The sequence below is a fragment of the Macaca nemestrina genome, chromosome 20 (genome assembly GCF_043159975.1).
Source record: "Macaca nemestrina isolate mMacNem1 chromosome 20, mMacNem.hap1, whole genome shotgun sequence".
NCBI lineage: Eukaryota > Metazoa > Chordata > Mammalia > Primates > Cercopithecidae > Macaca > Macaca nemestrina.
Genome location: NC_092144.1, coordinates 53,940,751 through 53,998,831, shown reverse-complemented (window position 1 = coordinate 53,998,831; position 58,081 = coordinate 53,940,751). Strand labels below are relative to the sequence as shown.

Genomic DNA, 58,081 nt, shown 5'->3' with positions numbered 1-58,081 from the left:
CCACGCCCAGCCCAGTTATTTATTACGGTCCATAAAGGAAGCTGTATCATCATCATCAACGCCAGACTGGCAGTCCAAAGGCAGGCTTTAAGCTTTTATGTTGTGTGGAAGAGCTGCTAACATATACAAGCCAGGAGAGTGCTTTGTATAATTTGGAGGGGGTGTCAAATGATAAAACTTTCCTGTCTTTTTCCAGGATGAGCTGGCCCTTCTTCAAGTCAAGTCCAACCCCCTCTCCACTTGTACCCTGTCCACACCTCCTCAAAAAACTCAGCTCCAAAGTCTCCTTGTCTCTTTTCCCTCTATCATTCCCATCTGCACATAAACATGCTATAATTCCTCCCACCTTATAAACATCCCACTGGAACTTTCAGAAGCATTTTAGATTCTCCATTTTCCTTAAAGTTCACTATTCACCAAACCGCAAAATATCTGTCACTCTGTCACCCAGGCTGGAGTGCAGTGGCGTGATCTCGGCTCACTGCAACCTCTGCCTCTCAGCTTCCAGCAATTCTCATGCCCCGGCTTCCTGAGTGTAGCTGGGATAACAGGTGTGCACCTTCACCACGCCCAGCTAACTTTTTGTATTTTTAGTAGAGATGGGGTTTCATTATGTTGGCCAGGATGGTCTCGAACTCCTAGCTTCACGTGCTCTGCCTGCCTCTGCCTCCCAAAGTGCTGGGATTACAGATGTGAGCCACCAAGCCCGGCCATAAAGTTGCTTCTTATACAACAAACTCCTGCTACATAGAATGACATAAAAGACTTTCCCAGACATAAAGAGCTAAAGATGCCAGACACACAGAAGACATGCTGTAAGATTTCATTCGCATGAAGTTCAAAAACAGACACAAAGAATCTCTGTGCCTGTTTTTGAAAGGCATTAGATGGGTGGTTGCTTCTGGAGCGGGGGAATTGACAGGGAAAGAGCACAAGCAAGATGTCTGGGTGCTGGAAATGTTCTCTGATTAGCAGTTACATGGATGCATAAATTTGTAAAAATTCATTGCCCAGTACACTTAAGATCTGTGCCCTTTATATACGTTACCACACTTAAGTTATAGTTCACACACACAAAAAAAAGATAAAGAAAAATGAGTACTTATATGTTTTTCCTTATAGATACTGAGAAGGTTCCGTAACACAGTTAGATGGGGGATCAAAAGCCATGTCTTTTCCATGGTGGACCCCACATCCGCTTCCAGCTGCTGCCCCGTGTCTCTGCTCCTTAGTCCATTATCTTTTCTTTGGAACCCTTTGCTCCCATGGCGCCAGGTCATCCCTTCTCCTGACACTCCTGGCTCCATCTCGGCCCCTCTCCAGGATCCTGGCTCCTACATGAGGGAGGCTCAGGCCTAGTCCCTGCTGTCTTCAACCTCTCAGCCTAGATGATCTCAGCAAATCACAGCTTTAAATATCATCTATACATAGGCAGCTCGAAAATTCAGCATACTTGTATAGTTATTAACAAAATGACAGGTTATCTGTGATTTTCTTAAAACAAAACTCCAGGGGGGTGGCGGGAAGTGTGCTTATATGTGGGAGGGAAAAATAGAAGCCATAAGACAAGAAAAATGCAGATGACTGTCAATATTGGGCGATGGGTACGTGGGAGACTCTTTGTGTGTTTTTAAAATTCTGTAGTGACTGTAATCCCAGCTTTTGGGAGGCTGAGGGGGGTGGATTGCTTGAGCCCAGGAGTTCGAGACCAGCCTAGGCAGCATAGTGAACCCTCGTCTCTAAAAAATTAGCCAGGTATGCTAGAGCATGTGTGGTCCCAGCTGCTTGGGAGGCTGAGGCAGAAGGATTGCTTGAGCTTGGGAGGTGGAGGTTGCAGGGAGCCAAGACTGTGCCACTGCATTCCAGCCTGGGTGACAGAGCAAGACTTTGTCTCAAAATAAATAAATTAATTAAACTAAATTCTGTAATGAAAAGTCAGAAAAAATCTTTATCTCCAAATCCCGTCTTTTTCCTCTAACTCTGACCACTTATTTGATGACCATCGTGCATCTCAAAGTTAAGAATTTCAAAACTTGCTGATTTCCCATCAAAAGTACTCTTCCTCATCCCAGTAAAAAGCCTCAGTCTTAGGCCAGGCGTGGTGGCTCACATCTGTAATCCCAGCACTTTGGGAGGCCAACGTGAGTGGATCACGAGGTCAGGAGATAGAGACCATCCTGGATAACATGGTGAAACCCCAACTCTACTAAAAATACAAAAAAATTAGCCAGGCATGGTGATGGGCGCCTGTAGTCCCAGCTACTCGGGAGGCTGAGGCTGGAGAATGGCGTGAACCTGGGAGGCGGAGCTTGCAGTGAGCCGAGATCACACCACTGCACTCAAGCCTGGGTGACAGAGCCACCTCTCCAAAAAAAAAAAAAAAAATAGCCTCAGTCTTCAGGCAGTTGACCAGGCCCAAAACCTCTAGAACTTTTTTTAATGCTGCAAATAATATGATGTTTTAATATATGTACACATTGTGGAATGGCTAAATCGAGGTAATTTACACATGCATTATTTCACGTACTTTTTTTTTGTGGTGTGAGAACACTTAAAATACATTCTTTTAGTAAGTTTCAAGTATATAACACATTGTTATGAATTAGAGTCACCCTGTTGTACAACATATCTCTGGGATGACTTTTAAGTCATCCCTGATTCATGCTTCCTCTCACACCCCACTTTGAATTCCTTGGCACTACCTTCAAAACATATCCCAGTTCCTGACCCTTCTCAACTCATCTATCAGCACCATCCTCTTCCTGAACCACTATCCTCTCTCACCCAGGCAAGGACACCAGCTCTCTCATCTCCTGCTTCCGCCCCTGCAGGCCATTCTCCTCACAGCAACCAGCACTGTTTGCATTGAACATTTTTGCGCATAGCTAGTAATTATGTGGTTAAAAGAAACAACAATGCTTTTTAAGTCCCCATAGCCCTGACCCACATCTGTCTATAACCCTTATCCCTACAGGCAATCACCTTTAATTTTTGTTGTTCACTGGAGAAGTCTCTGTAAACATTCATTGGAACAAGCCAGTGCTTGTTTGCAGCCGTTCAATGGCTTTGTTACATTTGGAAGTAAATTCCAAATGCTTACCATGGCCTATAAGACTTTATGTAAACTGGTCCTGCCTAGAGCTCCGTCTCTAAACAATCCTGCCCTTCTTTCCCTCCCTTGCTCTGTTTCAGTCACTCTGGCCACCTTGACCATCCTTGGACAGCCAGGCCCACTCCCACCTTGGGGTCTTTATTGGCCATTCTTCAGCATCTTTAGATGGCTCATTTCCTGACCTTCCTTAACTGTACTCAGGCCTCTGATCAAATGTCACCCCCTCAAAGCGGCCTTCCCTGGCCACCTGTTAGTCTCTAAGACTTCTATCACTCTCAATTCCTGTAAGCTGACTTTTTTTTTTGAGACGGAGTCTCGCTCTGTTGCCCAGGCTGGAGTGCAGTGGCGCAATCTTGGCTCACTGCAAGCTCTGCCTCCCAGGTTCATGCCATTCTCCTACCTCAGCTTCCCGAGTAGCTGGGACTACAGGTGCCCGCCACCACGCCCGGCTAATTTTTTGTATTTTTAGTGGAGATGAGTTTTCACCATGTTAGCCAGGATGGTCTCGATCTCCTGAGCTCGTGATCTGCCCACCTTGGCCTCCCAAAGTGCTGGGATTACAGGCGTGAGCCACTATGCCTGGCACCTGACTTTATTTTTAATTGAAAAATAAAAATTGTATACATTTACGGTGTACAACATGTTTTGTATATGTATGCATTGTACAATAGCTAAATCAAGCTAATTAACATATGCATTATTTCACATATTTATCATTTTTGTGGTGAGGACATTGAAAATTTATTCTCTTAGCAATTTTCAAGTATACATTGTTACCAACTATACTTACCATGTTGTGGACTGGACCTCTTGAATTTATTCCTCCTGTCTAACTGAAATTTAATATCCTTTGCAATGTCTTCACAATCCTCACCCCCAATTTCCTTTTCTTCCAAGCATCCTTTATGTGATGTCATCTGCCCCACTAGAATATCTGCTCCCAAAGGGTAAGTGCTCTTCCTATTCACTACAGGATCTCCAGCCTACAGCTGTGCCTGGAAGATGACTAGAGTTCCATAATTCATTCAACATATAACTGAAAGAAATGAACAGAAGTGAGAAAGAGATGAACAGGGCCAGGCGTAGTGGTTCACACCTGTAGTCCCAGCACTTTGGGAAGCTGAGGTAGAAGGATTGCTTGAGCCCAGCCTAGGCAACGTGGTGAAACTCTGTCTCTACGAGAAATACAAAAATTAGCCAGGCATGGTGGCGTACGCCTGTAGTCCCAGCTACTCGGGAGGCTGAGATGGGAGAATTGCTTGAGCCTGGGAAGCTGAGGCTGCAGTGAGCTGTGATCATGCCACTGTACTCCAGCCTGGGTGACAGAGGGAGACCCTGTCTCAAAAACAAAAAATAAAGAGATGAACAGATCATTTGGCAATGGCTCTCAAAATTCCCAATGCACATACCCTTTGACCCAGCAATTCTAGCTGCACTTCAAATGAGATAGTCTACTGACAATACTAACATATACATGCAGTCACGTGTATAAGGATATTAACTGTAGCATAATCTCAGCACTTTGGGAGGCTGAGGCAGGAGGATTGCTTGAGCCAGGAATTTGAGACAGCCCAGGCAACATAGTGAACACCCATCTCTACAAAAAATAAAAAAGTAGCTGGGTGTGGTAGCACATGCCTGTGGTCCCAGCTACTCCGCAGGCTGAGGTGGGAGGATTGCTTAAGTCCAGGAGGTTGAGGCTGCAGTGAGCCACAACTGTATCACAGGACTCCAGCCTGGGCGAGACAGTAAGACCATGTCTGAAAAAGAAAAAATTAGAAAATAAAAACATACACACAAACCCCTGCAGTAAATGTTTGTAAGAGCAGAAGTTTAGCAACAGTCTAAATGCTCATCAATAGAGAAAGTGTTAAAGTATGATATATCTCCAGAACAGCACACCATGCCACTAATACAAAAGGCAGCTCACTGGGTGCCTGACTGTACTGCTGACTCATCACCGGGCTGGCTCCCTGGTGCCAGGGAAAAAGTGTAGGCTTGCTCTAGAGTGAGACAGGCTTGGGTTTGAATCCAGGCCTGCTGCTTCCTGGCTATGGGGACTTTGGTAAGGCCCTTCTCTTTTCCAGGCTCATTTGTCTACATCTGTTTTCTTTTTTTTTTTGAGATGGAGTCTCACTCTGTCACCCAGGCTAGAGTGTGGTGGTGCGATCTCAGCTCACTGCAACCTCCACCTCCCGGGTTCAAGTGATTCTCGTGCCTTAGCCTCCCAAGCAGCTGGCATTACAGGTGCATGCCACCACGCCTGGCTAATTTTTGTATTTTTAGTAGAGATGGAGTTTCGCTATGTTGGCCAGGCTGGTCTTGAACTGCTGACCTCAGGTGATCTGCCTGCATTGGCCTCCCAAAGTGCTGGGATTACAAGCATGAGTCACTGCACAGGTCAATATCTGTTAAACAAATTAGGGGAGAAGATTATAGTGATGTATATAAAGCAGAGAACACACAACCTGGCACACAGTGGGTCCAAGGTCAATGCCAGGCCTCTTCTTTCTCTCTTTTAAGAAAATTCTGGCCGGGCGCGGTGGCTCAAGCCTGTAATCCCAGCACTTTGGGAGGCCGAGATGGGTGGATCACGAGGTCAGGAGATCGAGACCATCCTGGCTAACACGGTGAAACCCCGTCTCCACTAAAAAATACAAAAAACTAGCTGGGCGAGGTGGCGGGCGCCTGTAGTCCCAGCTACGCAGGAGGCTGAGGCAGGAGAATGGCGTGAACCTGGGAGGCGGAGCTTGCAGTGAGCTGAGATCTGGCCATGGCTCTCCAGCCTGGGGGACAGAGCGAGACTCCGCCTCAAAAAAAAAAAAAAAAAAAAGAAAATTCTACCTCTGAGGGTTGTACTGATGTGAAACTGGCAATTGTGGGTGATCTGGGGTTGAGAAATTCAGATATGGCTTGAGCCAAAGAAGTAAAATTGGACACTGATAGACATAATACAGAGATGGCCTGTCATGTGTATCTTTGTCAAACACCCAGAATCTCTCCCCAGAATCCATCAACAGTGGACTCAAGTCAGTCTGGGTGACTGGTATTTCTACCTGTGGCAGCCTGGAGAGGTGGCTCCACCTGGTACTGGTACTGGGACAATGACAGTAGGGATGAGGCCTGGAGGGGAGATGGCTGCTCAGAATCTACAACTATCATCATGGTAGATCACAAAATAAAACACAGTGACAACACACAGTGCTATTAGGCAACAGGCACTGTTCTACGCACTCTCACCCATTTAATGCTGGCGGCAATGCTGTAAGGTTATACCACACCCAATTCACAAACAGGGACGTAGAAGTAGAGAGCATTAAGTCATTTGGTCAAGGTCAGCCGCTATTTATATGAACTCAACACATGCTCTTAACTCCAATGCTTTAATATAACAGCAGCTCCAGAAAGAAACCGGGAACCAGTGCTTTAGAAAAGGAAAATGGGAACCAGAGGCGGAGACTTGCTTTTACTGTATACAGCCAGAGAGGCTTGAATTGTGTATGTACATGTAATACCTGTTCAAATACAATTTTATAAAACATTTTTTAGGCCAGTCACGTTGGCTCACGCCTGTCACCCTAGCACTCTGGGAGGCTGAGGCGGGCAGTCTGGAGTTCGAGACCAGCCTGGCCAACATGGCAAAACCCCGTCTCTACTAAAAATACAAAAAAAGTAGCCAGGCATGGTGGCAGGCGCCTGTAATCCCAGCTACTCGGGAGGCTGAGGCAGGAGAATCGCTTGAATTTCGGGAGGTGGAGGTTGCAGTGATCCGAGATCGTGCCACTGCACTCCAGCCTGGGCGACAGGGCGAGACTCCGTCTCTAAATACACAAATAAAATAAAAATAAAGAAATTCAGCCGGGCGCGGTGGCTCAAGCCTGTAATCCCAGCACTTTGGGAGGCCGAGACGGGCGGATCACGAGGTCAGGAGATCGAGACCATCCTGGCTAACACGGTGAAACCCCGTCTCTACTAAAAAAAATACAAAAAACTAGCCGGGCGAGGTGACGGGCGCCTGTAGTCCCAGCTACTTGGGAGGCTGAGGCAGGAGAATGGCGTAAACCCGGGAGGCGGAGCTTGCAGTGAGCTGAGATCCGGCCACTGTACTCCAGCCCCGGCGACAGAGCAAGACTCCGTCTCAAAAAAAAAAAAAAAAAAAAAAAAAAGAAATTCAAATAAGAAGCTAGAACCTTCCCATTCACCCACTCTGCCCACTGGGGAACGGCTGGCCCTTCCGACTGCGCATGCGCTCCCAGGCCGCGCCCCTCGCCCAATGCTCCTCTTCCGCGCGAGCAAGACTCCGCCCACGGGTGTTTAAATTTTCGAACCTGGAGCGGATTCCCTCCTCCAACGCAGCCTTCGAAGGTTTTAAACATGGTTCTCTCTCGGACTATTCTGCATCTCCCAGGCCTTAAGGATAAAACTGACACAGGAGACCCTTCAGGGTCTGATCTGCCCACTCTGCTGCCTCACCTCCCACCCTGGGGTACCCTGAATCCAAGCGAGTCTGGACCTCTCCCCCGGGGTCTTCACCGCCTTTGCTTAGCTGTCCCCTGGAGTGCCCTCGCCTGTCTGTCCTTCAAGGTCCAACCGGACCCGCGCCCTTTCCTAAGTGATTTGAGGCCCTGGCAGTCTCTCCACAGGCTGGGGTGTCTTCCAGGACGCACGCCAAGTCTGATTCATTCATGTGTTCTTGGCACTGAGCCTAGAACAGTGAAATTCCTCCCTGTCGCCCCACCCCACCACATCCCGCCAACATCACTGAAGAGGCACAACTCGAACCCCAGGTTCCCCTCCCGCTCCTCGGCGTATCCATTTCCCTACTCATCTCCCCACCCTCAAGCTCCAACCGCGCGCACGCGCATTGAGTCAGAGCCGCGGCGTCCTCCCGCCTGCCCCTCCGGAACCCGCATGCGTGCTGAAGTCGACCGCCTCCATCCACGCATGCTCCGCCCGGCGCGCGGGTTCGGTTCTCCAGCGTCCAGCCCTCAGCGCATGCGCAGGACCAGCAGCCTGAGGGACCTGATCTCAGCTTGGCCCCGCATTACCTCCTCCTCCTCCTCTTCCTTCTTCGGGCCAGCTTTCCTTAGGGGCCGCAACCCGGACGCCGAGGCCAGTTTCGGAGTGGGGGTTGCCCACTTTTTCTCTTTCCCACGTTCCTGGCCCCCAGACGCCATTTACAGGCGGGTGGTTGGGGTCAGCCTCCCCGCCCCCACCCGACTCCCGTCACGGGAGAGCCCACACCGCGCCCCGGGAACCAATCAGCAGCCGCCTTAGGTAAGGGAGCCGCGAGTCCGCGCGAGGCTCGTGCACCGGCAGGGGGCGGGGCGCGCCGGCAGGCCCCGCCCTCGCCTTGGCTATTAAAAGGTCGCTGGGATGTCCGCCGGGGGTGCGGCACTGAGTAGGGGTCCGGGGCCGGTCATTTCGTTACTGGGTTGGCAGGAATGGGGGCGGGGGACGGAAATAACGTGTAAATAAGAAACTAATGCTCTGCGAAATCCAAGTAGAGCCTGCAAACTGCCCGTCAAGTACTGGGGAGGCCGCCCCAATAACGCGTGAAGAGAAACTTGAGTTGGGTTCCCTGAGGGAAGCTTTGTAAATCAATGCCTAAATCCGGGGAGGCCCCCCTCTAGAACCCCATAGAGAGTTTAAATCCTAGGGAGTCCTTAGGAAAATGTGCAAATCGACTACAGTTCTGGGGTGGGCAGTGTCCCACGAAGTGGGCTTACATACTCAGGAATCGGGAGAGTCTCCCCAGATATTTGCGAATAGTCACTGAGGTTCTGGGAGATGCCCGAAGGGAGTGTGTGAAGCGATGCCTAAGCACTGAGGAGACACTCACCAAAAATATGTAAATTCGATTGTTAGTTTTCGGGAAGTCACCCTAGAAGTCTATCAGTAGACACTTAAATAGACCGGCTTTCCTAAGTTTGGGGGAAATCCCCCCAAAGGAGCCCGGAAACAGCATTGGAAGTCCCCAGCTTGCATGTGTGGTGGGCCTTTTTTTTTTTTTTTTTTTTTTGAGAGAGTCTCGCTCTGTCGCCCAGGCTGGAGTGCGATGGCACGATCTCGGCTCACTGTAACCTCCACACCTGGCTTAGGTGGGCTCTTAAGTTCCAAGGAACTCCCCACATTCAGATACTGTGGAAGCTCCTGGAATAAAGGGCACAGGGAGGCCAGGCGCTGTGGCTCATGGGGAATCTCATGAGCGGGAGGCGGAGGCTGGCGAATCACTTAAGGCCAGGAGTTCGAGACCAGCCTGGCCAACAGTAGAAACTCCGTCTCTACTGAAAATGCAAAACTTAGCCGGGCCTGGTGGTACGTGCCTGTAATCCCAGCTACTTGGGAGGCTAAGGCAGGAGAATTGCCTGAACCCGGGAGGCAGAGGCTGCAGTGAGCTGAGATCGCGCTGCTGCACTCCAGCCTGGGCAAAAGAGCAAGACTCTGTCTCAAAAAAAAAAAAAGAAAAGAAAAGCACACACATGGTGCGCTTACTTTGCACAGGAAAGGGTATCCTCATAGGCGGGTAAACAGAAACTTCAGGGCTGGGCGGAATCCCAATTGAGACATGAAGACAGGTACTTAAGCACTGGGTAGATTTCGGAATAATGTATAAAGACACTTAATTGCAAGGGAGGGAGGAGTTTCAGATGCTGGGGAGAATCTCCATCCGAGACTGTAAGCAGTTATTTCGGTATTGAATGAGTCATTTTCCCTAAGCATCTGTAAACAGGCCCTTGTCCTCCTCTGTCTAGGAAAGCAGTCTTCAACCTGGCTTGTGGCTGGGGGAGAGGTCATGTAGCACAGTAAGAGAGGAGCTAGACAAGCCACTTGTCTGGCTAGCAAAATTATGACTCTGTCTTGTAAACAGACCCTTCAGTTCTGGAGAGTCTCCGAGGGACCTGTTTATGTTATTATGAGGTTGGGCTGGGGAGGATTCATGGAGGGATTTAACAGATACTTCCAAGCTAAGCAAGGGTCAGCAAACTTTTTTTTTTGAGACAGGGGTCTGCTTTTTCTTTTTCTTTTTTTTTTTTGAGACAGGGTCTTGCTTTGTTTCCCAGGCTAGAGTGCAGTGGTGCAGCACGATCATGGCAGCCTTGACCTCCCAGGCTCTAGCAATCCCACCACCTCAGCTTCCCAGGTAGCTGGGACTACAGGTGCATGCCACCATGCCCAGCTATTTTTTTCTTTTTAAAATGTTTTATAGAGACAGGATTTTGCTATGTTGCCCAAGCTGATCTGGAACTCCTGGGCTCAAGCAGGCCTCCTGTGTCGGCCTCCCAAAGGTGTGAACCACCATACTCGGCCATTCAGTAAAACTTTGTTAAGGCCAGAGAGTAATTATTTTAGGCCCTGCAGACTGTATTGTCTGTCTCAACTACTCAGCTTTGCCATTGCATGAAGAAGGCAGCCATAGACAATTTGTAAATTGACGGATGTGGCCATGTTCCAATAAAACTTTCTACTTACAAAAACAGAAGGCAGACCAGATTTGGCCTCTAGGCCACACTTTGTCAGCCTGACCTCTGAGCTTGAGCAGATAGCCCCATTGAGTTCTACAAACAGTTAAGTAGCAAAGGCCACCCTAGAATGATGTGTGAACAGCTGGAAAACTCTCTAAGGACCTGTAAACAGATACTAAAATGGTGGAGAGTGGGTTGCATAGATAGCCAGACATTAAATAACATGTCAAATAGAATAAACACGGGGGATACCTTGAAATGAAATTCAGTGGGAGGGAAGGCAGACCGTCAGGAACGGAAGACAGACAGACACTGAAATGTAGTGGGGTACCAGGTGAAAACAGGCCCTTGAGTGCTGGAGCCCCACTATGACATGCACTAGTAATGGATCATCAAGAGTAGCTGTTGGACTGAGGATCACATTGCTGGTTTGTAAGCAAATGCCTTGCTGCATTTTGTTAAGGAGAATATCCTATTTTTACGTGAACTTGCCCCTGTGAGTGTATTGATGCTGGAGCATTTTAATAGTCGGGAATAGTTTTGGCTGCAAGTAAGAGATAGGTGTGTATTTGTTTTTCGCTGCCTCTTGAAGTAGGCAATTCAGGGTTAATGTGGAACCCCCAACTTTGTGTCTTGTTTTATTGTACCTTCCATTAAGTTGCCTTATAGCCCAGGATAGCTGCTTGAGCTCCAACCTCCACACCCACATTCCTGTCACTGGGAGGAAGGGGCAAAAGGCATGTGCCGGAGTCTGTGAAGGGAAGTTTCTGGAAGCTGCCAAGCCACGCTTCTAGTGTCATACCATAGCCAGAAAGTACTTACTCACATGGCCACACCTAACTGCAAACAAGGATGAGAAGTTTGTTCTGGATAGCCATCCATGTACCTAGCTCAGAACTGAGGGTTTTACTTTTTTGGAAGAAGTCAGGAGTGCATGTTAGGAGCCAGCTTGCAGTTGCTACCACAGGCCCGAGCTCTGTTGAAAGGATGGGCCTTGGCCGGGCGCGGTGGTTCACACCTGTAATTCCATCGCTTTGGGAGGCTGAGATGTGTGGATTGCCTGAGGTCAGGAGTTCGAGACCAGCCTGGCCAACATGGTGAAACCCCATCTCTACTAAAAATACAAAAAAAATTAGTCGGGTGCGGTGGCAGGCACCTGTAATCCCAGCTACTCAGAAGACTGAGGCAGGAGAATTGCTTGAATCTGTGAGGCGGAGGCTCAGTGAGCTGAGACTACACCATTGCACACCAGCCTGGGCAACAAGAGTGAAACTCCGTCTCAAAAAAAAAAGAAGAAAGGAAGAGCCTTGGTTGAGCACAGTGGCTCACGTCTGTAATCCCAGCACTTTGGGAGGCCAAGGTAGGTGCATCACCTGAGGTCAGGAGTTCGAGACCAGCCTGGCCAACATGGTGAAACCCCATCTCTACTAAAAATACAAAAATTAGCCAGGCATGGTGGTGGGTGCCTGTAATTCCAGCTACTTGGGGAGGCTGAGACAGAAGAATCACTTGAACCCGGGAGGCAGAGGTTGCAGTGAGCCAAGATCAGGCCACTATACTCCGACTTGAGCGACAGAGAGACTCCATCTCCAAAAAAAAGGAAGGAAGGGACTTCGTATAGTCTAGGGTATGCCAAGTAGAGTAGGAAGAGACTCTTTCATCCTGAAATCCCCTCATTCCCTCCGTAGGTGACCATGTCTGAGTCTGGACACAGTCAGCCTGGACTCTATGGGATAGAGCGGCGGCGACGGTGGAAGGAGCCTGGCTCTGGTGGCCCCCAGAATCTCTCTGGGCCTGGTGGTCGGGAGAGGGACTACATTGCACCATGGGAAAGAGAGAGACGGGTGAGTGTCTGGACCCAGGAGCAGCATTCATGTATCTATTTGGTTCCACAAGTGATTATTGAGCACCTGCCATGTGCCAGGCACTAATCCAGATGCCAGGGATATATCTGTAAAGAAAACCTACCGCCCTCATGGATAAAGAGGGTGGAGAGTGATAAAGGAGACTGTTTTAGATAACATGGTCAGAAAAGGTCTCTCTGAAGAGGTGACTTTTTAGCAGAGGCTTTAAGGACATGAGGGAATAAGCCATGCCAACATCTGAGATGAAGAGCATTCTAGACAGAACAGCAAGCGCAAAGGCCCTGAGGTGGCCCATATCTGGCATGTTCAAGGAGTAGCCAGAGGAGGTCAGGATGGCTGCAATGGGTGAGGAAGGAGGGAGAGAGGAGATGAAGTCAGTTAATTGGGGCCAGATCAGGTAGGACCTAGTAGGCCTTGGAAAGAACTTTATATTTCACTGAGTGAAATTGGCATTGGAGAGTTTGAGCTGAGAGGTTTCATAGCTCGTTTTAAAGAGTCATGTCATAATAACAACAACTGTTTCTGTTTCTTTTTACTGAGCAGCCTATACTGTGCTTGCACTGTGCAAAGTCCTTTACATCCTTTGGGTCTTCCTGAACCCTTACAGCTACCCCATGAAGTAGATTCTATAATAGATCTGATTTTCACTAATGAGGAAAATGAGCCCCAGAGGTGAAGGGACTTTTCCATAATGAGAGTCAATAAACTTTGGGTCCAGGACTCAGATCCAGGTCCAGCTTAGTCTCACATATGGCATCACTCTGCGTGCTGTAGAGAGCGCCCTGGGCTGGGAATCAGGAGGGATCGGCTTGTGCCCAGACCCTGCCTCACTCCCCTCCTGTACTTAGGTGACTCACTGCCCGAACCTGCCCCCTGAGCTTTTTTCTCTAGGGCCCTGTCCACCTCAGACATGTCTGGTAGGGTGGAAGTAGGTAACAATTGAGGCCAGCTTCTGAACTATAAAACTGTACAAACATGAAGAATAGTTTATTCACAGTGAGCTGGGCTCTTACTTGCTCCTTCTCTTGGGCCACAGCGTAAATGAGAACGCGTCGTCTCTCTTCCTTCCACATAATGCCCTCCTGGGGAATGTTATCCCGCCACACCTTCAGGTTTAACCCCTGAACAAGCAACTCCTAAATTTCATCTTTGTCTCTAAATATGCTACTGAGCCCTGGCAGCCTCCTGTCACACCCATGGGCTTCTCATCCTCTGTGTCCCCTGCTGACCTCAGCATCTTTCTGCCATTTTTCCTCTTCCCATTTTTTTCTCCCATATCAGTGACAGCCCATTGGGCCTCATCCTGAATGCCTCCCTCGCCTCTCCCCTGCTTCGTCTGTGCTAGTCAGGCACCAGTGCTTTACACTCCGCCACCTGGGTATATCTGTGTGTCTTCTCTCCACCCTCACAGTGCTCATTCCAGGTACAGAGTGAATATCTGAAGTGCTCCAAAATTCAAAACGTTTTGAGCACCAACATGACATTTAAGGGAAATGTTTATTGGAGCCTTGCAGCAGATGGATTTGGGGTGCTCAACCAGTAAATATGCAAATATTCCAAAATTCAAAAAATCCCAAATCCAGAGCACTTCTGGTCCCAGGCATCTCAGATAAAGGATACTCAGCCTATATAATCTCCCCCTTCCTAGCCTCCTGGAAGTCCACAGCCTCTCCTCCTGTAGTTTTTCCCTTGAAACGTCTTTTCGAAGCACTTTCACATCGTCTTTTTGTTTGTTCTTCACCGTAAGCCAGTGAAGTGAGCAGGATTTAAGTAAGTGTCCTCAGTCTGTTGGTGAAGAAACAGAAGCAGTGAGGGGTCAAGACTGTCCTGAGGTTCCTCAAGGAACCAGAGAAAGAACGGGACTGAGACTCAGATTTCTCCCCTCTTCAGCAGACTGAGGGCGAGTCGGGGAGGCACAAAGAGGTCAAGGCGTGGGATCAGCCTGCCAGCTTTGCTAGAGCAGGAGCGGGGCTGAGGGCAGAGGTGATCAGGATAGCAAGTGCCACCAGCAGCTCTCACATATGAGCACCTGCCATGTGTCAGGTGCCACGCTAGGCGCTTGAGGAGTTCTGTCTCCTTTCATCCTCATCATAATCCTGTGAGGAAGGAATTCCCGTACCCACTCACAGATGGGAAAATGAGGCATAAGTGAAGGTGGTGAGGCTGGCTCCTTATTCAAGTTCACACAGCCAACACGAGGCGGGACCAGGTTTGCACCCAGACCTGTCTAGCTCCTAGTTCTTTCCCACCCGGGCTTGTTGCCTTGCAGAGGCAGCTGAGCAGAATGCTTGAGGATTTGGTTCTGCAGCCAGGCTGCCTGGGCTTTGTGACTTTGGGCAATCTGCTTAACCTTTCTGGGCTTCATTTTCTTCATCTGTAAAGTGGGGGTAATAATAGTATCTATCTCACAGGGCTGTTGGTAGGATCAAGGTAGTTAATGTATTTCAGCATTTAGAATAGTTCATGGCACATAAAGATCTGAAATGTCCAGGAGAGCCAGTGAGCCATTCCTGAGTAACTGCCCTCCCTCCCCACAGGATGCCAGCGAAGAGACCAGCACTTCCGTCATGCAGAAAACCCCCATCATCCTCTCAAAACCTCCAGCAGAGCGGGTGAGCAGAGAAGGAGGGAGGAGGGGAGCCATTAAGGAATGGATTGCCCCCATTGACGGAAACTTCTTTACCTCTGTAGTCAAAGCAGCCACCACCTCCAACAGCCCCTGCTGCCCCGCCTGCTCCAGCCCCTCTGGAGAAGCCCATCGTCCTCATGAAGCCACGGGAGGAGGGGAAGGGGCCTGTGGCCGTGACAGGTGCCTCTACCCCTGAGGGCACCGCCCCACCACCCCCCGCAGCCCCTGCGCCACCCAAGGGGGAAAAGGAGGGGCAGAGACCCACACAGCCTGTGTACCAGATCCAGAACCGGGGCATGGGGACTGCCGCCCCAGCAGCCATGGACCGTGAGTTGGGGCCGGGCAGGACTGGGTTGGGAACTGGCATCTCCTCACAGACCCTCACTGCATTCTCTATCTCCTGCTTTCTCCAATCTCCAGCTGTCGTGGGCCAGGCCAAACTGCTGCCCCCAGAGCGCATGAAGCACAGCATCAAGTTGGTGGATGACCAGATGAATTGGTGTGATAGTGCCATTGAGGTACCGACGGGCCCCTCCTTGCCTGAGCTTCCACACGTCCTGCATCCTCTGATCCTCCACCCCTTCCTCCACCTCTTGGTAGGCAACACCAGACTGGAGAGCTTTCAGGCAACTTACAGCAGTGCGACGGGGTGGAATCAGAACATTCTCACCTCACCAGAGCTGAATTTCAGCTAGCTCAGCTGTGCTTGCTAGTTGGTAAAATACCGAACTGCTTTGGTACTGATTGGTAAAGAGGTACTGACCCTACCACCCCAGGACCCCTGGGATCTCCTGTGCCATCCACAGCAGGGGAGTCTCTTCGACCCTGCCCCAGTACCCTTCTTAATAGGTTGAAACCCTTGCTGTGGCTCATGCCTGTAATCCCAGCACTTTGGGAGGCCAAGGTGGGAGAATCGCCTGAGCCTAGGAGATCAAGACCAGCCCGGGCAACATAGGAATACTCCATTTCTACCAAAAATATAAAAATTAGCCAGGCATGGTGGCAGGCATCCAGGCCACTCAGGAGGCTGAGGTAAGAGGATCACTTGAGTCTAGGAGGTCAAGGCTGCAATGAGCTGTGATCATGAAATTGCACTTCAACCTTGACAACAAGGGTGAGACCCTGTGTCAAAAAAAAAAAAAAGAACAAGAAACCCACGCTGTCTCAGTGTTAACCGTTTTGAATGTCACTCCCCCGAAGTGCCCCCCCATCCATCCCAGCACCCCCTGCTCAAGTTCAGATCTCACATTCCTAGATCATCATACATACCTCCAGTCTCCCAGACTTTGTATCCCCTCTTCTGCTTTTTCTCCCCTAGACCTGTCACACACCTGCTCAGATTCTCCCAGAGGTGTCACTTCTCCTACCCAGCAGCCTGGACTTATTAGCTCAAGTCCATTTATTGCCTTGCCCCTGCCACTTCTATGTCCACTCTCACATTGGAATTAACTGGGGAGCTTTCAAAAAACAAAACAAAGAGCCAAGCCCTACCCTTCAGCGCTATTAAGGAAAACTTTCTGCAGTGATGAAGATCATATATATTTGAACTATCCGTCTGGTATGGTAGCCACTATCCCCAGATGTGGCTTTAGAGCACTTGAAATGTGGCTAGTACAACCAAATAATTTTTAATGTTGTTTAATCTTATTTAAACAGCCATGTATGATCAGTGCCTACTGATTGAACAGGGCATCCCTAGATATTCAGCTTTAATGTGTTAAAGCACATTAAATTCTGATTGGGCCCAGGGTTTGCTTTATTTATTTAGGAGACAGTCTCGCTCTGTTGCCTAGGCAGGAGTGCAGTGGCACCATCTCGGCTTACTGCAACCTCCACCTCCCAGGTTCAAGCAGTTCTCCAGCTTCAGCCTCCCAGATAGCTGGGACCACAAGTGTGCAACACCACATACAGATAGTTGTATTTTTTTTTTGTTTTTTTGAGACGGAACTTCACTCTTGTTGCCCAGGCTGCAGTGCAGTGGCGCGATCTCAGCTCACCGCAACCTCTGCCTCCCGGGTTCAAGCAATTCTCCTGCCTCAGCCTCCTGAGTAGCTGGGATTACAGGCATGTACCACCACACCCAACTAATTTTGTATTTTTAGTAGAGATGGGGTTTCTCCATATTGGTCAGGCTGGTCTCAAACTCACAGCCTCAGGTGATCTGCCTGCCTTGGCCTCCCAAAGTGCTGGGATTACAGGTGTGAGCCACTGCACCCAGCCAGTTTTTGTATTTTTGGTAGAGACGGGGTTTCACCATGTTGGCCAGGCTGGTCTTGAACTCCTGGCCTCAAGCGATCCTCCCGCCTTGGCCTCCCAAAGTGCTGGGATTACAGGTGTGAGCCACTGCACCCAGCCAGTTTTTGTATTTTTGGTAGAGACGGGGTTTCACCATGTTGGCCAGGCTGGTCTTGAACTCCTGGCCTCAAGCGATCCTCCCGCCTTGGCCTCCCAAAGTGCTGGGATTACAGGTGTGAGCCACTGCACCCAGCCAGTTTTTGTATTTTTGGTAGAGACGGGGTTTCACCATGTTGGCCAGGCTGGTCTTGAACTCCTGGCCTCAAGCAATCCTCCTGCCTTGGCCTCCTAAAGTGCTGGGATTATAGGCATGGGCCACCACACCTGGCCTGTAGGATTCGCTTTTGAAAAACAAAAAAATTTTAAGGTAATTCTAATGAGCAGCAGCCACAGTTCAGGACGTAGCTTTTTCCTTAAGTAGTGTCTTGTACACCCCCTGGTGGTGAAAGTCAGCAGAACTGGTGGCCCAGGGTTGGTCTCAGTAATTTCCAGAGGGGCTCTTAAATCCCACAGACAACAGCATATGAATGTAAAACAAAACAAAAAAAACACACAGACGAGAGCCTGGGTGGCTCCTTTTTGCACACCACTCCCTTTTATTTATTTATTTATTTTTTTTGAGACGGAGTCTCGCTCTGTCGCCCAGGCTGGAGTGCAGTGGCGCGATCTCGGCTCACTGCAAGCTCCGCCTCCCGGGTTCACGCCATTCTCCTGCCTCAGCCTCCCGAGTAGCTGGGACTACAGGCGCCCACAACCGCGCCCGGCTAATTTTTTGTATTTTTAGTAGAGACGGGGTTTCACCGTGGTCTCGATCTCCTGACCTTGTGATCCGCCCGCCTCGGCCTCCCAAAGTGCTGGGATTACAGGCGTGAGCCACCGTGCCTGGCCAACCACTCCCTTTTATGTGCTTTCCCAGGTTTCCCAGGAATCTGTGCCAGTAGCCCTCAGTCGCCGAGTCCTATCTTCTCCAACCTGCCCTTCTGTTCCTGTGACTCACTTTCACTTCTCCAAGATCAGATTTCCCTTTTTCCCGCTGTGTCCAGCCACGCTGACTTCCTTTTAGCTTCTTGACCGTGCTAGGCTCTTTTCCACTTCAGAGTTCTCACAGACACTGTTCTTTGTGTCTAGAACATTTGACATAATCCTACCATGACACGGAACAGAGGCCCTATGCCTAGTTGAAGGGGTTGCAACAATAGGCATTTCTCTTCCTATATGATAAGGCAGATGGGGGAGCCACAAGGGTCTCTGGAGTCCCCCCTCTGATTCCAGCTCCAGCAACTGACAGACTTGTCAGAGTCTTATTTCTGTATTTTCCCACAGTACCTGTTGGATCAGACTGATGTGTTGGTGGTTGGTGTCCTGGGGCTCCAGGGGACAGGCAAGTCCATGGTGATGTCGTTGTTGTCAGCCAACACTCCAGAGGAGGACCAGAGGTGAGGGGCTATCAGGTAGGGTGCAGGAGGGAGGTGGGCACCCACCGGGGGTTGGGGCAAGGTAGGCTCTGGTGTTGTAAGTGGTGTTACCAAAGGACTTTGGAATGTTGCTTTTCTTCCCTAGGCCTCAGTGTCTTCATGAGATGAGGATGATAATGGGCTGGACTAAATCTGTGTAGCTCCAAGGCATCCAATCCTTTTCCTCCCTCCCGCCCTCCCTCCCTTCTTGCCTGGCCCCAGGAAATGGTACAGGCCGTAGACAGGAAGTGGGATGATGTAGTTGTTAAGGTTTTGGATTTGGGCCCACCTCAGGCTCAGCCCTGCTCCATAACTGGTTGACCTTGGGCAGGTGACTTCATTTCCAGTATCCCCTGTCCAGGTAGATTTTTGGAGGATAAAGTAAGATCAAGAAGGCAAAAGTTAATGAATACCTGGCACAGAGCAAGTACTCACAGGATGGTAGCTGATACGATCTGAGAAATAGGGTGGGGAAAGAGATCTGGAGACAGAGAGTGGTTTCTGTATCAGCCTCAGTCCTACTGTGTCACCTTGGCAAAATGGCTCTGCTTCTCTAGGCTGGGGAGGATCAGACATGAGGATTCTCTGGCCTGAACAACATTCTTGAGTGAGGATGGAATGTGATTATGAAGATAAAGCATAAGGGCACAGGAGCAGGTTTTGGGGAGGGGAGAGCTTAAGAAACAGGTCCCAAAACTGGGGGCAGAGAAGGAAAGGGAAAAAGGTAGGAATTTGGGAATGGGGGGGATAAACATCTCATTAAGGAAGAATCAAAATGGGGAATGAGAATGGATGGTAGCCACTGGGGTGGTAAAGAACACAGACACATTGAAGTTACCTAAAAATACAGGGATCTGTTTTTTGTAAAGCAGGCGATACTACCCTGGCCTCCATGGATGAGCGGTGAGTCCATTAACCCCTTAACAGGATATGCAGAATTTCATTTATTTATTTTTGAGACAGGGTCCTGTTCTTTCACCCAGGCTCAAGTGCAATGGCATGATCATAGCTCACTGCATCCTCTACCTCCCAGGCTCAAGTGATCTTCCCACTTCAGCCTCCCAAGTAGCTGGGACTACAGAGGCATGCCCCCACACCAGCTAGTTTTTAACTTTTTTGGTAGAGATGGCATCTTCCTGTGTTGCCCAGACTGGTCTCAAACTCTTGGACTCAAGCAATCCTCTCGCTTTGTCCTCTCAAAGTGCTGGGATTACAGGTGTGAGCCACCACCCCTAGCCATATGCAGAATTTTACACACATTTGCAGTCAGGCTTTTCTTCTAGTGAAAAGGTCCCTAGTTTGCACCAGATCTCAGAGTGGGCTGATGGAGGTCTAGAAAAGGTGAAGACCACTGTTGTGCAAATACACATCCCATAGAGCTGGAGCTGTGAGGTTCCTCTGCCTCTCTCCTTGCTGTTCTCTGCTCACTCATGACTCAGTTTGGCTCCACTCTGGAACAGCTCCAGATCTTAGATAACATTCTTTCCATTTCAGCTTTTCACCCCAACTAGCAGATTTTCCCCATGGCTCTCAGTTCAGATTCCTGAGGTAGAGAGAATCCTGTCGCCCGGCTTGTCTTTTTGAGCCACGTCAGCCTGTGGTGTGGTAGACTTTAGTATCAACTCTTTTCATCAGGTCTAGGTTTGGCCTCCTACTTCTCTCTCTCTTTTTTTTTTTTTTTTTTTTTGGAGACAGTCTCGCTCTGTCGCCCAGGGTGGAGCGCAGTGGCACAATTTCGTCTTAACACAATCTCCATCTCCTGGGTTCAACTGATTCATGTGCCTCAGCCTCCTGAGTAGCTGCGACTACCATGCCCGGCTAATTTTTATGTTCTTAGTAGAGATGGGGTTTTGCCATGTTTACCAGGCTGGTCTCGAACTCCTGACAGGTGATCTGCCCACCTCGGCCTCCCAAAGTGTTGGGATTACAGGTGTGAGCGACCGCGCCTGGCCTTCCTCCTAATTCTTTTTCTAATTCATGTGTTTCTTCCCTCCTTCACTCCCACCTCCTTAGTCCAAGCCATTAATATCTTACATGGAGGATGCCAAGAGTTTTCTATCTGGTCTTCGTGATTTAATTCAGTTTGACAAGTACTGTATTAATTGCTTACTATGTGCCAGGCACTGTTCTAGGTGCTGGGGATACAACGGTATACAAAACTGGAAAAAATCTGCCCTCATGGGGCTTATGTTTTAATAGGGGAGATAGTAAACAAAATAAACACACTATTTGGCACATTAGAATATAACAAAATGGGAAAGGGTTATAGGGAGGTGATGTTGGGCCTAGGTTACAGGTTTTAAAAATTATTACTATTCTTTAAGAGATGAGGGTCTTGCTCTGTCACCCAGGCTGGAGTGTAGTGGCGTGATCATGGCTTCACTGCAGCCTTCAACACCTGGGCCCAAGCCATCCTCCCACCTTGACCATATGAGTAGCTGGGACCACAGGTATGCACCACCATGCCCAACTAATTTTTTAATTTTTTGTAGAGACAGGATCTCACTGTGTTGCCCAGACTGGGCTCACGTTATCCTTTCACCTCAGCCTTCTGAGTAGCTGGGACTACATTTGTGTACCACCATGCCTGGCTAATTTATTTATTTTTTATCTTTGAGACAAGTGTTGCTCTGTCACCCAGGCTGGAGTGCAGTGGCTCAGTCTTGGCTCACTGAAACCTCCATCTCCCAGGTTCAAGCAGTTCTGCCTCAGCCTCCCGAGTAACTGGGATTACAGGTGTGCACTACTGCATCCAGCTAATTTTTGTGTTTTTAATAGAGACAGAGTTTCACCATGTTGGCCAGGCTGGTCTTGAACTCCTGACCTCAAGTGATCCTCCCGCCTTGGCCTCCCAAAGCCCTGGGATTACAGACGTGAGCCACCACGCCGTTAATAATTTTTAAAATTTTTTTGTAGAGATGAGGTCTTGCTGTGTTTCCCAGACTAGTTTATAGTTTTAAATAGGATGGTGAGGGAAGGCCTTCCTAAGGGGAACGTTTGAGAAAAAGCATGCTTGGAGGAACATTCCAATGAGAGGGACTGGCACAGTCAATGCCTCTGAGTGGGAGCTTGCCCAGAGTATGTGCAGAAGAGCATGGCAGCCTTGGAAGGGGAGGGGTAGGAGATAAGGCCAGAGAGGCAGAGGGAGGCACCGTGGCACTGGGCCTTGTAAGCCTATCTCCACTTTTTCCACCCTCCGGTCCTCGCCACATAGCAGCAAGGGGGACCTTTCAAACCACAATCGGATCCTGTCACTGCTCTACTTAGATCTCTCCAGCACCTTCTCTAGGCTCATAGGCCAAAGCCATACCACGCCCCACAAGGGTCTGTAGCCTCTTGTTCCCTCCCCTCCCACATACACCATCTTTCTGCTCTTGCCATGCTGGTCTTTGAGTCCTGGTACAACAAACCACCTACCTTCTGCATCCATCCCCCACCCAACGCCAATTAACTCCTTCTTTCTCAGCCTCAGCATTGTCATTTCCCTCTCCAGGGCAGCCCTTCCTGGCTCCAGCAACTAAATGATCTGCACTTGGAGCACTGCACGCCTCTTCTTTCTAACACCCACAGTTACTGATTTCTGGTAATTTGTAAAGTAGACCAGAAGCTCCACAGAAGCCAACTTAGTCTTTTTTGTTCACTGCTATATTCTGGTATCTGGCAAATAAGAGGTTTTCCGTATACTGTTTGTAAAGTGGAAGGATGCCTGCTCTGTGTCAGACAACAGATTATATATCTTGGGGGGAGATAGAAATTACCCTTTGAGAGGTAGGTACTATTACCCTGATTTTACAGATTTCAAAAGATAAAATCACTTTGCCCAAGTGACAGAGTCACCAAGTTGAACTTAGTGGTTTAGGGCAAGGCCCAGCTCTGCCTCTGCCTTCTGTTTTTTTTGTTTTTTTTGAGACGGAGTCTCGCTCTGTCGCCCAGGCTGGAGTGCACTGGCCGGATCTCAGCTCACTACAAGCTCCGCCTCCCAGGTTCACACCATTCTCCTGCCTCAGCCTCCCGAGAAGCTGGGACTACAGGCGCCTGCCACCTCGCCCGGCTAGTTTTTTGTATTTTTTAGTAGAGACGGGGTTTCATCGTGTTAGCCAGGATGGTCTCGATCTCCTGACCTCGTGATCCACCCGTCTCGGCCTCCCAAAGTGCTGGGATTACAGGCTTGAGCCACCGCGCCCGGCCTTTTTTTTTTTTTTTTTTTTTTTGAGACAGAGTCTTGCTCTGTCGCCTAGGCTGGAGTGCAATGGCGCGATCTCAGCTCACTGCAAGCTCCACCTCCCGGGTTCACGCCGTTCTTCTGCCTCAGCCTCCCGAGTAGCTGGGACTACAGGCACCCGCCACCTCGCCCGGCTAGTTTTTTGTATTTTAATAGAGACAGGGTTTCACCATGTTAGCCAGGATGGTCTCGATCTCCTGACCTCGTGATCCACCCGCCTTGGCCTCCCAAAGTGTTGGGATTACAGGCGTGAGCCACCGCACCTGGCCCCAGCTCTTCCTTCTTTGCCCTCATATTCCCAGCACCCAGCACACGTAGAAGTGAGGGAGACTCACCTGACAGGGGAAGATGCTGGGAACAAGACCAAAACTCCCTCACTGTGGGAGTGGAGGGCACTCAGTGCTCTCTCTCCAGTGCCTGGGATCTAGCAGGTTTATTTGGTAATTAACAGCTAAAAGTATGTATCACTATATATCAGGCACCATTCTAAGGGCTTTACATATACCGACCTCACAGTAATACACAGAGTTTTGATCATGTAGTTATTCCCATTTACAGATGAGGAAACGGACAGAAAAAGGTTAAGGAGTGTATCTAAAGCCACACAGCCAGGACAAGGGAGAGCTGGGATCTGAATCCTGGCAGACTGGCAGAGTCTCTGCCCTTCAACACCTCAGTGTACTGGCTTCATCAGTTGAACTAATGGATCTCATTATGGGTGAGAGTGAAGTGTGCTTCAAAACGTGCACTGCCCCTGCCTCCCACGCCCTGACATGGCCGCAGATGGGAAGCTTAGGGAACAGGCCGGGTACCTCGCTCACATGCTCAGCTCACAGGGTCACACTTCGGATGCCTCTAAGGCTGAGCACCAGAGCGCTCACGCACCCCTGCCTGCTCCTCTCCACAGGGCTTATGTTTTCCGGGCCCAGAGCGCTGAAATGAAGGAACGAGGGGGCAACCAGACCAGTGGCATCGACTTCTTTATTACCCAAGAACGGATTGTTTTCCTGGACACCCAGGTGCCAGCCCCGCCTGCCTTTGCCCCACCCTGCCACATCCTGCATTGAGCCTCTTCCTGGAATGCGATTAAGCCAGAACCCTGCGTGGATTCCGTGTGCTTCCAGTCAAGCCATGGACATGCTGGGTGCCCTGGGGCAAGTTGTGTCTTTTCTTGGCCCTTAGTCTGTTGTCAGTTTTGCCCCCATCTCATTCGCCTTCTACACAGTAGCATAAAGGATTTTCTAGTATAGTGCTGAAAAGTGTGGGCTCTGGAGAATATATGTTCTGGTCCTGCCTGTTAATTCTTACCAGCTGGGTGACTTTAAGTTTTAAACTCCTTTAAACCACAGCTCTTTATAAGTAGGGGTGATAACTGTACTCAGCCTCTTAGGAGTTTCAAGGATTCAGTGGAACAGTCCAGGCAAAGGGCTTGGCCAGGACCTGGCACAAGATTAGTGCTCAGGCTCGTCACTGTCGTTAGAACTGACTGGTCATGCGTTTACCTGGCGGTTTTCCTCGGCTTCTCCTCTGTTCTCAGGCAAAGTCCAGATTCCTTAAGCTGGCATTCGGAAGGTATGGCGTGACTCCCTCAGACTGCCTATCCTCGCCTCTGGAGGAGCCCCCAAACCCCAAGCACGCACACACTGATCTCTCTCTTCTCTGGACTTTGCATATCCTGTTTTTACCTGAAACTACCAACGAATTGTGTGACCTTGTCAAGCTATTTATTTTCATTCCTCAGTTCTCTTAAGTGGGAAAAACAATATTGCCTACGTCATAGGAGGTTTGTGAGGTTTCAGTGCATTGATGCAAGTAAAGTCCCAATGACAGCACCCAAGAGGAGTTAGGTGCTAAACACTCTTAGTGATTAATACCATTATCAGTACAATAGTGTCTCACCTTGCATTTTTGCCTGGCTGATGCCGCCTTCTTCCTCAAGATTCCACTGGGGTGTGGCCTCCTCTCAGAAGCCCTCCCCTTCCACTGTTGCCCATATGCACCTCCCATCACAACGTGTGATTTGCCACCGTGTCTATTCCCAGTCCCTACCTGCCTGAAGCTCTTCAGGGCAGAGCCCTGGCTCTGGGGCTGAGAGCTGGGGCACAGGGCCTGGCCCTTAGTTGGCACTCATAGTTGGTGGAACAGAGTTCTGATCACTGTGGCATTGATGACACAGAGTGGAAAATCTACAAATGTGATGTGAGCCTTGTGTGCAGGGGCCATAGAGACCTGGAGACAAACCAGACCAGCTGTGATCTGAGTCAGAGACCTATGAAGAGGAGGACAGAAGTTAACAAAACAAGACAGAATAGAGCACGTCTCAGTGTTTGGTGTTCGAGAAAGCGAGCAGTTGTGAAAGCCCCTTTCTAAAAGAATTTCACTGCAGCAAGAAGCCAGTAGACTATCAGGCCAATTTAATTTAGCTCTTAAAGTTTTTTGATTGAATGTTCCTTTAAAAAAAAAAAAAAGTCTGGTGAGCTCACCACTGATTCTTGTACATACTGATGCAGTTTTTTAAATTCTCACCAGTTTTCACTCTAATCCTTTTTTTTTTTCACCTAAGTAATTATCTTAGCAAAGTTTTGAAGGAGTCTGAAACAACTGACAACAAAATGAGTCTTGAAGGGACGTGACTCATTTGAGTAAACATTAAAAATTCATTAGCAGAAAGCGATTTCTTTTTGGGCATGAGGCGCTTGAGAGCAGCAGTGATTTGTAAAGGAGTTGGAAAAGTGTATCAGCTTTGAGTTATTTTTCTTTAGCTTCTCCTTACTGTTCTAATTAGAAATTGCCTGCCTTTGTTTCTGACCTTGTTTTGTCCTGAGATAGGCGATGTATTTGCCTTGAGCATGTGAAACTTGGGTGTCTGTGAGCAGCCCTTTCCCTGACGTTCTGTTCTCTTCCTTGCTGCAGCCCATCCTGAGCCCTTCTATTCTAGACCATCTCATCAATAATGACCGCAAACTGCCTCCAGAGTACAACCTTCCCCACACTTACGTTGAGATGCAGGTGAGGGAGCCAAGCCAGGCCCAGGACTGAGGTTTTACATCCCCACCCCCATCCTCCTGGGATCTGAAGAGCTGGGTATGGGTGGTCCACTTAGTTTCTGCTTCATAAGAGCCCTGGCTGCCCCAAGGGCTGTAGGAAGAGGACTGCACTGAGAGTCAGAACCGGCTCAACTCCTGGCTCTGCCCCTCAGGCAAGTCATTTCCCACCCCAAACCCTTTGAAGCCTCAGCATCTGCCTGTGTAAAATGGGGGTGATAATTCCCACCCTTCCTGAGTTAGGGATGGCCTGTGAGAGAAGTGCCATCACAGTGCTGGGCACACAGTAGCTGCTTGAAGGCTCCTTGCCCTGCTGCCTCCTGAGCTGAGTCCTGGGATCAGGGACTCCTGATTAGTCCAGGCAAAAGAGGTCCTCACCTCCCTTCCTTCCTGCCCACCCTCAGTCACTCCAGATTGCTGCGTTCCTTTTCACGGTCTGCCACGTGGTGATTGTCGTCCAGGACTGGTTCACAGACCTCAGTCTCTACAGGTGAGGAGCTGAGGGGTTGGGGGCTGGAGAGGAGGAACGAGGCAGGAGACAAAGGCCCAGAGACTGAGCCACTGCCTCAAGGGACAGCAGCCAGAGGGACCCTTTTAAAATTTAAGTTGGAGCAAATCACCACCATCTAACCTCAAAGCACTGTGCGCACACACATACCCCTCCAATGACTTTACATATCTACCAGAATAAATCCAAAGTCTGCCTGTGTATGGCTTACAAAGTCCTGCGCCCTCGGGTCACCTTGCTGACTTCTCTCACTGCCTCCCCTCACTCCCTTTATTTTTATTTATTTATTTATTTGTTTGTGTATTTATTTATTTATTTATTTATTTATTTATTGAGATGGAGTCTCGCTCTGTCACCCAGACTAGAGTGCAGTGGCACAATCTCGGCTCACTGCAACGTCTGTCTCCTGGGTTCAAGCTATTCTCCTGCCTCAGCCTCCCGAGTAGCTGGGATTACAGGCACCCACCACCACGCCCAGCTAATTTTTGCAGCCTAGCCTAGTTGGCTAGGCTGGTTTTGAACTCCTGACCTCAGGTAATCTGCCCGCCTCGGCCTCCCAAAGTGCTGGGATTACAGGTGTGAGCCACCGCGCCCGGCCTCACTCCCTTTATTAAAGCCACAGAGCCTTGTGGCTGTTCTTCCTGCAGCCCAGGACCTCTGCACTCCGCCTCCCTCAGTGGGAAATACCCTTACCGCAGATCTCAGACTCTCCCTCGTGCCATTCGAGTCAACTTCAGGCCTTCCCTGACCATCTAACACAGCATCCCCTGTTACTCTCCCTGCCTTCTGTGTTTTCCTTCATTGCATTTACCTCTCCTTAATAGGATACTATAGCTTTCCTCGTGATCTTTGTTCCCCATTCAAATGTAAGCCCCAGGAGGGCAAGGTCCCCAGCACCTCACACAGTGCCTGGCACACAGTAGATATTTACTACAAATTTGCTGAATGAGTAACATGAGGAGCTGGCTTGTCTGGTCTGTGGAGTTTTGCTGTTCATGTCCTTCGGGTTTGTGTGCCATCCTGTTGGTATTCAGGCAGGCAGGAAAAGAAAGGGAGGCAGGACCTGGCAGGAGTCCTGACTGAAGCAACCACAGGTTCCAGAAATGCCCCCAGAAGAGACTGGCTCAGAACCTGTGGCCACAAAGGCTCTTCCTGGCTTCAGGCCCCAGGAGACTCCTGGGAGGTGTTGGGGGGAACAACTTTGGGCACAGGGACCAGGCAGAAGGAAGAGACAGGAGCTTGTAGGGAGGGGAGAGATGAAATTAGGAAGCAGATTCCTTCAGAGCTAGGCAGTGCCTTCGAATCCTAGCTCTTACTGGGCATGTGTCTCTTCCCTCCTCAGTTCCTCATCAGCAGAATTACGTTGTGCAGATTCAGTGAGTTAAGGAATTTAAAGCATTCAGCGTAGTCCTTGTTACATAGTAAGTGGTTGATAAAGAGAACTTAGTGTTCGTATTAGTAACCCTGGTGACGGGGATGAGCTGAGAGTCTGGCCAACAGCAAAAAAGGCCTGCAGGGGAGTTGGTTGTTCTGACCAGATCTAATGCAGTTAAGCTGTGATTTCATTCTGAAACCCCCATTCCCACCACCTTCTGGGATTCATTCACATCTAGGTGTGCCAGGCACTGTTCTGGGCACTAGGGACACAGGTGTGAGCAAAACAGATAAAAGAGATAAAACTCCTTGGGGAGTTTACGTTCTGGCGGGGGTATTGGCTCAGGCTGGCACATGGCAGAGCCTTGTTTTTAAGCTCTTGTCTACAGGTAGGCTTCTCAGAGTAGGGGAGCCCCTTGAGATTGTAGATGTGTTTGTGTGTGAGGAGAATGTCCCTGTATTTTAGCAGATCCCAATATCCTTTACCTTAGAAAACAGATTTGTGTACTCTTACCTATTTGAAACAATTATTTTAAAATAACAAACTGAAAATTTATATCCACTCAAAAACCTACACACATTTTTTTTTTTTTTTTTTTTTTTTGAGATGGAGTCTCGCTCTGTCACCCAGGCTGGAGTACAGTGGCACAATCTTGGCTCACTGCAACCTCTGCCTCCCAGGTTCAAGCACTTCTGCCTCAGCCTCCCAAATAGCTGGGACTACAGGTGTATGTCACCATGCCTGGCTAATTTTTGTATTTTACTAGAGACACGGTTTCACAATGTTGGCCAGGCTGGTCTTGAACTCCTGACTTCAGGTGGTCTGCCCGCCTCAGCCCCCCAAAGTGCTGAGATGACAGGTGTGAGCCACCATGCCCAGCCACACAGATATTTATAGCAGCTGTATCCATAATTGCCAAAACTTGGAAACAACCAAGATGTCTTTCAGTAAATTGAATGGAGAAATAATCAGTGGCACATCTAGACAATGGAATACTGTTCAGCACTAAAAAGAAATGAGCTGTCTAACCATGAAAAGACATAGAGGATCATTAGATGCAGACTAAGTGAAACCAATCTGAAAACGCTATATACTTGTAATTCCAGCTATACAGACAGTCTGGATAAGGCAGAACTATGGAGACAGTGAAAAGATTAGGGGTTGGAGGGAGGGAGGGATGAATAGGGAGAGTACAGAGGATTTTTAGGGCAGTGAAACTACTCTTTGTGATGCTATAATGGCAGACACACACCCTTATACATTTGTCCAAACCTGTAGAATGTACAGCACCAAGAGTGATCCCTGATGTAAACAGGGATTTTGGGTGATAATGATGTGTCAATGCAGCTTTGTGAGTCTTGACAAATGAACCATTCAGGTTGGAGATGATAGTCAGGGAGGCTGTGCATGTGCAGGGGGTGTGTGGGAATTCTACCTGCTTTCTGCTCAGTTTTGCTGTAAACCTAAAACTGCTCTAAAAAATGATCTTTTTTAAAAAAAAAAAAATAGGGTAAACTCATAAAGAATTTATACAGTTGATGTAAGTCCATGGATTGGTATCCGAGAGGATTATCTCTGAATTCTCTGAAATTGTGAGAAACATAGTGTGTTTACGGTATTTTTCTGAGCATGGCTGTAGCTTTCATCAGAATCTCAAAGGAAGCCCCTGTCCCAGGCTGTGGGACCTGGGGTGCAAGTGCAGGAGCAACAGCCACTCACCCCAAACCCCAAGGTTCCTGCAGACAGCAGAGATGGTGAAGCCCTCCACCCCATCCCCCAGCCACGAGTCCAGCAGCTCATCAGGCTCCGATGAAGGCACCGAGTACTACCCCCACCTGGGTGAGAGGCTTTCTGGGGGCTGGAGGGGTGGGCAGGAGGAAGAATGAGGGGCTGAAGGTCAGGAGCATGCTGGAGAGGTGGGGAGAGACAGGGAAGGAGTGGAGTTCTGGGTGGAGCACTTTTGAGAGTTGTGAGGAGTGAAGTCAAAAAGGATTAGCTGCTCCTTCCTCCCAAGTTCCCACTGCCCTGGTCCACCCTGACAGTTGAGGGCATGACCCCCTGAGCCTGTATCTGGCTCTGTGATGGGAATGGGACAGGCCCCAGGTCTGCCTATATCTGGGTCCGTGGAATCTCCCAGCTCAGGAAATGAATATTAGATTGGGTTCATCTGAGTGACCCCATCCACCTGTTCTCCCTCCTCCAGCCTTTGCACATGTCGTTCCTTTGCCTGTTTCATGCTTTCTCCGCTCCACTGTTCTGCAAAGACCCAGCTCATTTTATGATCCCTTGCTAGGGCCTCAAAGAGACTAGGGGCAGAAACCAGATCTGACTCACCTCTGGGTCCCCAGCATTGCCCTAAGCAGAGCCTGGTGCTGAAGTGAAGTTGCATAAATATTTACACAGTGATCTGAACTCAGGGGTAATAGCAGGTCTTTGGGGTGAGAAAGGGGAGTCCATGAAGCCAAGCCTTGTCTGCCTCACAGGGCCCGTCTCTTCCCACCCTCAGTCTTCTTGCAGAACAAAGCTCGCCGAGAGGACTTCTGTCCTCGGAAGCTGCGGCAGATGCATCTGATGATCGACCAGCTCATGGCCCACTCCCACCTGCGTTACAAGGGTGAGGGTTCCCAGATCACCCCCCAAGCTAGTCAACAGCCTCCTGATTTCCTGATCCAGCCCCGTGGGTCAGTCTCTACCCCCAGACTAGCCTCCTGATCCTGCCTGTCAACGATTCCCACCCCCCAAAACCCACAACATGGTACCTGAAGGCTGAAGCATTTTCTCCTCCAGGGACTCTGTCCATGTTACAATGCAATGTCTTCCCGGGGCTTCCACCTGACTTCCTGGACTCTGAGGTCAACTTATTCCTGGTACCCTTCATGGACAGTGAAGCAGAGAGTGAAAACCCACCAAGAGCAGGTACAGTTACCCTCAATGGGTTCATGGAGAGACAAGTCCTGTGCTAATTGGAGAGAGACCCAGCACCCCCTGGTCTAGGAGGCAACATGGGTTGCCCTGGTTTGGGAGCAGTGTGGAGCCTACCTGGTCTGAGAGAAGACCCTGGTTCGTTCCCGGGGTGCATGGACCCTTTATGAGGAGTGTGTTTCAGAGTCATGAAAGTACAGGAAGAGCTCGGCTGGGGCTCAACTCTCAGGTGCTCATTGAAGCCCAGGATGCTGTTACCTGGGAGAAAGACCCTGGCAGTCTATCCCTCTTACCCTCCCTGCCCTAACTTTCCAGGGCCTAGTTCCAGCCCACTCTTCTCCCTGCTGCCTGGGTATCGCGGCCACCCCAGTTTCCAGTCCTTGGTAAGCAAGCTCCGGAGCCAAGTGATGTCCATGGCCCGGCCACAGCTGTCACACACAATCCTCACCGAGAAGAACTGGTAAGAGCTCTTTGCAGAGGGAGTCAATTTGAGGCACCTCACCCTGGTGTAGAGAGAAGGGGGCATCTCTTAGATCGGCATGACCTCATGAAGCCCCTCCTCTCCAGATCTCAGGTTCCTTTTCTGGAACAGTGATGATTGCTACTGTCTTGTAAGCATCTCACCCACGCAGCAACATGCTGTTTCGTGTGACTTTGAATCTTCCTCATCAGCCAGCATCATGTAGGTCCTTGTCACCAGTTTTCCTGGTGGGGAAATTTAGGCTCAGAGAAAAGTGTTACATAGCAAGGTCGCAAATCTGTGGCTAGGAGTCATTTGATTGCTGGGAGTAGGACCAGTGACCGGATTTAGCTTAAGGAAGATTTATTCCAGGGACCTGATCGCAGAAAACAGGGCCCTTCAGGAGATGGGAACCAGAAAGCCATCAAGGTCTCATTGTCTACACTTCTGCATTTGCCTTGGTTCCTGCCTGTGGCTTTCTCTCCCTGCTTTCGCTTGGCCCTGCCCTACCTCTGTGGCCCCTACTTTACATGACTTCTTTGTCCAGAGCCCTCAGCATATGAGTCCAGGTCTCCCTCATCTTACTTCAAAGAGAAAAATTGGAAAGCTAAATAGCTTGACTGGGTGCAGCCTCTCTACCTTGGCTCCCACATCTGCAGTTGGCTGTGCCTGGAAGGGGTCAGGAGTGCAGACAAAGCAGCAGGAAGCCCCTCGGGGCTTGTCGGGCAGAGATGGGGCAGAGCTTTGCGTCCCAGCTCTGCTCCTGCCGTTTGTCTAAACCAGGACCCAGAGGGGAGGGGGGAAGGTTGTGGGTTGTGCAGCTGCTGTTAGGTGTTTTCTGTGTCGTAAGAGGCTGGAGGGAGGTGGAAACTGAACCCTTACCCACAAAGCCAGCGGTGGGAGAAGTTTAGGTGGTGGAGACTTGAGGTCTTAGTCCAAGCCCTGGAACCTTCAGCTTCGCTTAACCTGGGTGAGCTAAGAAAAGTGGGGCCACCTCCCATCACTGTCAGGATCCTCCCTGTATCCCTGTTGAGGAGATTGGGCTCCAAGAGGTTCAGAGTCACATCTCAGGTCAGAAAAGGGGTCTCAGTTTTGCCACCTGTCCAGGGTTGTGCTGGGCTCGGGGAGCCCCGGCCAGGCAGCCCCGACTGTTGACCTCCTCTCACAGGTTCCACTACGCTGCCCGGATCTGGGATGGGGTGAAAAAGTCCTCTGCTTTGGCAGAGTACAGCCGTCTGCTGGCCTGAGGCCAAGGAGAGGAATGTCACGCAGGGGACCTCCTGGGTCCCCAGTGGACGGCGAGGGAGCACAAACGTCCGTCCCCCACCGGGGTGGAGAGCGGCAACAGGCCTGATGGATGAGGGATCGTGGCTTCCCGGCCCAGAGACATGAGGTGTCCAGGGCCAGGTCCCCCACCCTCAGTTGGGGGCTGTTCAGGGGGTGACTGTGAGCGATTCCCCCCACCCCAGCCTGAGATGGGGCGGTCCATCCTACGTCCTCCACAGGGACAAGCAGTGGGAGGAGTCTGAATGGGCACCAGGAAACCCTGGCTCCATCTTGACTTCCTTTTTCAGGGACAGGAGCAACAGGTCCCTCTTCCCTGACTCTAAGCCCTTCCCTGTAAGGTGAGGCAGGGTCTGGAGAGCTCTTTATTGGAGCAGATCTGGTGGTTCAAATAAACACAGTCATGCAAGTCTGTTCTTGTATTCCATTTACTCCTATCCAACATGCAGCTCTGGGAAGCAGGACAAATTGGACGCCCAGCCCTTGTGGACAGATCATCCCCTGACTACCCATTGGAGTCTGAACAAGCTTTCCTCAGGGCCACATTCACTGTGGGTCATAGAGTTGTGGGGAACAGATGGAGACCAGTCTCCGCTAAGAAGGAAGTCCCTAGAAGGGGTTATTCTGTTTCTGGGGGTGGCATCACGCCTCCCCTGTGTATGTTTTGGATGGGAAAATACACTGTGCAGCTGATACAGCAACTACCCTGGTGTCTTCTGCTCTCACTTAAAGACAGTTGCCTGCCTTTGAGTTAAATGCCCAGTTGAATACAATGCCTGGCCGGGCATGGTGGCTCATGCCTGTAATCCTAGCCAAGGCAGGCAGATCACTTGAGGTCAGGAGTTCAAGACCAGCCTGGCCAACATGGTGAAACCCCGTCTCTACTAAAAATACAAAAAAAATTAGCTGAGCGTGGTGGTGCATGCCTGTAATCCTAGCTACTTGAGGACTGCTTGAGCCTGGGAGGCAGAGGTTGCAGTGAGCCAAGATCACGCCACTGCACACTCCAGGTTGGGCAACAGAGAGACTCCATCTCAAAAAAAAAAAAAAAAAAAAAATACAATGCTTATTTTTGGTTTAAAAAACAGAACTTGTCCTTAAAGGTAGTAAGTACTTACCCTTAATCCAAGTACCATGCCTCACCTGTACAGACTGTGCCTTCTGTTGGTTAAATACAGTGACTTTCCTCTCATAAACCTCTTTTTGCTTAGAAACAGCAACCCCTACCTTTAATGTAAACCCAGAACCTACCCTCAGTTAAATCCATTCTCCGATTTGGTACAGTACCGACCCTCATCTGCTCAGTTAAATACAGTGCATAATCTTAGTTTGAGGTTTCCCAAAGTATGTCTCCAATTTGGTCTCGCCACCCCAAATTAATCCACCGTTCAGTAAAGCAGTCAGCTCCAGTCCAGCTAGCTGAGTCTGTTCAGCCACTGCCCTCCCCGTGCCCCTCCAACCTGTGGCACATCTTTGTCTCCCTGGTTTCGTCCTGCTTTCAACTATCCCATACAGCCCTGGTGTGTCATACCATAGGGATCCGGGGCCTTTTGAGAAACAACTGAAGTGGGGAAGGGCAGGGTGGTCCGTGAAGAAAGCGCTCAGTAGGGCCAGAGAAGGTCAGGCCAGAAGTGGACAGAATGCCAGTCTCTACAGAGGGCTGAGGCCTGGGAGGTAGGAGGCCCAGCACAGGCTCTGGCATGGCCACTTCCTGACTGACCATAGTAGGCAAGGAGCCTCCCCTCCCCTGGCCATTATTTCAACATTAAGGTCATCCTCAAGGCCCGTCACAGCTGTGACATTCACTGCCCTCTTACCGAAATGCTTCTAAATCCTTTGCCCCACTGTTGTGGTCTATACCGAACCCTCCTGACCATCCTCTCCAGCTAGATAACTGAACTCTTCCCTGCCTCGTCAAAACTTCTGCCCCGTGTCTCATCCCCACCCCTACTTCCCCAGGGGGTCTGCCTGCTGGTTGATTTGGGGGTTTGCCAGAGTAGGAAAGGTGGTGGGGGCAACAGCCAGAGAAGGATGGGAGACCCAAGGCAAGACAGCACGCGTCTCAGTCCAGGAGAGCAGGAGCTTCAGTTTCTTCGTCCCAGCCCCTTTCAGCACACGGCTGGGGACAGGTAGAACTGTGTCCTCCCAGCCCTAACCTGCCACCTCCTGCTGGCCCAGCTCAGGGCTGAGATTGTCGATTGGATTCACTTGTGATCTTGTGGCCAGTGTTGCCAAGGAAGGTCTGAATCAGCACACTTGGTTTCCCTGGCTGCCAAATCCAGGCCGTGTGAAGCGTGCGGTAGATGGTGGTGAAGGAGGTGCTGCAGGTGACCAGGGTGCCCAGGATGGGTGAAAGGAGGCACCTCTGGAAACCCAGCCTAGCATTTCCACCACCAGCACTGTGGTGATCTGGTGACCTTGGTCCGAAGGCCCTGTCCCACCTCCAGGGTTTTGTGCAGGGGCTGGCCCGTTGAGGCAGTTTGACAGAGGAGTCACACTGGCAGTAGCCTTCTGAACAGTGGGTAGGTATGTACAGGTCACCTGCCACCGCCTTTACACCCAGTAGAGGACTCAGGCTGATGTTGCTGGCAGGCCACTGTCGATACCAGCTAGATAGGCTGCCACAGGGAGGTCTTTTGCTCTAGGATGGGCTGTAAGATAGGCCTGGCCACCAGGAATGCTTGCTGCTTGTGGCTCTCCAGTCCCTTCACCATCATTCCCAGCAGGTGGAACTCACCCTTTTCAATTCAGACACAGGAATACGTCGGTATCCTTCTCACCCTCCGCTGCAGGAAACGAACACCGCTCAATCAGCTTCTACATGGGAGCAGGCCATGTGATGCTGGCAGCTGCCTGGGCTCAAGCACCTGTCACGAGCACAGCACTTGGCTTAAGAATGTCAGCCCTGCAGCCAGGCTGCGTATGTTCACATCCCAGCTTCGCCATCTACCACCTGTGGGGCGTTGGACAAGTTGCCAAAGCTTGCTGGGCATCTGTTTTGTCTGCAAAATAAGGTGATGATTGTACCTACTTCCTAGAGGTGTTGTGGTGATTGAGTTCACGATAATTGTGTCTGTTTTAGTCGGTTCTTGCCTTGATGTAAAGAAATACCTGAGACTGGGTAATTTATAAAGAAAAGGGGTTTAATTGGCTCACAGTTCTGCAGGCTGTACCAGAAGCATGGTGCTGGCATCTGCTCGGCTTCCGAGGAGGCCTCAGGAAACATCATCATGGCAGAAGGTGAAGTGGGAGCAGGTACTTCACATGCCCAGAGCAGGGACAAGAGAGAGGGGAGGTGGCATACACTTCGAAACAACCAGATCTCACAGAACGAATTCACTGTCGTGAGGACAGTACCAAGGGGTTGGTGCTAAACCATTCATGTGAAACCATCCCCATGATCCAGTCCCTCCCAGCACGCCCCACCTCCAACAGTGGGGACTACAATTTGACATGAGATTTGGTGGGGACACAGATCCAAACCATATCAGTGCCTGACCTATGCTGAGCCTCAATAAATGTTAGATGCCACCATCATCCACAGGTGCCAGGTCTGCATTGGCCACGTAGCATTTTGCAGTCCTCTAACTTTGCAGATACATGAGCCAATACATCCTCTTTTTTCTCCTTAATGCACGTGATTGGTCTCTGTCACCAGTGACTGAGAAGTGCCGACTCCTAGGGAATGGCAACTGAAAAGCATTATTTCACTGTGGAGTCTAGTTCAGTCATGTGATGGTACCTGGGGTGACACCTTTTCCCACTCTGGGCCTGTGCTGGAAGGTGAAGGTGAAGAGGTAGGCAGTCTCTCAAGGGTCCAGGCCCTCCTTCTCTGCCACCAGTCCCCCAGAGCCTTTGCCTGACCCTCCAGCTACTGTCGACAGCCATCCAGGATCTGGCTGAGCCCACTCTCCTCAGAGAAGGTGCTGGGGTGGCAGCTGTGGGGGTGGCAAACTCCATCTTGGAACAAAGGAAGGAGAAACGCCCTGCTGCAGGATCTCGCCAGCCAGCTGGGCATGGTTGGTGGTCAAATGCTCGGATGCAATGATAATGAGGTTGTAACGGTCCAGCAGCACCTGCTGGAGGTACTTGTTAGCCTGGAAAGTGGGCATGCCTATGCCTGGAGGGTCTGATGATGACTGTGGATGCAGGTAGGCTGTAGGGTCCACAGCCATTTCTATCACACCCATGCAGGCTGAGTTGGGGTCTTCATTTCGTAGCCCCTCATGGTGTTGATAGGTCAACTTGCCTGAGCCTGTGGCCCTGGTAGTGCCAATGTGCACCCTGACATTCTCCAGTGAACAAAATGTGGCCTGCAACTTGGCAGCAACTGCTGGCAGATTCCACACCTTGCAGGCCTCTGTCAGAGCCCTCGCCACCTCTCATGATAGCATCAGTCTCTTGAACTGGCTGAGGGCTGGCTGGGCTGTACTTGCCCCGTAGGTTGCCTGATTCCTAGTTCTCCAGCTTCAAAACTTGGTGACCCTCAGCAGAACAGGTGAGGGAGTATTTTCACCCTGAGTTACCCATTCTCCAATCCCTTTGCATGCCTGTCATAAATGTGTTACAATATACTTGCTGCCTTGGCATCCACTTTTAGGCCTGACACACATTGTTTGAAACCCAGTGAAAACCTCACCTTAGCCTCATTAAAACTTCCCCTTCCCCTTGTGGCTTGCAGTTTAGCCCACCTGTTCTTCATCTCACCAACCCAAAACCCAACAACATCCTACAGTGGCTGACCATGGTCCTATGGGATGGTCAGTCAACATCAGAGCCATGTAAATAAGTTCCCGCTTCAAGCATGTTTTCTTTAAAATAGCCATCCACAACCACCATGGGAAAGTCTAAAGGAATACAGGCATAGGTCCACAGGTTCTTTGCTTTTTTTTTTTTTTTTTTTTTTTTAAATTTGAAACAGAGTCTATCTCTGTTGCCCAGGCTGGAGTGCAATGGTGCAATCTAGGCTCACTGCAACCTCCGGCCTCCCGGGTTCAAGTGATTCTCCTGCCTCAGCCTCCCGAGTAGCTGGGATTACAGGTGCCTGCCACCACCCCTGGCTAAATTTTTTGTATTTTTAGTGGAGATGGGGTTTCACTATATGTTGGCATGCTGGTCTCGAACTCCTGACCTCAGTTGATCCGCCCACCTCAGCCTCCCAAAGTGCTGGGATTATGGGTGTGAGCCACCGCACACGGCTCTCCATGACTGTTTGACACTATCTTTTGATTCCCTAAAAATGTTTAAAGAATTTCCACTAGATAATGCTGAACTAGCTGAACTATGGATATGGATGGATCGTATCTGAAAGATGACAATGGTAAAAACTGTGCAAGATATGTAGTTACCACGTCCTTCAAAGTTGCTGAAGCCGCCCCCTTATCTGTGGCTACTTTTTTTTTTTCTTTTGAGATGGAGTCTTGCTCTGTCGCCCAAGCTGGAGTACAGTGGCACAATCTCAGCTCACTGCAACCTCTGCCCACTGGATTCAAGCAATTTTCCTATCTCAGCCTCCCGAGTAGCTGGGATTACAGGCACCCACCACCATGCCCGGCCAATTTTTTTGTATTTTCAGTAGAGACAGGGTTTCGTCATGTGGGCCAGTCTGGTCCTGACCTCCTGACCTCAAGTGATCTGCCTACCTCGGCCTCCCAAAGTGCTGAGATTATAGGTGTGAGCTGCTGCGCCTAGCCCCTGTGGCTACTTCTGCCCAACAAACTAAACTCACTGCCCTTACCTGGGCTGGCCTCGTGAAAGGGCAATCTGTTACTCTATGCAGATAGTACATATGCCTTTGGGGTTGCTCCTGATTTTGGACTGCTATGGAAATGAAGGGGTTTCCTCACTTCCACTGGAGATCAAATTAAAAATGGATCCTATGTACAGGACTTACTGGATGCCATCCAGCTGCCAGCTGCCTTGGCTATTATGGAAACTTCCGGACATTCAAGCTGAGCCTCTCCGGAAGCTAGAGGAAACAGCTTTGTCTGATACGCCACAAAGGATGCTGCTGTTAAAGGTTCGGTTCCTCAAATCTCTCTCGTGGCCCAGCTAAAAGAGCCACCAAAAGATGATCTAAAAATGATTACCAAAGATGCACAAAAGTGGGCACCAGAAACCAAAAAACAAAATTGGAAAGATCACGCTGCTAGTTCAATGATTTGGGGAAAAAAAAAAAAAAGCTATAGTTTAGGCCTGATAACTAGTTTTCTGCAACTCAATGTTGTTAACTACAGTACATAATTTGACTCACTGGGGAACTTACAAATTATTTTATGAAACAATATTAGGGGGAGTGACATTAAAAGAAGCTGTACTGGCTAGGTGCGGTGGCTCTCGGGCCTGTAATCCCAGAACTCTGGGAGGCCGAGGCGGGCCGATTGCTTGAGTCCAGGAGTTCAAGACCAGCCTGGGCAACACAGCGAAACCCTGTCTCCACTAAAAATATCAAAGAAGTAGTTTCAACTGCTGGAGAGGCTGAGGTGGGAGAGTCACCTGAGCTCAGGAGATCAAGGCTGCAGTGAGCGGAGATCATGCCCCTGCACTCCAGTCTGGGTGACAGAGTGAGACCCTCTCTCAAAAAACAAACAAACAAAAAAAAAACACGGCCAAAAAAAAAAAAAAAAAGCCTATTTGACTTCTGCTGCCTGCCGTAAGTTTAACTCAGGAAAATGATCCTGGACATTTTTATCTACCTAATAGGCCCTTCAAGGTTTGGCAAATGGATTTTATCCAACTACCCACTTCCATGTGTATGTGGGTAGGTGTATATATATACTATATATGTGTATATATACTATATATGTACTATATATGTGTATATATACTATATATGTACTATATATGTGTACATATACTATATATGTACTACATATGTGTATACACTACTATATATAGTATATATACCATGTATGTATATATAACTATATATGTATATATACTATATATGTACTATATAGTGTATATATACCATATATGTACTATATATATGTGTATATATACTATTTATATATATATATATATGTACTAGTAATGGTTTGCACATTCTCCTATTAGGTAGAGGCTTTCCTGGTAGACAAGCCACTGCTTCAGCTGTGGCCAAAATTCTTCTGGAAAAAAAAGGATTCTCACCTAGGGAACTCCCCTTGAAGTACATCATGATCAGGAGCCCATTCTACTGGCCATATAATAAAACAAGTGCGTTCAATTTGGCCAATTTTTCAGCATTTCCACTGTCTACAATCCCCAATCTTCTGGCTCAGTGGAACAAACAAGTGGAACTATAAAAACCCGATTGGATGGCCGGGCGCGGTAGCTCACCCCTGTAACCCCAGCACTTTGGAAGGCCGAGGCAGGCAGATCATACCCCAGCACTTTGGAAGGCCAAGGCAGACAGATCACTTGAAATCAGGAGTTCAAGACCAGCCTGGCCAACACGGTGAAACCCCATCCCTATTAAAAATACAAAAATTAGCTGGGTGTGGTGGTACACGCCTGTAATCCCAGCTACTAGGGAAGCTGATGCAGGAGAATTGCTTGAACCCAGGGAACAGATGTTGCAGTGAGCTGGGATCAAGCCACTGCACTCCAGCCTAGGCGACAGAGTGAGACTCCATTTCAAAACAAAAACAAAAATCCCAGTTGGCAGAATTTATCTACATCTTCCTTGACCTAAGTTCCTCCTTTGGTATTATTATCTAAGGGCCACTCTTTGGGGCTCATAAACTTTCACCTTTTGAAATAGTCACAGGCCATCCTATGCACTTGTGCTCCTCTGCTTTTGACCCTTAATTGATAAAAGGAGACATACCCATCTGGGTGCAGTGGCTCACGCTAACACTTTGGGAGGCTGAGGCAAGGGCATTGCTTGAGTCTGGGAGTTCGAGACCAGCTTGGGTGACATGGCAAAACCCTGTCTCTACAAAAACACAAAAATTAGCTGGGCGTAGTTGTGTGCACCTGTAGTCCCAGCTACTCAGGATGCTGAGATGGGAGGATCACTTCAACCCGGGAGGCAGAGGTTGCAATGAACTGAGATCTCGCTACTGTACTCCAGCCTGGGCACCAGAGGGAGACACTGTCTCAAAACAAAAACAAAAAAACGAATCAGACATACTCCAATATTAATAAAGCCTGAATAAAGTAAAGGCATTAAAGCAATGGATAGAAATCATACTTTGATAGAACAATCTTTCCACAGCACAATCATAGGAGACAAAGACCTATAGCCCAATGATCTGCAGCCCGGCGACTTTGTCTATCGGAAAAGATACCTACACAAGAGTCCTATCCAGCCTTACCAGAAAGGCCCATATTAAGTCCTTCTCACCAGTCCCTGTGCTGCCAAACTGAAGGGCATTGACTTCTGTATTCACATCTTTCGTATTTATTTATTTGAGATAGAGTTTCGCTGTTGTTGCCCAGGCTGGAGTGCAGTGGCGCGATCTCGGCTCGCTGCCACTTCCGCCCCCGGGGTTCAAGCGATTCTCCTGCCTCAGCCTCCCGAGTAGCTGGGATCACAGGTGCCCGCCACCACGCCTGCCTAATTTGTGTGTTTTTAGTGGAGATGGGGTTTCACCATGTTGGCCAGGCTGGTCTTGAACTCCTGACCTCAAGTAATCCGCCCACCTTGGCCTCTCAAAGTGCTGGGATTAAAGGCATGAGCCACCCACCACGCCCAGCCTATTTTTTCTTTTTTTTTGAGATAGGATCTGATTCTGTCACCCAGGCTGGAGTGCCGTGGCATGATCATGGCTCACTGCAGCCTTGACCTCCCAGGCTCAAGTGATCCTCCCACCTCAGCCTCCTGAGTAGCTAGGCCTACAGGCATGTGCCACCATACCTGGCTAATTTTTTGTACAGACAGGGTCTCACCATGTTGCCTAGGCTGGTCTTCAACTCCTGGCCTCAAGTAATCCTGCTGCCTTGGACTCCCAAAGTACTGGGATTACAGGTATGAGCCCTGCGCCCAGCCACAAAGTGAAACTTTGAGACTTACATGTTCAGATTGACTGTTTCACCCTAACAGTGACTACAGTCTACAGAAAAGACTTTGAAATTAGATTTTAAAATTACAAAAAAACCGGAATTTAACTAAATGAAAAAATACGCTGGGCATGGTGGTTCATACCAGTAATCCCAGCACTTTGGGAGGCCGAGGCGGGAGGATCACTTGAGGCCAGGTGTTCAAGACCAGCCTGGCCAACACAGTGAAACCCCATTTCTACTAAAAGTACAGAAAAATTAGTTGGGCACGGTGGCTCATGCCTATAATCCCAGCAACTCAGGAGGCTGAGGTTGGAGAATCGCTTGAACTGCGGAGGTGGAGGTTGCAATGAGCTGATATCATGTGACTGTACTCCAGCCTGATGACAAAGCAAGACCTTGTCTCACAAAAAAAAAAAAAAAAAAACAAACAAAAAAAAAAAAAAAAAAAAAAAAACTTATGCTCCTAATCCTTTAATTTTTGATGGTCTCCAGCAATGCCATAATTAGATAATAGAAGCTTGGGCAAATACTGGTTGACACCTTCCTACAACAGCCTTGGGCAAGTTTTTTGTTTGTTTGTTTCAGAAAGAGTCTTGCTCTGTCGCCCAGGCTGGAGTACAGTGGCATAGTCTTGGCTCACTGCAACATCTGCCTCCCCAGTTCAAGTGATTCTCCTGCCTCAGCCTCCCAAGTAGCTGGGATTACAGGTGCCTGCCACCACGCCTGGCTAATTTTTGTATTTTTAGTTGAGACGGGGTTTCACTATGTTGGTCAGGCTGGTCTCGAACTCCTGACCTCAGGTGATCCACCCGTCTCGGCCTCCCAAAGTGCTGGGATTACAGGCATGAGCCACCACACCTGACCGAGCAAGTTAATCATTCTCTCACTGCCAAATGTAAACAGTAAGAGAAGCTTCTTTTCCAGGCTGTTTTGAGCCAGGAGTACCTAGCAGTGATGAATAAATGTTAGCTAATATGAAGTACTTAGCCTGGCATGTGGTTACACTCTCAGTATTATTACTGGTGATGCCTCAGACACTCGGCATTGTTATGACTTTTATTGTTATGGTTACTTTTTAATTTGGTCTTGAGCAGGGAAAAGTTGGGTTTGAGTGTGTCAAAGTGAAAAATAAAAATGTAGACATGAATCTCTAAACTTAGCATTTTCTTTTTCTTTGAGGCAGAGTCTTGTCACCCAGGCTGGAGTGCAGGGTCACAATCTCAGCCCACTGTAACCTCCGCCTCCAGATCTCAAGCGATTTTCCTGCCTCAGCCTCCCGAGTAGCTGGGACTACAGGCAGGCGCCACCACACCAGCTAATATTTGTATTTTTAATAGAGATGAGGTTTCGCCATATTGGCCAGGCTGGTCAGAAACCTCAACACATAGTTGCCCTCACGTTAAGACCCAGGGCCTTTCAGCAGGTCCCAGTATTCACACACGCACACCCCAATCCAATCCCACAGAGACAGGTGACCCCAAACTCAGCAAATGTGTCACAATCTTAGACTCACAGCATCAAAATCAAGAAGTCAAGGCTGAAGGGAGCTGTGATTATGCCACTACATTCCAGCCTGGGCGACAGGGCAAGACCCTGTCTCTAAAAAAAAATTTTTTTTTAGTCATGGAGAGACCAGGATTCTTCCCAATCACAGACACGCCAGATGTCTCAACTCCATGTGCCTTCCTGCTCTGAGACATACCCTCCATCCTTCTGGAGTGAGACCCATGCTAGGCCATGAGTTGTGTTCTCAGCCTCCTCTCCCCTCCGATATTCAAGGAAACATCCAGTCACTCTCTCCCCATGCCATTCTCTGTCTCCTCAAGCACCACACAGAGGTGAGCCCTGTGGCCACCTGCCCTCCCTCTCCCTACTACCCCCCACCCCTCCAAGGCTCCCAAGCAGCAGGCAGGCACAGATGCCCACTCTCCCCAACCTGTTTAGCCACTGCTGGACACCACTGTGCTCATCCCAGGCCCCAGGGGCTGTCTATGGTACACTGGGTTCTCAGAAAGGGATATGAGATTGAAACTAAAGTACCTTAGCAGGGGCCAGGTGCAGTGGCTCACGCCTATTATCCCAGCACTTTGAGAGGCCAAGGTCAGGAGTTCAAGACCAGCCTGGCCAACATGGCAAAACCCCCATCTCTGCTAAAAATACAAAAATCAGGCCGGGCGCCACTTTAGGTGGCCAAGGTGGGCGGATCACCTGGGGTCAGGAGTTCAAGACCATCCTGGCCAACATGGTGAAACCCCCTCTCTACCAAAAATACAAAAATTTGCTGGACATGGTGGCGTGTGCCTGTAATTCCAGCTACTTGGGAGGCTGAGGCAGGAGAATTGCTTGAACTCGGGAGGTGGAGGTTGCAGTAAACCAAGATCGTGCCACAGCACTCCAGCCTGGGTGACAGAGCAAGATTCCATCTCAAAAAATAATAAAATAAAATAAATTAAATTAAATTAAATTAAATAGTACCTTAGCAGGACACAATCTCCTGTCTTGGCCCTGCTGTCCTGTGCCCCACAAATTCCTCCTGGCCCCTTGGGGACCAGGGAGAAAGACACCACCAAGAAGCCCTGGGAACCCTGGGCCCACCATTCATGTCTCCAACCTCCCTCCCCAGGGCACTCCTGTCCCCTTTCACTACACTCCTGTTGGCCCTGGGCCCACCTGCCTCCCTCCTCCCCTCCCCAGTGCCCCTCCTTTGCCCTGCCCCGGACACAGGCTCCCCTCCCTGCCGCGGACGCAGGCTCCCTCCACACCCACCCTCCAGGCAACTGCAGCCCTCACATTCACCACATTGGCCTTTTTTGTTGGTTTGTTGGATTTTGTTAAGACTTAGTTTGTGGGTGAGGCAGGGGGGCGGGGCTGCACTCTTTATTTCTCTTCTGAGTCGTGTTTCTTCCAGCTATCCAGAATGTACTTAAGAAGGAGGCCCAGCTTCCTGCGGGTTGAGAGTGGGGCTTCCTCGCTGCCTCCCTCCCCAGACCCCCCCTTCTCCACGCCATTGTCACCGGCCGCTTCCAAGCCGACCTCTGGCTGCGACTCGTCCTCCTCCAGGGCCTTGATGCGGACACGCTGGGCGTCCTCGGCCATCTCGTTGAGGCAGCCCTGGAGCATGGTGTAGACAGCGCCAAAGCTGATGCCGCCAGCCACCAGCGTCCCAAACACAGGGATGCCCCTCTCAAAGGCGCGGGCCACCCGCATGGCGCCGTCGGATGACTGGGAATAGAGCCGCAGGACAGTCTCAGGCGAGACCTCATTGGCCAGCGGGGAGCGGATGACAGAGCGCAGGTCACCTGCCTGTTTGCCCACCTGCTCGGCCAGCTTGGCCAGCGAGTCCTCGTCCAGACCAAAGCTGCGGTGGTAGCCACGCAGCGAGTGGATGAGCAGGGCATCATCGTAGGCAGCCGCCAGCCCCGGCACGGGCAGGGCCTGGATGACGCCCAACACCAGGGCAGTCTTGAGGACTTGCTCTTGAAGCATGGCCTTCTTCTTCTGCAAGGCCTCCAGTGAGATGTCGGGGAGCGACAGCAGGCCAGCGTGGCGCCGGTGGGCGGGCAGGTCATGTTCCCAGGTGGACACCAGCGTGGGAAAGTCGTAGCGGGCTGGCGAGAGGTTGGACACCAGGAAGATGCGAGGTTCAGCCACGCCGGCCTCCCGCAGCCGCTCAGCACAGTGGTCTCGGATCTCCTGCAGGACAGCGGCCTCTCTGAAGCCCGATGGCCGCTGGCTGCGTGTGGCCGCCAGGTCCTCGTCCACCTTGGTGCGCACAAAGTAGAACTTCTTGCCCTGGCACAGGATCTCGGCGGCCAGGCGGGTCTCGACGGCCCCGCAGCGGCGGGGGGAGACCAGCAGGAAGAAGTCATAGCGGCTGAAGTCCACCTGCTTCAGGTACTTGTCCGCCGGGCAGCCTGGAGAGCCGGCCCCTGGCAGGTCCCAGAGGGTCACATCGGGGAACTGTGGGTGCGGGTAGGACGACGGTTGCATCGTGGTCTCCACAACGCCCGTCAGAGCCGCCCCAGGGTCCTCGGCCCCCAGGCCACGCAGGGCGTTGATGAGGGAGGACTTGCCGGCGCCCGACTCGCCCGTGACGCCCACCTCCAGGCGGGTGCTCTCCGTGGAGGCCAGCAGCTCCTGGAGGTGAGAGGCGGCCTGGGGGAGGTCGCCCGACTCAAAGGCTGTGCGCAGGGCCTCCAGCCTTTCCTTGGCCATGAGGATGGTGGTTTCCTCCTCCCCAGGCACCACAGGCAACTTTGAAGTAGCCATGGTGGCCAGTGGTTCAGAGGGTGGCGGGGGACAGGGGAGAGTCACAGGATGCGTGATCCTCAGCGCCTGCAGAGGAGAAGGGAGCCATTCACACCACCTGGGCCTTGGCATAGGATGGGGAGAGACAGACATCACGGATGTGAAGGGAGTCCCCCTGGAAGCCCACAACTCTCTTTCTCCTTCAAGAACTGGGGACACATTTTTGGCACAAGTTAAAGGGCTTTGAGATCTGGCAGGCCCAGGTTCACATCCCTTTTCTGCCACTAACTTGCTGTGTGACCAGGGGCAAAATGAAGCACCTCTCTGTGTAATGGGCATGACCACCAAGCAGCCTCTTGGAGCACTGTTGGAGTTTCCAGGGTAATCTAGGCACAGGTCAGTTTTCCGGGTGTATGCATGCCTTGGAGGGCTGTGTGCTTAGAGTAGCCCAGTGCTTGGTTTAATGCTCTGCTGACACTGGCTGAAATTCTTTGTTTGTTTGAGACAGGATCTCTGTCATCCAAGCTGGAGCACAGTGCTACAATCATGGCTCATTGCAGCCTTGATCTCCTTGGCTCTAGCAATCCTCCCACCTCAGCCTCCTGAATAGCTGGGACCACAGGTGCATGCCACCATGCCCAGCTACTTTTTAAAACTTTTTGTAGAGATGGGAGTTTCACTATGTTGTCCCAGCTGGGCTTGAACTTCCGAGATCAAGGTCCTCCTGCCTTGGCTTCTGTGTGCTGGGATTAAGGGCATGAGCCACCATACCTGGCCTGAAATTCTTTGTAATATTTGAACCAGGGGCCCCATATTTTCTTTTCATACTGGGCTCTGCAAATTACATAGCCAGGGCTGCATAGGAAAGGGCTTAAGCCCAGCTCCTGGCCTGTGGCACAGACCCATTCAGAGGAAACAGCTGCCTCCTGCTGCGGCTGGGATTGGAGGGTGGGGTGAAGGGGACCCAGACCCGGAGCCAGACTGCCTGGGATCAAATCCTGGCTCCACCACATACTCACTGAGTGATGTGAGGCAAGTTACTTAACTCTCCCCTCACTGTCCTCATCTGTACACTGAGAATGATACCTACAATCACGACAAACCACCCTGTAGGACCTCTGTCACTTGAATGAGTTACGACATAAAACAGCCCATAAAACAGCGCCTGGCTCAGGGCAGGTGCCACGTGTCATTGGCATCATCATCATCGTCATTGTACTTATCATTAGTAATATTCTTAGCTGTGTGACTTTGAGCAAGTCCTCGCCCTCTCTGAGCCTCAGCTGCTCTGTGGGGGATACTCCCCTCCACCTCGCAGGGCTGCTGTGATGACCACGAACCCCGTTCAGCTAGCCCTAGGCTGACTTTGGGTTCAGATACCCTTGGGTTCGGGAAGCCAGGCATGGGGACCACCTGGACACTAGGAGTCATTTCCATGAAATCCCAGCCCTGCCATGGCAGCCCTTGCCTCCCGGGGTTCAGTTTCCCCTCCCATCCCCCTGGAGCTCCTGTCGTGATGGCCCCCCTCAGATCCCTCCTCCTCGCCAGGAGCTTCCCTGGTCCTCCCCCTTCCCACTCACCCTCCTCTGGCCCATCACCTCTAAAATACATTTACTCACTAAAGGTCTTCAGGGAGCCCTGGGAGAGCTGCTTATGTCTGGGATCACTGTCCCCAGTTGATAGGGAGAGGGACTGAGGCTCAGACAAGACAAGTGAGGCCTCCTCATCCAGAGGCACCCAGGTCCCCAGGCTCCTTCACCCCTCTAGAGAGTTACTCTCCCTTCAGCCACATGTCCCTGCCTCCCGCCTTGTCTCCTTGCCCCCTGCATCCCGTCTCTTCACCTCCCACCCCTCACCCCATCCTCTGCTACCGCACTCCACCCCCCACAGAAATGTGTCTTTAAGACATTGTTCCTGGCTGGGCATGGTGGCTCCCACCTATAATCCTAGCACTTTGGGAGGCCGAGGTGGGTGGATCACTTGAGGTCAGGAGTTCGAGACCAGCCTGGCCAACATGGTGAAACCCCATCGCTACTAAAAATACAAAATTAACCAGGTGTTGTGGCGCATGCCTGTAGTCCCAGCTCTTGAACCCGGGAGGCGGAGGTTGCAGTGAGCCAAGATTGAGCCACTGCACTCCAGCCTGGGCAACAGAGCGAGACTCGGTCTTAGAAAAATAAATAAATAAATAAATAAATAAATAAATAAATAAATAAATAAAGACATTGTTGCCTCCAGATCTGAGCCTCCTATCCTGGGTCAGAAGGGTTCCTGCCTGTGCCCTCTCCCTAGTATGGTCTGGGTGGGAAGAGTGGGAACCTGGAACAGGTCCTGGCAGCAAGGGGCAGACGAGTCAGTGGTTGGAATTTGGGCTGAGAGAGTCCAGATTAGGACCGCAAGCCCCTGCTCCGCACATGCACAGGGGCCCAGCGAGAGAGCCCTGGGGGACTCACCTGCCCTGCAGGCTCTCCCTCTCCCCTCACACTCTCCCCACTGATAGGATCTCCTTCCCTGTTAACCCAAGGTCAGACGCCGTTGCTAGGACCCATTGTAATAGCAAGCAGCAGCTTATTGGTCAGCCAGCCTTGGTGCAATAATGCAACAGTGATGTCAGGGGGCGGGGCCTGGAGGTGGAGCAGGGACTCCAGACCCCAGCTGCTCATGGGCTCACCACCCACTCACACGGGGCCCTCCAGTTCCGCTGAAGGCTCCGGAGAGATCTTTCTAACACTGAGACCTGTTCAAAATCCTCCATGGTCTCCATCACCCCCAGGACAAACTCTCAGATTCACAGCTTGGTGTCCGAGGGCTTGGCCCTGCTACCACTCCACCCTCCACCCGGGGACTCTCAGTTCCCCAGACAAGTGTGAAAGTTGATGATACAAATTGGGTCATTGCTGGTGGGCGCAATGGCTCACTCATGCCTGTAATCTCATCAATTTAGGAGGCCAAGGTAGGAGGTTCTCTTGAGCCCAGGAGATCGAGACCAGCCTGGACAACACAGCAAGACCCTATCTCTTAAAAAAAAAAAAATTAGCCAGGTGTGGTGGTGCACATTTGTAGTCCCAGCTACACAAGAGGCTGAGGTAGGAGGATTGCTTGAGCCCAGGAGTTCAAGGCTGCAGTGAGTCATAATCGTGCTACTGCACTCTAGCCTGGGTGACTGAGCAAGATTCTGTCTCTAAACGAAACAAAACAACAGAGTCATTGAAGGAAAGCAAGACTCAGACAAACACACAGTTACCAAAGCCTCACAAACACCCTCATTCAGGGACACAGACGTGCAGACTTTAAGAGACACAATTACACACTGACAACATATACAGAAACCCCGAAACCCACTGACTCCATTCGGGAACCTCATTCATTCTGCTGCAGCAGCTAGGGCCCCAGAGATGCATCAAACCCAGGCACTGCTTCAGGGGCTCCAGACCCAGAAAATGGAGATAATTGCGGCCCAGGATGATTGTGGACCAAGAAAGAGAGCCACCGCCACCTGCACATATGCACCGATGCAGACTGGCATGTTCCCAAGGATGCCCCCAGCAGCTCCTCAGAGCACCAGCCAGGGAGGGGTTGCACCCTGCCTATCTGCATGCTGGAAACACAGCAATGAACAAGACAGCCCCAGGTTCTGCCCCCACAGGACTCAGAGTCCAGTGGTGGAGTCAGATCCATCCCAAGATAATGATGACAGAGGGGGCAGCTCTGGGATGGGGGACCCCAGAGGGCTGTGGGAGCACAAAGGGGGATGCCTGACTCAGCCTGGGAGTCAGGGAGGGCTTCCTGGAGGAGGGGGCACCTGACCTGAGATCCAAAGGATGGGTAGGAGTGAGCCAGATGGCACATTAGGGAGTTGCATCCCAGGCTAAGGGACAAGCCTCTGCAAAAACCCTGAGTTGAGAGAGAGCTTTCATTCATTCAATAATAAATTCAATTTCAGGCACACCTCATTTTATTGCACTCAGCTTTATTGTCCTTCACAGATATTATGTTTTTTTTTTTTTTTTTTTTTTTTTTGCCGGGGAGGCGGGTATGTGGTGGAGAAGAGGGTCTTGCTCTGCCACCCAGGCTGGAGTGCAGTGGCGTGATCTTGGCTCACTGCTCACTGCAATCTCCACCTCCTGGGCTCAAGCAATCTCTACTACCTTTGCCTCCCAAGTAGCTGGGACAACAAGCACGCGCCACCATTCCCAATTATTGTTTTATTTATTTATTTATTCATTCATTCATTCACTCATTCATTTATTGAGACGGAGTTTTACTCTTGTTGCCCAGGCTGGAGTGTGTAGTATGATCTTGGCTCACTGCAATCTCTGCCTCCCAGGTTCAAGAGCTTCTCCCACCTCAGCCTCCCGAGTAGCTGGGACTACAGGCGTGCACCACCATGCCCAGCTAATTTTGGTATTTTTAATAGAGACGGGGGTATCGCTGTCTTGGCCAGGCTGGTCTCGAACTCCTGGCCTCAAGTGACTTTCCCGCCTTGGCCTCCCAAAGTGCTGGGATTGCAGGCATGAGCCACCCCGCCTGGGCCAATACTGTGGTTTTTACAAATTGCAAGTGTGTGGCAACCCTGGGTCCAGCAAGCCTGTTGGTGCCATTTTCCCAACAGCACGTGCTCATTTCATGTCTCTGTGTCACATTTTGGAAATTCTCACAACATGTGAAACTTTTTCATCATTATTATCTCTGCTAGCGTGATCTTTGACGTTACCATTGTAATCATTTCAGGGCACCATAAACTGTGCCCACAGAAGACAGCAAACATAATTGATAAACATTATATGTGTTCTGACTGCTCCACTGACCAGCCATTTTCCTGTCTCTCTCCTTCTCCTTGCACCTCCCTCTTCTGTGAGACACAACTATAATGAAACTAGGCCAATTAATAACTCTAAAATGGCCTCCAAGTGTCCAAGTAAAAGGAAGAATCACATGTCTCTCACTTTAAATCAAAAGCTAGAAATGATTAAACTTAGTGAAGAAGGCCTGTCCAAAGCCGAGATAGGGGCCAGTCGTGGTGGCTCACGCCTGTAATCCCAGCACTTTGAGAGGCTGAGTTTGGAGGATCCCTTGAGGCCAAGAGTTTGAGACCAGCCTGGGCAATATAGTGAGACCCCATCTCTATAAAAAATTTTTAAGGTTAGCTAAGTGTGGTAACACATGCCTGTAGTTCCAGCTACTTGGGAGGCTGATGAGGGAGAATTGCTTGATTCCAAGAGTTGAAGGTTACAGTGAGCTATGACCACAACACCGTACTCCAGAGTGGGCCACAGAGCCAGACCCTGTCTCAAAAAAAAAAAAAAAAAAAAAAAAAAAACAACGGCAGGGCATGATGGCTCATGCCTGTAACCCAGCACTTTGGGAGGCTGAGGCAGGTGGATCACCTGAGGTCAGGAGTTTGAGACCAGCCTGGCCAATGTGACAAAATCCCATCTCTACTAAAAATACAAAAATTAGCTGGGCATGGTGGTATGCATCTGTAATCCCAGATACTCGGCAGACTGAGGCAGAAGAACTGCTTGAACCTGGGAGGCGGATGTTGCAGTGAGCTGAGATCGCGCCACTGTACTCCATCCTGAGTGACAGAGCAAGACTCCATCTCAACAAACAAACAACAACAAAAAAGACTTCGGTGGAGGCATTTACTGCAGATGTGCTAGAAATAGCAAGAGAACTAAAATTAGAAGTACAGTCTGAAGATGCGACTGAATTGCTGCAATCTCATGATCAAACTTGAATAGACGAGGAGTTGCTTCTTATGGATGAGCAAAGAAAGTGGTTTCTTGAGATAGAATCTGTGCCTGGTGAAGATGCTGTGAATATTGTTAAAATGACAACAAGGGATTTAGGATATGACATAAACTTACTTGATAAGGCAGTAGCAGGGATTGAGAGGACTGGCTTCAATTTTGAAAGTTCTACCGTGGGTAGAATGCTATCAAACAGCATTGCATGCTACAGAGAAATCTTTTGTGAAGGAAGAGGCAAATGATGCAGCAAACTTCACTGTTGTCTTGTTTTATTTATTTATTTACTTACTTATTGAGACAGAGTCTCACTCTGTCACCCAGGCTGGAGTGCAATGGCGCGATCTCAGATCACTGCAGCCTCAGCCTCCCAGGTTCAAGCAATTCTCCTGCCTCTGCCTCCCGAGTAGCTGAGATTACAGGCACGTGCCACCACGCCTGGTTAATTGTTGTATTTTTAGTAGAGATGGGGTTTCACCAAATTGGCCAGGCTGGTCTCAAACTCCTGACCTCAGGTGATCCCCCCGCCTTGACCTCCCAAAGTGGGATTACAGATGTGAACCACTGTACCCAGTCAGTTGTCTTATTTGAAAAATTGCAGCAGACCCAGTGGCTCACACCTGTAATCCCAACACTTTGGGAGGCCAAGGCAGGAGGATTTCTTGAGCCCAGGAGTTTGAGACCACCCTGGGCAATATAGGGGGACACCGTCTCCACACACACACAAAAAATTTAATTAGCCAGGCATGGTGGTGTGTGCCTGTGGTTCGCTACTCAGGAGGCTGAGGTGAGAGGATTGCTTGAGCCCTGGCGGTCAAGGCTGCAGTGGCCTGTGATCACATCACTGCACTTTAGCCTGGGCAACAGTGAGACTCTGTCTCTTAAAAAAAAATTGTGAAAACGTGGAAAAAGAAAAAGGAAAAAGAATCTATCTTAGAATCAACGAAGGTGTTCTGTGAGTGTCTACTCTGTGTCCCTCTGGGGTGAGAATACAGCAATGATGGGGCCGGCTCTACCCCAGAGAGAGGAGGTTGATGCAAAGTATACTTACTACCTCCAAGGACCCCTTGGTTGATGTTGGGGATCCAGTGGTGACTGAGACAGCACCAACCCTGTGGACTCTGAGTCTAGAAGGGAACACACCTCCGTCCTCAGACAGTGATGACCCATGGTGGCCACAATGGGGTTGAAGCTGCCCAGAGAGGTGTGGGAGCCATGGGGGTGCCTGACCCAGCCTAGGGGTGGGGATGGAGTCAGTGAAGGATTTTTGGAGAAAGTTAATTCATTGAACACATGCTTTCCAGACACCTACTGTGAGCCAGGCCCTGGCTGGTCAAGGCTGGAGACACAGCAGTGACAAAGACAGTCCCTGAACCATTTCTCCTGCCCACTCCCAAGCCTCCTTTCCTGCCTGCCCTTTCTCTCTGTGTCTCTTAGAAATTCTAAAGCATGTCCCTAGGAATATATACATGTGGTGGCCTCCACCTTCTCTCCACTCTCCACAACCTGGGTAAACCTGAAATCAGTCCTCAGGGATTCATATTCAATATTTATGTAAATATTGGCTGTCTTTTAGGTGCTAGGCACAGTTTTAGGTACTGATACAGTGATGAATAAGACACAGAAGGCCCTTGCTCTCGTGGAGCTTATATATTTTTTAAATATATAGATAGTAAACAAAAGTAATTAAGGTAGTGTCAAGTAGTGATAAGAAAAAAGAAGAAAAAGGGCCAGACATGGTGGCTTACAACTGTAATCCCAGCACTTTGGGTGGATCACTTGAGGTCAAGAGTTTGAGACCAGCCTGGCCAACATGGCAAAACCCCATCTCTACTAAAACTACTAAATAAATAAATAAATAAATAAATAAAAGAAGAGCCGGGTGTCCTGATGGGCACCTGTAGTCCCAGCTGCTCGGGAGGCTGAGCCATGAGAATTGCTTGAACCCAAGAGGCAGAGGTTGCCATGAGCCGAGATTGTGCCACTGCAATCCAGCTTGGGTGATAGAGCAAGACTCTGTCTCAAAAAACAACAAAAAACAAAACAAAACAAAACAGTCCTTGCTCTCATGGAGCTTATAAGCAAAAGTAATTAAGATAGTGTCAAGTAATGATAAGAAAAATGAAGGAAAAGCAAGCAAGAAGATAGAGATGGGCAGTTGGGGAAGGGGTTTGGGGAAGGGGTAGACTGCCACTGGCAATTTTCCCATCCCTGTGGGCATGTGCCACTCTTTCCAGCAAGAGGCAGAGTCTCTTTCCCCTTCCCTTAAATTTGGGCCAGTCTTGTGACTTTCTTTGTCACAAGAAGTGACACTCTGAGACTCCCAAACCCAGGCCTTAACAGGTTTCAGCTCCTGTTTTCTCCTTCTTTCTCCGAAGCTTCTATTCGAAGAGGTCCTGCTACCCTGCTGGAGAGACCTCATGTAGAGACTGCAGCCACATGGAGATGAGCTTGAAGCCATCCAGGACATTTCAGCCACAGATGAGCTCCAGCTGAATGCAGGCACAGGTGTAACCCCAGCCAACACCACATGGGGGCAGAAGAACCATACTGCTGAGCCCAGCCAACCCACAGGTTTTCCCGTAACAAGCTAGGAGTGAGGTGAGCTGAGATCACACCATTACACTCCAGTCTCGGTGACAGAAAGAAACTCTGTCTCAAAAAAACAAAAAACAAAAAAATACGTGAGGGCCAGGTGCAGTGGCTCACACCTGTAATCTCAGCACTTTGGTAGGCCGAGGTGGGTGGATTGCTTCAGCCCAGGAGTTAGAGACCAGCCTGGGCAACGTGACAAAACCCTGTCTCTATAAAAATTAGCTGAGCTTGGTGGCAGGCGCTATAGCCCCAGCTACTTTGGAGGCTGTGGTAGGAGGATGGCTTGAGCCCAGGAGGCGGAGGTTGCATTGAGCGGAGATCAAGCCACTGCACTCCAGCTTGGGCAACAGAGCCAGACCCTGTCTCAAAAAAAAAAAGAAAAAAAAAAAACCATGAAATCATGAAACCATGACAGAGGAGCATGAGTAAATAGTGCCTTTTGTATCAGGTCCCATGTGGCTCAGCACAACACTGGTCAGAACCCCAAGTTGTGGCCTTGGAAGGTTCACTTGGAAGGTTCAAAGAGAGAGGGTGGGAGGAGGCAGAAGGGATGGCTGGGAAGTTGGATTCGGCCTGATAGAGAGAAACAGGCGTTCCCCATGCAGGAAGGCCCCAGATGAAACACTTGAGGCAAATCTGACAACACTTATTAATGAATTAAATGCACACATTTCCTTCAATTGAGCATCCCTGCTCCTAAAGATCTATCCGATGGACCTTTTCATGACTGAAGGAATTTCATTGACCACTCCCTGGAGTTTGCAGGGGAAAAAGGATGTCTAGGGGGCCCCATCTGGATGGAAATGGCACCTGGGGAGTGGAGCACACCTGGGGAGGTGAGGGCCACTTCACTGTTTCTTTTTTTTTTTTTTTTTTTTTTTTTTTGAGACTGAGTCTGGCTCTGTCGCCCAGGCTGGAGTGCAGTGGCCGGATCTCAGCTCACTGCAAGCTCCGCCTCCCGGGTTTACGCCATTCTCCTGCCTCAGCCTCCGGAGTAGCTGGGACCACAGGCGCCCGCCACCTCGCCCGGCTAGTTTTTTGTATTTTTTAGTAGAGACGGGGTTTCACCGTGTTAGCCAGGATGGTCTCGATCTCCTGACCTTGTGATCCGCCCGTCTCAGCCTCCCAAAGTGCTGGGATTACAGGCTTGAGCCACCGTGCCCGGCTCACTTCACTGTTTCTTACTTTTTTTTTTTTTTTTCTTGAGACAGAGTCTCTCTCTGTTGCCCAGGCTGGAGTGTAGTGGCGTGATTTTGGCTTACTGCAACCTATACCTCCTGGGTTCAAGCGATTATTCTGCCTCAGCCTCCCAAGTAGCTAGGATTACAGGCAAGTGCCACCACACCTGGCTAATTTTTCCATTTTTCAGTAGAGACAGGGTTTCACCATGTTGACCAGGTTGGTCTCGAACTCCTGACTTCAAATGATCCTCCCACCTTGGCCTCCCAAAGTGCTGGGATTACAGGTGTGACCCACCGCACCTGGCCTCTTACTTCTAATTTTTAACTGTAAGTTTCAATTTCATTTAATTACACATTTTTGAATTTTTTAAAAAAATGCATGAAAGGGATACAGCGTGCAATTTTTTTTTTTTTTTTTTTTTTTTTTTTTTGAGACAGTCTTGCTCTGTCACCCAGGCTGGAGTGCAATCTCGGCTCTCAGCTCACTGCAACCTCCGCCTCCTGGGTTCAAGCAATTCTCCTGCCTCAGCCTCCTTAGTAGCTGGAATTACAGGCGTGCACCACCATGCCCAGCTAATTTTTGTATTTTTAGTAGAGACAGCGTTTCACCATGTTGGTCAGGCTGGTCTCGAACTCCTGACCTCATGATCCACCCGCCTTGGCCTCCCAAAGTGCTGAGATTACAGGTGTGAGCCATCACACCCGTCCCCAAGCTTTTAAATTTCATTAGAAATTATTTAAGACACAGAGACACATAACAGATGATAAACTGTCTTGTCAGTAGGATGTTTACTGCTGCATCTCTCATAGTGGGAGGGACAAAAGAGAAAACAAGGTGAATTCCCCTCAATAGGACAGTGACTGCTGAATAAATGTTGGTACATCCATGCCATAGGCCATGGAAACCACACCACACAGCCATTAGAAAGGGTGAATCGAATGACTCGGAGGGTTGAGGAAAGCAAGATGCAGAGAGTTGCCCAGGCATAGTGGCTCTTGCCTGTCACCCCAGCACTTTGGGAGGCCAGGGTGGGTAGATCGCTTGAGCTTAGGAGTTCGAGACCAGCCTGGGCAACATAGTGAGATCCCATCTCTACGAAACATATACATATAGCATGGGGGTGCATGCCCGTGGTCCCAGCTGCGTGCAGGCTGAGGTGGAAGAATCAGTTGAGCCTAGGAGATCAAGGCTGCAGTGAGCTACGAGCATTCCTATGAAGGAGTCTGTGGGGGAGAGAAGAGAAAGGTGAGGAGAGAACCAAGCAGAAAAGAAGAAAAAACTTCCCTTAAAAAATTAAAAGTGGCTGGTCATAGTGGCTCACACTGATCATTGTAATCCCAGCACCTTGGGAGTTGGAGGCAGGAAAATCGCTTGAGCTCGGGAGTTTGAGAACAGCCTGGGCAACATAGGGAGACCAGAAAGAGGGAGGGAGGGAGGGAGGAAGGGAGTGAGGAAGGAAGGAAAGAAGGAAGGAAGGAAGGAAGGAAAGAAAGAAAGAAAGAAGGAAGGAACCAGGTGCGGTGGCTCACGCCTGTAATCCCAGCACTTCGGGAGGCCGAGGCAGGTGGATCACCTGAGGTCAGGAGTTCGAGACCAGCTGATCAACATGGTGAAACCCTATCTCTACTAAAAATACAAAAGAAAATTAGCCAGACGCAGTGGCATGCACCTGTAGTCCCAGCTACTTGGGAGGCTGAGAGAATCACTTGAACCTGAGAGGCGGAGGTTGCAGTGAGCTGAGATTGTGCCACTGCACTCCAGCCGGGGCAACAGAGCGAGACTCCCCCTTCAAAAAAAAAGGAAGAAGGAAGGGAGGGAGGGAGAGAGAGAGAGAGAGAAAGGAAGGAAGGAAGGAAGGAAGGAAGGAAGGAAGGAAGGAAGGAAGGAAGGAACGAAGGAACGAAGGAAGGAAGGAAAGGGGAGGGCAGGGGAGGGGAAAGGAGGGGAGAGGAAGGAAGGGAAAGGAGAAGGAAAGGAAGAAGGAAGGAAGGACGGACTGGGCATGGTGGCGCATGTCTGTGGTCCCAGCTACTCAGGAAGCTGAGGCAGGAGGATCACTTGAGCCCAGGAGGTTGAGGCTGCAGTGAGCTATTGATAGCACCATTGCCCTCCAACCTGGGCAACAGAGTAAGACTTTGTCTGGGAAAAAAAAAAAATTAAAAGCATGCCTGTAGGTGACAAAATTAGAGATATCATGTGCAGGATAGAGGTGATCTCAGGCGAGGAGAGAGGAAAGGAGCTGTGGCCAGGGAAGGCTGTGGCCTCTGGGCATGTATTTCAAATGTTTTGATGTTTTTTGTCTTTCAACTGAGTGCCAGGAGACTCCACTTATTCTTTATTTGTTTTAAATAATTTATAATAAAATTTTAAAACTTGAATAATATGCCTACATGTATGCCCCTATGGAAAATTAGCAATGTACAATAACATCAAATTCTTCACCCAGGTTAGCCCCACCCTATCCCCCAAGTCCCTTTTACCCTTGCAGATTCCAGGACCATTAAATGACTGTTTTCCACAAACATTTCCTGACCACCTGCCATGGACTCTGGACTCAGCCAGGATGGGTCATATCCGGGACTCATCCCCCAGAGACTCCAGTCTGGCAGAGATGTTGCCTTCCTTCCTCACCACCCCCAGGTTCCTTCACACCCATACCTTGGGGCGGGCAACCTTCACAAC

At 49.9% G+C, this 58,081-nt stretch overlaps 2 protein-coding genes across 8 annotated transcripts; one reads left to right on the top strand and one right to left on the bottom strand.

Moving 5' to 3' along the window:
• The first annotated feature begins 8,099 nt into the window (after positions 1-8,099).
• Positions 8,100-54,230, top strand: LOC105463843 (SMG9 nonsense mediated mRNA decay factor). 6 transcript variants are annotated; one of them, XM_071087042.1, is made up of 15 exons: positions 8,100-8,389; positions 12,267-12,422; positions 14,981-15,055; positions 15,135-15,399; positions 15,493-15,668; positions 18,691-18,803; positions 23,951-24,062; positions 25,957-26,052; positions 26,492-26,577; positions 29,703-29,809; positions 30,477-30,584; positions 30,758-30,886; positions 31,208-31,352; positions 35,429-35,650; positions 54,001-54,230. In XM_071087042.1, the coding sequence occupies exons 2-15, from the start codon at positions 12,273-12,275 to the stop codon at positions 54,116-54,118; spliced, it is 1,902 nt and encodes a 633-aa protein (XP_070943143.1). In that variant the 5' UTR covers positions 8,100-8,389; positions 12,267-12,272; the 3' UTR covers positions 54,119-54,230. The 6 variants fall into 6 exon arrangements, with proteins under 6 accessions (XP_070943143.1, XP_011709538.2, XP_070943146.1 ...); XM_011711236.3 differs by having other exon boundaries at positions 15,493-15,590; positions 54,001-54,208; XM_071087043.1 differs by lacking the exon at positions 8,100-8,389 and adding an exon at positions 9,438-11,938 and having other exon boundaries at positions 54,001-54,214.
• On the bottom strand, positions 44,431-48,453 carry LOC105463842 (immunity related GTPase cinema). 2 transcript variants are annotated; one of them, XM_011711234.3, is made up of 2 exons: positions 48,326-48,453; positions 44,431-45,959 (listed from the first exon to the last, which is right to left on the bottom strand). In XM_011711234.3, the coding sequence occupies exon 2, from the start codon at positions 45,891-45,893 to the stop codon at positions 44,502-44,504; it is 1,392 nt and encodes a 463-aa protein (XP_011709536.1). In that variant the 5' UTR covers positions 45,894-45,959; positions 48,326-48,453; the 3' UTR covers positions 44,431-44,501. The 2 variants fall into 2 exon arrangements, with proteins under 2 accessions (XP_011709536.1, XP_011709537.1); XM_011711235.3 differs by having other exon boundaries at positions 44,446-45,996; positions 48,326-48,413.
• Positions 54,231-58,081: the final 3,851 nt, after the last annotated feature.

Excerpts from the sequence above, each read along its gene's own strand:
- LOC105463843 (XM_071087042.1), top strand. The coding sequence starts at position 12,273 with ATGTCTGAGTCTGGACACAGTCAGCCTGGACTCTATGGGATAGAGCGG. Across the intron at positions 26,578-29,702 it reads ACAGACCTCAGTCTCTACAG|GTTCCTGCAGACAGCAGAGA; the intron begins GTGAGGAGCTGA and ends CCAAACCCCAAG. Across the intron at positions 31,353-35,428 it reads ATCCTCACCGAGAAGAACTG|GAAACGAACACCGCTCAATC; the intron begins GTAAGAGCTCTT and ends CCTCCGCTGCAG.
- LOC105463842 (XM_011711234.3), bottom strand. The coding sequence starts at position 45,893 with ATGGCTACTTCAAAGTTGCCTGTGGTGCCTGGGGAGGAGGAAACCACC.